Source organism: Gavia stellata, chromosome 33 (genome assembly GCF_030936135.1).
Source record: "Gavia stellata isolate bGavSte3 chromosome 33, bGavSte3.hap2, whole genome shotgun sequence".
Lineage (NCBI taxonomy): Eukaryota > Metazoa > Chordata > Aves > Gaviiformes > Gaviidae > Gavia > Gavia stellata.
Window position 1 is genome coordinate 1,471,402 of NC_082626.1, and position 70,799 is coordinate 1,542,200.

The 70,799-nt window shown below is 47.0% G+C and overlaps 5 protein-coding genes across 5 annotated transcripts; all 5 read right to left on the reverse strand.

Moving 5' to 3' along the window:
* Positions 1-9,913: 9,913 nt before the first annotated feature.
* On the reverse strand, positions 9,914-10,918 carry LOC104261616 (keratin-associated protein 5-4-like). Its single transcript, XM_059832078.1, has 2 exons — positions 10,805-10,918; positions 9,914-10,663 (listed from the first exon to the last, which is right to left on the reverse strand). Exons 1-2 carry the CDS (start codon positions 10,916-10,918, stop codon positions 9,914-9,916), a joined length of 864 nt encoding a protein of 287 aa, XP_059688061.1.
* Positions 10,919-18,644: 7,726 nt separating this feature from the next.
* Positions 18,645-21,874, reverse strand: LOC104261615 (putative small proline-rich protein 5). Its single transcript, XM_009817738.2, has 2 exons — positions 21,866-21,874; positions 18,645-18,962 (listed from the first exon to the last, which is right to left on the reverse strand). The coding sequence occupies exons 1-2, from the start codon at positions 21,872-21,874 to the stop codon at positions 18,645-18,647; spliced, it is 327 nt and encodes a 108-aa protein (XP_009816040.2).
* A 10,384-nt stretch (positions 21,875-32,258) lies between these two features.
* Positions 32,259-33,203, reverse strand: LOC104261614 (loricrin-like). The gene is made up of 2 exons (XM_059832079.1): positions 33,198-33,203; positions 32,259-32,945 (listed from the first exon to the last, which is right to left on the reverse strand). The coding sequence occupies exons 1-2, from the start codon at positions 33,201-33,203 to the stop codon at positions 32,259-32,261; spliced, it is 693 nt and encodes a 230-aa protein (XP_059688062.1).
* A 2,621-nt stretch (positions 33,204-35,824) lies between these two features.
* On the reverse strand, positions 35,825-37,372 carry LOC132319989 (loricrin-like). Its single transcript, XM_059832081.1, has 2 exons — positions 37,165-37,372; positions 35,825-37,065 (listed from the first exon to the last, which is right to left on the reverse strand). Exons 1-2 carry the CDS (start codon positions 37,370-37,372, stop codon positions 35,825-35,827), a joined length of 1,449 nt encoding a protein of 482 aa, XP_059688064.1.
* Positions 37,373-40,800: 3,428 nt separating this feature from the next.
* Positions 40,801-42,177, reverse strand: LOC132320166 (uncharacterized). The gene has a single exon (XM_059832426.1). The coding sequence runs from the start codon at positions 42,175-42,177 to the stop codon at positions 40,801-40,803; it is 1,377 nt and encodes a 458-aa protein (XP_059688409.1).
* Between the last annotated feature and the right edge of the window lie 28,622 nt (positions 42,178-70,799).

Consider the following 70,799-nt stretch of genomic DNA (forward strand, 5'->3'; position numbering starts at 1 on the left):
TTCTAGCTGGCTTTGTGGATGGGGCTGCAGGTTGGACCTTGCTTGTCAGAGAAGGTCTGTGATATCTGGACATGATGCTCATCACCTTCCGGAGCACAGAGAAACCTGACGGCCGGAGATGTGGCGAGGGAATCAAGGGTGACATCGGGACCATGATGAACGGCAGATGTTGTTGCCCTGTGTGTAGTGTGGGTGACTGGAAGACATCCGCTCTAAATGCAGGATCCCTACGGACACCAGCACGCCAGGGCACAGGGGTGGACTACGCCAGGCTGTGGGTGGGATGTATATTCCCCTATTTAAATGAATTAATTCCCTTCCAAGTGCGGAGCACCTCGGTCAAGTGAGTGGGTACAACACCGAAAGCCCTTTTATGCGTTGCGAATCTGGAACGAGGATGCCACAGAGGAGTGCTGACCTCATGAACTAACAATTTCAGGCTTTGTCAAGCACCATATCCACCTTTCTGACATTTCTGCTTTGACTCATTTTCCGTATAGCTGCTCCACTTCGCATTTTGGTGGACGGCCAAGGCATTTTTTAAGTACCAGTGAAGTATCTCTCACGGCAGCCCCAGGCTGTCAGTGCAAAAGGTATTTCCATGCACTCACCCCATGGCAGAGCCTCTGTAAGAGATGCTCAGAGGTTTGTCCAGTAGCGTTTGGGTTTGAATCACTGGGAAAAGCATGTGCAGAATTCAGGGGTGTGACTCCAGGGCGCGTGCTTGGACCTGATGACTTTGCTGCTGCTGAGATAATTTATTCTTTAGCTCCAAGAAAAATGTAATTGACTTGCAGGAAGCCACGAGACGGAAAAGACCTTAGTATCTGTTAAGAGCCAGAAAGGAGTTTAGATTTATAACTCATTACCACAGTCCCAAGATTATGCTGGTTTTGGATTTTTTCATGTTAGAAGAGATGTTTTGGAGTCACTTCCCTTCCTGAGGATTTTACAAATCACCAAGTACAACTATTTAATTTCTGAATCTCATCTCTTAAAATTTGCCATGTTTTAATAGAATTCCAGATGAAATGAGATAGTATTTCTGAATCCTTCAGGCTAGACTTATGTCTCCACATCTTTCAACGACTCCCTCCTTCCCTCCACCATGCAGATCATGCTTGCTGCTCTATTTAATCTTATTGACAAGATATCAAGCCTTTTAAGAAGCCTGTTCTAAAGCTCAGCAAATTTGCTGGAAAGATTTCCATTAACAAAAAAGACCTTTAGCTCCGGCTTTAGGACCATACAGATGCTTTCATTGCAGACTGCGAATCTTCAAAGTCATAAGCAGGGGAAAGATAGCATAAAACTGCATGGCCAAGAGGAGACTCCTGTAGCTTAGATGACGTACTGACACTAGCAAGCACTATTTTTCCCGGATGAGAGACTGACCAAAGAAGTTTACTGCATACGCTGGGGTGCTGTGGTCAGTAGCATGACAATGAGTTGAAAAATGAATTATATTCAGGAACTAAGCAAATGCTAAAAAAGTCCCAGACCAGAGCTATAGTTTAAAAGACAAAGGTAAATGAATAAACATATACCAGAAGTTTGCAGTGTCGTAACTTACAAATTTTATTGTCTTTCATGACTAATTGGAGATAAAAGCAAGAAAAAGGAGTATGATGCATCAACAGCATTAAACATCCCACACACCAAGAGGAAAATTAACAGCAGGACTAGTGCTTACAAAGGAAAATCACAGTGATCGGTGGGGAGCAACATCAAAGCACGTTACAGGCATTTGGTGATTAAAGGCAAAGAAGTGGAGAGATGATCTACAGTCTCTAAGCAAAGGAGGAAGAGCATTCACGGCCATATCCATATCCATATCCATATCCATATCCAACACGGAGTGAGCCAGGAGGGAAGCAGCAGGCAGCGCAGCCCTGCCTGCCCTTTGCCAAGTGGGTTTAGTTGCCACAGCAGCCGCCACCGTTGCCACCGCCGCAGCAGCCTCTGTTGTTCATGGAGTAGCAGTAGGTCTGCATGGGCATGCAGCAGCTGGTGGGGCAGCAGTACTGCATGGGGGAGCAGCACATCGGTGTCTTGCAGCACTTTGGGCTGCTGTAGCAGCACACGGTGTAGTTATTTCCACCGCAGCATCCACAGCCTCCGTTGGGCATGTTGTTGGTAGTAGTGTAGGCAAAGCTGGAAGGAACAGAAACAGTTTGTGGCTGGAAGTAGGATATTTTGAAATGCAGAATTAATTCAAAGTGCTGTTTATGCTAAATTCAGAGATTCAAGGAGCTGAAACCACTACTGTCTTGTTAGTAGTAAATCTTGCTTGTAACTCATCTCTCTGCCTTTTTCCTGCAATGTCGATGCCCATCTACTCATAGCAGGGCATCCCTAATGTCTTAGCAAGAATCACACAGCACAGTGAAACATAGTCCTCAGTCTGGGCCCTCCTGAAACGTTCTCGGTCCCCTTGCTCTGCATGGCCCTGCTGACACTCTTGTAGCCTCTCCATCCTTTAATGCTCCCAGCTCGTGCCCATAATTCCTAGTACACAGTTAATAAAAGCCGAACTTCAGCCAAAGACCCAGCCCAGATACCTGGTTATATTTGGATACTGTTATAAAATATCCATAGTATTTTTCTTTTGCAAAAAGGAAGGAAGATTTAGATGTTCTCACTTACCCTATTGAAGAGTGAGGAGAGGTGAAGAGGAGATGAGCGAATGAAGTGAGCTGGGCCAGGAGACCTTTTATAGTCCTGGACACCCTCCTCCTGGAAGTGAGACAGCCATTGACCATTTGAACTTCCCTGTTTATTAACCCAAACCCATACTTTTTAGCTGTACGTGTCTTCTGGTATTTACTCTTTGCCTTATTATTTGTGATCACTACCATTGTTTTGCCTCATAATTGTTTAGCCTGCAGGTAATCAAAGGGTTTCTATGAATACTAATGAATTTGTCCTCCCTGCAACCTTGCAAGGGAGCCAAAAAATGCATCCTCGTATCTGTTTGACAAACGCAGACTGTGACGGCCAAAGATGCTAAGGGACTTACTCAGCAGCGGCTGGTGCTGAATCAGTGTAAGAGCTGAAACTGAACCCCTGGGTTGTGTCTTTCGGGCACGTGATGGGCTGTTTCATTGGACTGGTGTTTGAAACAAATATTTGGAAAATTTCATGAAAATAGGTATGTTTGTTCCCAGTCACAGGACATGCACATGAGGAGGGAGCAAGAAGACCATGTGTTTGGGATGTGTTGGGAGTCATGATTGTTCCTGGGTCTCAGTCACCTGCACGTGACTCCATGCAAGATCATCTCACCCTCATGCATGCTAAGAGCATCTTTGCGATGCCAAAGCCATCTTTGTCTTTTGGCTTGCCTAAACTGTTGCAAATCCTCCAATCTGGTGGGTTTAGGTTTGCATGCGGGCATCACTAACACAAGAGTGGTTCAGTCCCTGCTCTGCTTTGCTGGGACTGCTTCCCTAGAAACATTTTTGAAAACTCTGAATTGAATATTCACTTCAGAATATTTTGCATTTTAATTAAGAAGTTAAGGGGCAGCACTGCCTGTGCACGTGGCAACGCAAGGAGCCATGGCTCTGCTACTGGGCATGATGCATTGCAAGTCAACGTGTCCCTCCTGCAACCTCTCCTTCCATCCAGCTGAAGTCCCCTTGGGTGCTGGAGCCCTGGCCCCAAGCAGGACCACCCCTGCCCAGCTCCTCAGCAGGGAGGAAGCGGGGTTGGAGTTGGAGGTTATGCAGGACACTTTGTGGCTGTTGGAAATGGTAAATGAAGGAGTCCAGCATGGACCGAGAGGGTGAGAGGAGAATGAAGGTGGAAGAGATATGACAAGCACAGAAAACTGGTCCTAACTGGGGTTGTGGAGCCAAGTGGGAAGCAGGGACTCAGAAGTGATGCAGGAAGAGACGTTGAGGTGGAACCATTTTCTGGGAGGGAGAGAGGAAGGGAGGAAGGTCAAGTTAAGGCAGAGCCTTGGGCAACTGAGCCAGGGTGGATGAATGCTTATTTAATGTCAGCCACTGCCTCCGATGCACTTTGCTGTAGGGCTGAATGCTGGCAGGAACACAGGGTATTTGGGAGGAATTTTTTCCATGGCCTAAAATTGCAGCTCTCATTTGAAGACCTCGCCACATTATCCTGAGAGGAGTGCTGTCTAATGAGAGGATGGTGGAGCCTGCCTGGCGAGTTCCCTGCCTGCTACCTGACATCCTCCGGGATCCCTGGGGTGCTCTGAAGAGGGCTGCTCCTAGATGAGCTGCTAGCTGCTGCGAGGATGCTAGCAGGGGCCTTGGTTTGCTTTCTGCACAGTGCAAGGGGGAGCAGATTGTGATTTTAGCATTGCTTTGCCCCTGCAGTAAATGCAGCCAGCTCCTTTCCAGACTTTCCTGGAACAAGAGTAATTCCTTGAGCGAAATGCTGGAGAACCAACACATGTAATTGCAACTTCTCCAGACAGGGTAGAAGAACATGCATGGCATTTCCTTTCCAGCAGGTCCCGTCTGAGGAGGCATACGCTTGCCTGCCCATGAGAACTGATTAATTTACAAGGAATTAATGGGGCAGAAGCAAAGCGGCACGCTTTACTTGTGCCTTCAGAGGGAAAGTTCTCATTGGCAAATCCTGCAACTGCAAGAAGGTGTGATGATCTAGGTGGGTATTTCCCACCCATGATAGTCGTGTCCAGCCTTTTGTGTAACCTAGGTACTTGAATGGTCTTTAGCGAGTGGGCTACAGATCCTAATGCAAAGAAGGGACTGAAGCGGTGTGGAAACAGACTCAGTAAAGGGCATTAGACACAGATTGAGGACTGTGGTGCAGATCTTGCATGGTATGTTTTGGTACAACTCTTACTCAACCAGTCATTCTTTGAAGACAGTTGAAGCTTCTCACCATTTATTTTAACACCTCATCTCAAAAATCTGGTAACCCAGACATTTTAGCATAGGCAAGACCTCCTTCTCATAAATGTTGAAGTATTTATAGAGGCTGTCTGTAGGTTCTGAAGTAGACCTCCAGCTAGTTGAAATATATGGAGCTTTCCTAGTTGGGATCTGCCTGTGTCAAACTGTTTCAGAAGAAATTCACATCCTTTACAAGTTTATGTATTGTTTTCTTCCTATTTCTTTGTAGTTTTGCAGCGAGAGGAGAAATATTGCTCGCAGAGATGCCAGACACACAGCTTGTGTTTGAACAGACCCAGGTAGAAGCTCAGGACTGCATCAGGGATGCATTCATGCATTGATTCTCTTTGTGTAGGCAAAACCCCCCAGATAGCACCTGTTAGACAGGAGCATCCCAAGACTGGAAGAAAATGCAAAGAAAATGTGATAGGTGTGGTGATGCACTCTGGATGCACCAGCTAGCAAACAGACAACCACCAGGAGTTTTGCAGGGTTATGAACTACATATTTTATTGTTTCTTTTCAGACAGATTGAAGCAAAACAGTGATGAAAAGAACTAAACATCCCACACACCAAGAGGAAAATTAACAGCAGGACTAGTGCTTACAAAGGAAAATCACAATGATCGGTGGGGAGAAACATCAAAGCACATTACAAGCATTTGGTGATTAAAGGCAGACAAAGAAGAGGAGAGAAGATCTACAGTCTCTAAGCAAAGGAGGAAGAGCATTTAGAGAGGCATCCATATCCATATCCAACACGGAGTGAGCCAGGAGGGAAGCAGCAGGCAGCGCAGCCCTGCCTGCCCTTTGCCAAGTGGGTTTAGTTGCCACAGCAGCCGCCACCATAGCCACCACCACAGCAGCCTCCGTTGTTCATGGTGTAGCAGCAGGTCTGCATGGGCATGCAGCAGGTGGTGGGGCAGCAGTACTGCATGGGGGAGCAGCACATTGGTGTCTTGCAGCACGACCTCTTGGTGCTGTAGCAGCACACGGAGTAGTTATTTCCACCGCAGCATCCACAGCCTCCGTTGGGCATGTTGTTGGTAGTAGTGTAGGCAAAGCTGGAAGGAACAGAGGGAGTCTCTTTTTCTCTGCCTGGTTTTGCCAGTTGTTTATGCAGCTTAATGCATACTTATCCCAAAGTCCATCCCAAGCTGGCTGGGGAAGTCCCTACTGTCCAGAATCCCATGACAGCCTGTCCCTGAGATCTCCACATTTTTGTATTGCCCACCAGTGCATTTGGCATATTGTCCAGCACTGGTTCCATCACAAAGACGTCACCCAGGTTGATCCCAAACCCAATCTCTCAAAATTGGTCCCAAACCAGACAGTACAGGAAATCATGGATGGCTTCCTGCAAAAGCACACAGAAGTACGGTAGAGTGGAAATGAAAAGGCAAGCAGTAAGCTTTGACTTACCCTGTTGACCAGTAAGGACAAGTGAGAAGTCAAGAGGAGCGAATGAAGACCGCTGTGATGGGGAGCCTTTTATACACTGGAAAGCCAGCCCCTGGAAATGAGGCATTCTTTGGCAATTCTGACTTCCCTGTGTATCACCCAGTATATGCCTCTCACGTGTTTTCCGGTATTTAATCTTTACCTCTTTCTGTTTGCTCACCACCTCAATTCTGCACTGTAATTAGTCATACATATAAACAACAGGTGCAAATTTTCTAATGAATTTGCATTAATAGGAACCGGAGGTAGCTGTAAGGTATTCCCATCCACTTCCCAAGGAATGACCTTGAGACACAGACACACTTAACAATGTGCCTGGGCAAGGCGGGTGCTGAAGCAGTGGGAGAACCATGCCTGGAACTTGGAAACGTCACCGCTCACGTGCCCCCTCTGCGCTTGGCTGGGATTTTGGGGGACCAGTGGAAACTATTAGTCAATGTGAATACTTTTTTCCTGCCTCTGAGAGGTGGCTGTGTGGTCAAACTTAAGACTGAAGAGTTTCTCCTTTCTCAGTCTTGTTCTTGGACCTCCCTCTGTGGTGCTTGGTCCTCACACACCCAGCTTTTTATTTCTGCTGAAGTATTAAGAGTTTTTTTTCATTTTCATCCATGGAAGGGATGGATTAAGTCTCAATTAAGCAGCTTTCAAAGCAGTAGTGCATGTTAGCTTTTTTCTGTGTTGTTGCCATACACCTCATTTTCTGAGATTATTTCTAAGGTCTGTGAGACAGAGACAGCTTGTCTTTAATGCTGTTCGTGATGATCACATTTGAGTGTTTCACACTAACAATTTGATTCTGTTTCACTGTAGGCAAGCATGAGGTTCAAGACTGGAAATCGAGTCCTGAGTGCATTTCTCCATGCCTTTCCCCTGTACTTCGGGAGCCTGGCTAGTATCTCACAGATGCTCTGAGTTCAGGCACCTGACAGGACTTTTCCGGCACTTGCTTACAGTTGTTTTGGCTGCAACGTGCTAAGGCCAAGGCTGCTGTGTATGCAAATCTTGACTGAACAGTCAGGAGGTAATGGATAAGATGGCTGGAGTCAAGGCAGATATTATGAAACAGGCTTGGGGATGGGGGAAGGAGTTGTGGCCATGTGCAGAGCCAGGAGAAGCTCCACATGAGAAGAAGAAGGTGTTGATGGAGTTTGCATCTAATGAGAGAGGACACCAATATATGATGAGAGTCCCAAAGTGCTGAGGCAGCATCTATTCATGGCAAATAAAGGCTGCCATCATGTTCAGCAGACTCTGAACGTGAGGCTGGAGTGGTGGCAGGTCATCCCGGGTGGCTGGGACACATAGTTTCTTCCCAAGGTGTGAACATGACCTCCTATGACGTTGGGTGTCTCTTCTGGAATTGTCCCTAGGGGAGCATTGTTTCGGTGACACGGTAATAGCCAGATACCTGCCTGCAGGAAGTAATGCCCTCCTTGTGTAAACCCTCAAACATGCCGTCCACGGAATAAGTCATTCATTGCCTTTTTATCAGGCTTTATTGTCATCATATTGGCCAAGATGATCCCTGTGTTAGAATCATAGAATGGTTTCGGTTGGAAGGGACCTTCAAAGACCATCTAGTCCAAACTCCCTGCCATGAGCAGGGACATCTACTAGATGAGGTTGCTCAGAGACCTGTCCAAACTGACCGGGAATGTCTCCAGGGATGGGGCATCCACCACCTCTCTGGGCACCCTGGGCCAGTGCCTCGCTACCCTCAGCGTAAAGAATTTCTTCCTTTTATCTAGTCTGAATCTTCTCTCTTTTAGTTTAAAACCATCACCCCTTGTCCTACTGCTACAGGCCCCACTAAAATCTCTGTCCCCATCTTACAGGTATTGAAATGCTGCACTAAGGTATCCCCGGAGCCTTTTCTTCTCGAGGCTGGACAACCCCAACTCTCTCAGTCTCTCCTCATAGGGGAGGTATTCCATCCCTCTGATCATTTCCATGGCCTCCTCTGGACCCACTCCACCAGGCCCATGTCTTTCTTAGAAATGGATGTGAACCCTGCAAGGCTGTTGCTAATCAGGGTCTTAAACAGATATTGAGGAGATACTGGCATTTAATGTATAGTTGGGTGAGAAATGTCTTCGACACTAAATCCCTTTTACATGCCATGCCATGCCATGCCATGCCATGATGTCTTTATAAAATTCCATGGTGGTTACATGAATTTGAGAGCTGCAGTACCTTTGTGAACGGGGAGGAATCTGTCATGGCAGCTTTTCCAGCCTATGATGAAGTTAATTTTCACAAGATTTCCTTAAGAGAATGCACTTCTGGTATAGTATGTTATGATATGGTATAGGGTATCCTTCTGCCAGTGTATTGTACCTGATTTACCTATTAATAAAAAACTCCTAGAGACCTGAGAAGAAATGTTTTCAGAAGAGTCTAACGTGGTAGAAAAGATTATTCTAATGCTGACGTTGTGTATGCTCTGAAGATTTGGTTGAGGGAAGCAATCAAGACAGCGCTCAAGGCATTTTCCTGAGACATACAATTCAGAGCTGAGTCCTGAATTTTAATAGTAAAGGAAGTCCCAGCCAGGTAGAAAAGGTATTGTTGACTCATGTGTGTGCTATTTTAGGAATGAAGCTTTTAAGTTGTATGCTAACACCTGGGTTTCATTCTGCTGCTTGTAATCCAGGAACACCACATACGAAAATCTCTGGTCACATAAAAATAATTCATCAATTTAAGGTGTTTTCTGAAATTTTGTTTTTGAAGATGGTAGTGGAAGAAGATGGTGCCTGCTATTCAGTGAGTAGTGAATTCCTCTCAGTACCTGTTGAAATACCTATTCCAGCATCAGGGATGAGTTCCTATACATCTTATGGAATGGTGTGTTTTCAGACGGTGGAATTATGCATGCTTCGTTCACTCTGTGTCCTTCGAGTTTTATTTACCTTAACCATTTAGTTTTATAGTAAAAATTGAGCTAACTGAGGCAGATGATCGGTAGGTGCAAGAAGGGATCATACTGCTCTGCTTGCTGTCTTTAGACATGACCTAATTTATGCCAACGGGAAGCATGGCTGGGCGGCTCTTTGTTCCCTAAATGTTCTGCTGTGCCATGGGAGCATGTCTGTAGCCAGCAGGAGCCTGGCCGAAGGCATGGAAAACGGCTCCAGACTGAGGATACAGTCTGGGCAAAGCAATGTAAGAACAACCAAAAGACAAGATTTTGCATTTTGCTTAATTCTAAGTTTTATTGTCTACAAGTCAGGAAGAGAAAATGAAGAACGATTACATCAACAGCAGAGGTATCCCAAGTCCCATACACCAAGAAAAGAACGAACAGTCCCACTAATATCTAATAGCTCTTTGCCCTATACAATGGGTGATATATTCAAGTGCCTTACAGATGTTCAATAATTAAAGGATAGAAAGAAGAAGACAGCTTAAGTTTGAAAACAAGAAGAACATCTCTAAGCGTTTACTCCATCATCGTGTGAACCAGAAGTGAATGAGCAGGTTTTCATCTCCTTGTGCCTGTTCATGTTGCACTCCAGAGATGAGAGCCATCAGAGCTGCTTTCGATACCCAGAGTTGGCTCAGCAACCCTTCTTGATTGTGGTGCAGCACTGCTGGATGGGTATGCAATACTTCCTCATGGGAGAGCAGTATTGCACAGGGCTGCAACACACCATAACGGGCTTCTTCTTCACCACGTAGGAGCAGCAAGACAGACATCCAGAGCAGCAGCAGGGCCGGCAGCCACAGCAGCAGCAGGGTCGCTGGCCACAGCAGCAGCAGGACTTCTGGCACACCTTGGTACAGCAGACGGCCTGCTGGCATGGGTCACAGCAGGGCTTCTGGCATGGGTCACAACAGGACTGCTGGCACGGGTCACAGCAGGGCTTCTGGCACGGGTCACAACAGGACTGCTGGCATGGGTCACAGCAGGGCTTCTGGCATGGGTCACAGCAGGACTGCTGGCATGGGTCACAGCAGGGCTTCTGGCATGGGTCACAAGAGGACTGCTGGCAGGGGTCACAGCAGGGCTTCTGGCATGGGTCACAGCAGGACTGCTGGCATGGGTCACAGCAGGGCTTCTGGCACGGGTCACAGCAGGACTGCTGGCATGGGTCACAGCAGGGCTTCTGGCACGGGTCACAGCAGGACTGCTGGCATGGGTCACAGCAGACGGACTGCTGGCATGGGTCACAGCAGGGCTTCTGGCACGGGTCACAGCAGGACTGCTGGCATGGGTCACAGCAGATGGACTGCTGGCAGGGGTCACAGCAGGGCTTCTGGCACGGGTCACAGCAGATGGACTGCTGGCACGGGTCACAGCAGGGCTTCTGGCACGGGTCACAGCAGATGGACTGCTGGCATGGGTCACAGCAGCATGGGTCACAGCAAGGCTTCTGGCATGGGTCACAGCAGATGGACTGCTGGCATGGGTCGCAGCAGCAGGACTGCTGACATGGGCTGCAGCAGACGGTCTTCTGGCACGGGTCGCAGCAGATGGTCCTCTGGCACGGCTGGCTGCAGCACACCGTTTTGCTCTTCACGACGGAGCAGCATCCAGTAGAGCAACATCCACTAGAGCACATGTTGTTTGTAGTGTAGTCAAAGCTTGCAGGAGCGAGGACCTGAAACACAGCATACTTTCAGATACAACCCATCTTTCCAAGTATATAGATGTGTTTTATTTAGGCATACAAATGCTGCCGTCTAGGCCTGTGGGTGATAGCCATATCACACACCGCTTCCTATTTATTTGTCTTGAGTTGCCAAAAAAGATCCTTACAGAAATCAAGCCACCTGTCACTATCCTGGCGATATTTGTGCATCTTTGGAACTATCCTGGGAACTAACTTTCCTGTGCTCATCCATGAAGATCACTCCCTGAATTTCCATCCCAAGAAGCTTATTTTCCACTGTGCTCTCTCTACCAACTGTCTTTTGCAGTAAGCAATAGACCAACAGGCTAGGAAAATCTGGATTTCGGAGTGAGCTGTAGATCATAGACACATAGAATAGTTTGGGTTGGAAGGGACCTTTAAAGGTCGTCTAGTCCAACACCCTACAAAGATCAGATACAAAGACACATTTCAATTCATTGCTTGACCAAAACCAGATGAGAACCATTGCTATCAAGGAACACTGCTAATAGGTAACACTTACCGTGCTAACTGAGTGGTGCAGTTGAGTGAGGAGCAAAGGGACAGGGAGACCTTTTATATAGCTCGAAATTGTCCTGCCGGAAATGAAGTACCCCACAGCAATTTGTGATTTACGCACTAAGCCTATACTTATTTGTTGAATGTGCCTTCATCTGTGTAGTCTTTGCCTCATTGTTTTTGACCAACCCCTCAATTTTGTGTTATTATCAATTTGTTCTGTAAATTTTTTACAATTTTTTAATGTCAAGTTAATTCTTGTGTGATGCTTGTGAACTGCTTAAAAGGTATGTTTCTGCTCATTTTGCATATGGTAACGCTGTTACATTGAGATGCTAGGTGGCTTGTTCAGAGCTAGTGAGTGCTCAATTAACATACAAATCATAATTAAGACTGAGGAGCAGTGGATTCCAGAGGCATGCAGAGGCCTTCTGGATGTCAGTCACTCCTCAATACGATTTTTTTAAATAGAATTCCAGCAAGTGTAATTCCATGGCCCTGTGTTTTGTTTTTGAATGCAGAAATGGTGAAACCTGATGTCTTTCTTTGGGGTCTATGGTCATCAGAAGGGAGAATATGTAACAAAAAGTTCTTGCTATCTCATCCCTTGCTGCCTCATCCCATCCGTGCATGGGAAAACACATTGGCCTTGCCAATACCACAAATTTTAGGTGCAAAGGACTGTGCAAATTCATCATGGAAATTTGGAATAGAGTTTGGGTCAAATCGGAATCCATATTTTTCCAATTCCTTTTTGGCATCTTTAAATAAAAGAAAAACACAAAACTTTTCTGGAAGTTTTACATCCTGTTTCTGCTTAGCATAACTTGATCTGCAAAATTCCTATTCCATTTTTTAAGTTCTAGTATGCCCTCGAGTAATGAAAGATCCACCTACGGATGTTATTCTTGGAATAACTCTATGCTCAGTTCTCAGTCACCCATTGGCAGTCATTAGTGTTGAAGTTAATGATCATGTTGCAATTATTCATTAATGATGTTAATATTTATTTTGTATGGAAGCCTGAAGGCCTCACATGATGCCCTGAGCATCTTTAGGATCTGAAATTAAACTGCGTCTTCTTAAAAAATTATCTCTCTCCGGTCAGAGGGAATTCACGGGACCCGGGACCGTGACTGACGTGATTAAATGTTTTGTTTCTGAGATCACCCTGAGGAGCTCTTGCTGCTGCGGGGCTGTGCATATGTGGGACCAGAGCACTAAATGACCCTTGACCACCCTCCCCTACAGCATACAGCTTCACTGGAGATATCCTGATTGTTGCTGAGGTGAAGGAGAGACAATTCAGGCTGTTTCTTTTCATACAGAAACACAGTGCGATCCAGATCACAGGTGCTGAGGACAGGACAGGTCATCGTGAACCTTCAGTTTGACTTCTGGTGACATAAAGCATCGTTTCCACTCAGTTTCTGTTGGGTAACTACTGTTTTCATCTGGCCACATCCCAGCTTTTAGAAAGCTACCCAGTCTTGCTTCGAAGAATTCAAAGGACCGTGGAGTCATCACTTCTCCAGGCAAGCTCTTTCCAAGGTCAATGTTCCTGTCCACTAAAACACAGGCTTTGTTTCCTGTTGAGTTTGGGCTTCATGCTAATGACCGGGTTAGACTAGGTCACTACCACATATTATGATCTAATTAGTGATAGAGATTTACACCAGCTGAGTTACCTGCATCTCAGCTAACAATGAAGGAGGCTCATGGCAACCTGGGAGATGGCCGGGAGGGGATTTCTGAGCCTGCAGAGAGATAACAGGAGACTCCGACATTAGAAACGTGGAGGAACCCAAGCAGTGAGGTAAAGTAAGAGATGTTGGTCAAAATGAGGCAGTTTTCTGCATGACTTTGTACTGATCTGGTGCATTGCTTCATCCAGTGTCCCTCTGAGTCAGAAAAACCACTGCTGCTGTTAGAGCTGGATGTGAGACCCATACCAATTTTACAAGAGGAGTTTTACGAAAGAAAAGATTCAAATTAGATAAAAAAATTCCCAGTTAAATTTCCCATTGAGTGAATGAACTTAGCAGGCTCCGTAAGATGCCCAGAGTAACACCACTCTGTTTGTTTGGATTTGAGAATTATGGACTCAGTGAAGCAATCCTCGCCGTGAAACAGTGAAAGCAAATTCCTCCTCATTAATCCTTAGGGGTTTGCTCATGGGTTATCCTGGTTGTCGAAATCCACTGCTATGTTATTTAGCACATACTCAGCAGAGCAGAAATGTTCCTCTAAGCCATCTAGAGTGTCAGGTATCGAGGAATTCTTCTCTTGCCAAATGTCTACGGTCTCTGTTTAAAAAAAAAAAAAAAATTCTAACAAGGTAAAGCATTCATAAAGGCTTTGGTCCTTGATGTTCCAGGTGTTAAACCTCTCCAGGGCTGACAAAAGCTTAGAATAGAATAGAATAGAATAGAATAGAATAGAATAGAATAGAATAGAAATGAAACGAAACGAAACGAAACGAAACAAACAAACCAAACCAAACCAAAACGAAACAACCTTCGTTCTCATTTTCTCTTATTGCTGCCATTTCTCATCCTCAAGTTAATGGGAACTTCAAGCATGAGCACAGCAGAAAGCATAACCAGTTCAGAGGCTTTGTGCCTTTCGTGGGACTTGGAAAAGGAAGAGGAAATAAAATGTGCTGTGATTAGTCACAGAATAGAAAGCTGGAGGCCTGGGGCAGCAAGGGAAAGTGAACGTATATACTTGAAGACAAACCCACTCCTATGGACAGAAAGCCTTACTGACTCAATACCCAACTGCAGAGAGGTGAAAAAGGAATAAGGAAAAGAGTTTTTAATGTAGCTGCCAAGGGTCGCATGGAAATGAGCCATCTCTTAGCAATGGCAACAACTCGAATGTAGGTGAGTAATTAATTGCTCTCTGCATCCCGTTTGCAACTTTTCCTTTTTAGCAGGCTGTTCCTCCATAATGACAATTTTCTCCGTAAGCTATAAATAACTAAATCCAATTACTTATATACCAACTGGTCATTTACTAGGTACTTGCAGTGCCCGGCTCATCCAGCCTATTTCCCATGCCTGCCCTGGGATGGATGAATCACGCTGGGGAAACCTTCTCTCATTTTACACTGTAGAAAACGTTTAATTGAGGGTGTTTCCAAGACAGGTTCCAAACCATGCAGGATTTGCTTTGTCTTGTTTCCAAATATAGCAGCGGCTTTTAAAGATCCTGTCTGCAGTAAAAACATGAACATGCAGGCCAGGCCCCTGGCTGTAACTCTGAAACCCCCATTGCATCTGCTGATCTCAGTGCAAATATCTGGTTTCACCCGGAGTTAACCCAACGTGTTTCTCCTAGCCCTCTGCGTGCGGTGCAGCGCTCCTGGCATCACTGGTGGGTGCCGCGGGCATTTTCCTTGACTTTCATGTTTCCTTGGCATTCCTCCTAATTTAGCTATTTTCACCGGTGATTAAAGCATGGCTTTAAAACCATGCGAAAAAAACAGATGCTGCCAGACAAGCAGATATGACGGAGCAGTGACTAAAAACATCCAGAACTGTGAGGTAGGCTTGAAAAACAATTTTTATTATCTTGATGGAGAATGAGGCAGCAAAGCAAGAAAGAAACTATTCCCAGCAGATGGTGTGCTTTGCATCGGCAGAAAGAAGATAAAGAGCTCAAAGCTCATTAAACCGAGAGACTTCGTCCTAATACCACGATACCCTCCAACGGTTTTAAAAGTGTTTGTTGCAGACAAGCGGCATGGCTGGCAAGCGATGAGCAAGGCGATGAGCTCGAGGCTTTGGCAAGGAGCAAGCATATGGATCCAGGTGCCGGGGGTCACATCCTGCTGCTAGTACTTGGGGCATGTCGGCGGCAGCTTGCAGATGTTCTTGGTGTACTGGGGGCAGCAGGGGGCTGGGGGGCAATAGCGCTGCACGGGGGGGCAATAGGTTTTCATGGGGGGGCAGTAGCGCTGCATGGGGGGGCAATAGGGCTGCAGAGGGGGACAATAGGTCTTCACGGGGGGACAATAGGTCTTCATGGGGGGGCAGCAGGGCGTGTACTTCTGCACAGGCTGCCTCTGGATGGTGTAATGGCAGGAGGGCCCCGAGTCGTGGCAGGAGGAGCGGGATCCGTGGCAGGAGGTTTCGTGGCTGTGGCAAGATCCACGAGAGCACATCTTTCTGGAGTATCGGCAAAGCTGTCAGGAGGAAGAGATCAACGTGGTGAGAGGAGCCCCACATCCACTTCCTATATTCCCTCCCCCTTTCTTTTTTAATAATACTTTTCTGAGCTCCCCAGCCAACTCTTTCTCTCTTTCTTTTTGCCTGCCTAATCCAGACCGAATGCACCGTTGATCCTGCCTAATCTGCAGGGCTTCCTCTGGCAATCGCTGTCTGAAGCTGGGTCCCTGCAAGCCGATTCAACGAGCCCCATGAGCCACACCCAAACCCCATCTCGCTTGTGAAACAGCGTGGAGCTTGTGTCACCTGAGGATCCCTTCGTGTGCTTTTGCTGCACCTTCCCTGGTGATCCCTGTCCTGCCATCCACCGTTCGCCCTGCCTGCCTCAGGGCATTGCAAACGTGCAAGCAGAAGGCATGTAGCTAAGTCCCAGTTCCCAGAAAGTCCGTAAAAACCTCTAGTAGAGTTTTCTTCTCTCTCAGCATGAACAGAAATAGTAAAATTGGTCTTACCCTCTTCAGCTACAGAGACAAGTGTCTGGAAGTGAAGGCGAGCGACTGAGGAGGACTGGGCTGAGCGATCTTTTATACGGCTCCAAGAGGTTATCTCGGATGTGAGACACCTCTTTGCAATGACAATTTAATGATTTCCGCACTCAATCCCACAGCTGTTTGCGCTATCCTATTTTTAGCGTTTCCTCTTTGACGCACTGTATTTCGTCCTATAGGTAATTCCTAATGCAATTCCTATAAGGATTTTGGAAGGCATTTCTTTCCCATTTCCTGGAGACTGACACTAATCTCTCATAGGTGTTAATTAGCTTGCCAATGGGCAACCGGGATTGCATCAGTGACAGAAAGTTCTTTACGTATGAGAAACGCTGACTCCTGGGGTAGGCCTACCGTTTTGCGGAGGTGACAGCTCACGATTTTAATTTACGTGTTGTTGAATGCCAGGAGGCAATGGGATTACCAGCTGCAACTCATGGGTATGACACGATGCTGGGAAGTCTGGCGTGATCTCTTCCGTTCCCTGGTACGGCAAAAAATGCAGTATTTCTGATTCTTCGCATGTTCCTTGACTTGCCAGATGAGTTGGCTGACCCCATCAGATTGTTCCACATGTATCAAAGGTTGTTTAGTACTTAAGATGAGAGCAAAATGTCTGTCGATGAGCTCTGAACAAGGTGTGAGTATGTTAAGTTTTCCTGTTCCTTGGTTTCTCTTTCCCTTCACTGATTTTTTATACTTTTTTCACCTGACCTCACCTGCAGAGCAGTCTGGAAAGCAAAGGATTCAGAGAAAGTAAGCGTTGGAGCTGACATTTGAACACATATTGCATTTTGTCAGTAGCGGTGAAATTACGGGCACTAGGGCTGGGTTTATAACCCTGTTTGACTCAGTCTTTGAAGCATTAAGAAAATAAAGCCCATAACTCATTGACTTTGGAAAATGTTACCCATTAGAGTAATTTGCTAACTGCTAAGGAGAAGCTCTCTTTTTCTCTCAAGTACGGGTGTCCTACGGCTTTTCTTCACACTAGTGGCGATATAGTTGTGGTGAGTTTTGTGTAGCAAGGGACGATTACACAAATTACTCGGGGACATTTTGTGACTCAGCTGTGGGTCCAAAACCAAGGGAGGCTGCAGCTGCCCGGTGAGTGAAGCCGGAGCTTGTGTGACAGTTCTCCTTTCCTCCATGCTTTGACCTGGAGCATCTTCTCCAACCTTAATGATTCCATGATTCTGTGATTCTGTGATTCTATGTTCATACCAATGTTCCTCCAAAATCTTTCCACCACCTCAACAGCCTTTCGAAACTGGGGTGTCCTCAGGTTACACCCACTCAAAAAATGTTTCTGAATCTTTCAAGCTCAGATCCTGCTAAGGAAAACACGATCTCTATGGAGTTGTCACCCGTTGCTTGCAGTTCTTTCATGGGAGTATGTAAGGGGACCCCAACCTACAGTGATGAAATGTCATTTTTAGAGCAATGTGGGAGTTGATACTTGCTCGCTTACAGACAGCAGCGTTTGGTTTACGAGCTCTCCATGATAACGTATTGTGGTGCTCAGATCTGTGTTGTGTGAGCGCACAAGAGTCTTGCATGAGATGGACCTTCCCTGGGCTAAGCCATTTCTCTGCTCCGAAGTATACACTAGTGACAAGCAACACTGGAATATGAAAAAGAAGTTTCTGCCTTCTGTTTTCAGAGGCTCAGCGCTATTAAGATATTTGAAAATATTTATATCCCCAAGTTCTGAAGTTGAGCTTGGAGTAAATTATTGCATGTATTGAGTAAGAATATTAGCAACTGTGAACTACTTATTCCTCTTTCATGTGATGAGCTAGGCTTGCCTCCGAAACAAAAGAGTTTTCATTCAACTGTCTTTGATCTCGTGGTTTTCAGAACAATGGGACAAAAATCTATGTAGACCAGCTCATCGTCTGGGGTGAGCAGGGGAAACTTTCTTCTGGTTTTCTAGGTGCTTGCATGTAGGTTTTTGGTAGTCGAGAACTTTTTCCTCTACTACTGTGTCTGTTTTCTTCCCAAATGAAAGTGGGAATTGTTATTGGCCATCAACTATTGGGACACTTTGAGAGTATGTGGAAATTTGACTGAAGAATCCAGAAAAAAAAGGAAAAAGTCTAAAGGAAAAAGTGAATAAAGAAATTGAAAGACAATGCGGGTCTCATGAATTGTAAGATTTATTGTTTCCCACACCCAGATGAGCCTGAAACACAAGTGCATGGCATAGAAAGATTCCCAACAGTAATTATGCTGTGAATAATTAGAAAGGACATTTCCTGAATAATTAGAAAGAATGACACCTTGGATGGTCATTAGGGGAACACTTCATCCAGAGCAGCGGTGAGGCACATGGCAGAGACCCAGGGATTTCAGCAAGGATGAGACCATCTGTGGTCACAGCGTCCAAAGGAGGAGCGAGCCGATGGGTCCAGGTGCCGGGGTCGGATCCTGCTGCTAGTACTTGGGGCATGTCGGCGGCAGCTTGCAGATGTTCTTGGTGTACTGGGGGCAGTAGGGGGCTGGGGGGCAATAGCGCTGCATGGGGGGGCAATAGGGCTGCACAGGAGGGCAGTAGCGCTGCACGGGGGGGCAGTAAGGCTGCACGGGGGGGCAGCAGGGCGTCACGTAGCTGTACTTCTGCACAGGCTGCCTCTGGATGGTGTAATGGCAGGAAGGCCCCGAGTCGTGGCAGGAGGAGCGGGATTCGTGGCAGGAGGTTTCGTGGCTGTGGCAAGACCCACGAGAGCACATCTTTCTGGAGTATGGGCAAAGCTGTAGGGAAGAGAGAAAGAGACCGTCAAGCTGGCACGGCTGCTCCACTGTAACCTTCTGCATTTTCCTTGATTCTTTTTCTGTAGTATCCTGGTTATTTTGTTTTCCTCTATTTTGTAATATATGGGATATCTTGACCCTGAAAGTGATACTGCCTTTTCTTTTGGGGGATAGTCTACAATGGTCTAGCTCTGATGGGAATTTCTCTACCAAGTTGCTACTGTTGGCTTTTTAAGGTAAAAATTACTTCTAAATCTGCACTGACTTGTCTGAGATCTCGCTCCCTCAATCACCAGCTAGTTTGGGAATTAATTCCTTGCTGGGTCCCAAAGACTCTGTGCCTTTGCAGATCTAGTACTTCAATTACTCCTATATTGCTGTCATCCCATCTGCTGTGAGCAAACCATGAGCATCCTTTGCGTCGCTTACATGTTCAGGCACCCAGTCACCAAAAATAAGAAATTTCTAAGACAAAGGCAAGGTCTAAACGCAGAACTTGTCAGCTAGAAATCCTGTGTGAGCTCCTGCTGCTCAACAGTAGATAAATAAATATAATCCAACTTACCCTTCGTTGGAGCAAGCAAGAGGAAGAGCACCGAGAGCTGATGCTGAATGAGGGAGGAACAGGGGATGGTGAGCTTTTATATCTTCCAAAGCGTTGTCCGAGAAATTATGCATCTCTTGGCAATGCTGACAATTAATTAAGTAGTCATGTTCATATTTATCTTCTGTGTCTAGTTTCTAGCATTTCCGATTTGGCACAGTCAGGAAAAACAATTATGACTTTTTCCTTAACGTGTTAATAGGCAATGAATTTCCCAATCTGCTTTATAAGGGAATTTTGAAGGCAGTTGCATATTTACATATTAAAAACGAACCTAACCCTAGAGTTATTAAGTGATTTGTCGTTGGGCAACCAGTATTGCATCAACGTACAATTCAAAAGTGTTGACTCCTACTCTGGATGCTGCCCCTTGGTCTGCACAGCAGACTCACATTTTGATTGATATGTTTTTTTCATGACACAAGGGACTGTAATTAACAGCCACAACTCACATGGACTCTACTTAGAGGGAAGTCCTGTTGACTAGCTCAAACGCACCTAACGCCTCAACACCGGAGATGACGCTAGAAGGACGTCCCCAATTCCGAAGTTTTTCATTCCATTTGTGAGCCCGCCAACCATCAGCTTTTTTCCCCTTGCGCCATGGTATTATCCTATTTACATTCCTCCTGGAAGAAGATGATTTCAAATCCTAAGCAGGAAGGATTTGTGCTGGGAAGCTATCGCCTATTGGCATCCTGTTTTCAGATCCCAAATCGCTTCGGGCTCCTGTCTTACTTAAGCGGTTTTGTAATTTTTACTCATTGAAATGCTTCACTATTTACTGCCGAGTTTCTCTCATAGTGGCCCAAGACTTTACTTTAGGACAATGAAATGGGTAATCATTCCTGTCCTGTGACTTTTAGCCAGGAGGGTGCTTGGAGGAACTCCTCAGGAGCATCCCATGGGTCAGTCCTGTTGCAACTAGAACAAGGGGGTCTTAAAAGTTGCTTACCAAGTTCACAAGGAAGCAGCTGTCCCTACTGAGAGGTCTTCATATCTTTCAGAGTTTATTTTCATGTCAAATTTGGGAAAAAAGAATTTGCTACTCTGCCAGCAGTTTTGTGAATTGCTAATTCATTCTGAATTTGAAAATACATCCCGGGAAACCATGATTTCTTGTTCTGGTTGGGTTTTTTAAAATTTATTTTTCAAGGCCATGATTTAGGGAAAAAAAAAATTTAAAAAGTCTTTTAAAGCTAGCTCTTGTTTAGGAAAATCTCACCAACAGCCTTCTGAACAGCCCTGCTGTAATAAGCAATGTAGAAATGTAATAAGTAATGTAGAGACGTTTCATCTAGATGGATAAAGTATGTTTTGGGAAGGCCTTTATGTCAGGTCTGTCGTGTAGAGTGCATTCGTCTCACCCTTTTCTAGATACTCAAAGTTAATAATTAAAGCTGAAGCTAGTTGTCGAGCTCTCTGTGAAACCGATGCAGAGAAACAGGCACTGGCAGAAGGAAGCGAGCGATCCTGTTCTAGAACAGACGTCTCAGCTAGATGGGCTGGCGACTGGGGAGATAAGAATAGTCTTAGGTTGTAAAAAGTAGAGAGAGATTTAGCATTAATTTTTAAGTGTGTGTAATTTTCATTGAAAAGAGTAATTTGAAGTTTAGTGAAAGAAGGGGGGTTAGAGAAGTCCTCTAGGCACCTATTTGCCTTTATTAAACACCTCAAAACGTTTGTAACTCTGAGTCAGAGTGACAAATGAAGTATGAGGTGCTATAGAAGAGGGAACTGAGAAAGACAGTCCTAGGCTTAATAGGGTACAGGTGAGCTCCCTGTATGCTGTCCATAAATGCATTCATCTGTCACAGAAATGCATCTGGAATGACTGGCTTTCATTCCTTTGGAATCTTTAAGGATGTGGGCATTTTGTGATAAGTTTGAGAAGAACAGAATGAGAAGCGGTGACTAAGAAGTCAGAGGTAAAGATAATCCCCAAGTAAAGAGGTCAAAGGATAAACAAATCATAAACGTCTTCTATTTTTGGAAATGAAATTTTATTGTCTCATTTGCATGTTTGGAGGCTGACACATCATGTGTAAGCCACTGCCAGCAGAAATAATTCCCAGCCTTTTGGAAAAGAACATAAGCAGGGTCTTGCATACTAAAGAAATTAAAACACACCAGATTTATATTTTGAAGAAAATTCTAATCACAGATGAGATATTCGAAGATTCATGCAAGCCAAAAATGGGAAAGGAGATCCAGTGATTCAAGCTTTAGTCATTGAGAGCATCTAAGGAAGACTGAGCCGATGGGTCCAGGTGCCGGGGTCGGATCCTGCTGCTAGTACTTGGGGCATGTTGGCGGCAGCTTGCAGATGTTCTTGGTGTACTGGGGGCAGTAGGGGGCTGGGGGGCAATAGCGCTGCACGGGGGGGCAATAGGGCTGCACAGGAGGGCAGTAGCGCTGCACGGGGGGGCAGTAAGGCTGCACGGGGGGGCAGCAGGGTGTCACGTAGCTGTACTTCTGCACAGGCTGCCTCTGGATGGTGTAATGGCATGAGGGCCCCGAGTCGTGGCAGGAGGAGTGGGATTCATGGCAGGAAGACCGGGATCCATGGCAGGAGGTTTCATGGCTGTGGCAAGACCCGCGAGAGCACATCTTTCTGGAGTATGGGCAAAGCTGTAGGGAAGAGAGAAATGGTCATGCTGGTACAGCAGCCCCAGTGTACATGAGCATACCTGCATTCTCTAATAATTCTCTGGAATCCCCCATTTTCTTCCTAATTTCTAGTTCTTCAGGGATGAGAAAGTGATTTCAATGCTGATTAGGTATTGGGATGATTTATATCCCCCACTGAAAACATGACCTTTTACAGATGCAATTTGCTTTTCAGAGAAACGTTACTCAAAACATCCGTTGCCCACATGCAGCCCCAGACCCTCCAGTGTCTTCTACTCGAAAACTTCGAAGCCTCTTTTCCTTAAAGTCCTCTGACTGTCCTCCCTCTGTATTTTCCAATCTTTCTGTTGTTTTGGTTCGGCTTGAGCCTCTGCCTGCTAACCCTATATTCCACTTGTCATTTGTGTTAATGAAACAGCTCTTGTGGGTAAGAAGAACTTGGTCTCTGGCATGATCGAGGTCCAGAGGTGAGGAGTGAATATCATACTCCAACTCTACCAAAGCTTGTATGAAAGCAGCTGGTTTCATACAGAAACTCAAGAGAAACAGAAAAATTGGACTTACCCCTTCAGCAACAGGAATGAAGGTGTATAGGATCAGAGAAGTGAATGAAGCAAATTGGGATGAGAGACCTTTTATACTCTTCCAAAGGGTTATCTGGGACATGAGACATCTCTTGGCAAGTGTAACCTAATTACATATCCCAGCCCATTTCTATCCGCTGTATTCAGCTTCCGACATTTTCCCTTTGATGCACTGTGCTTTTAGCATTGTAATTGTCCCATAGGTTATTAATAGCACTCTAATTCCTTTGCCTCCCTATGAAAGAGGTTGGAAAGTATTTCACACAACGTGAAGCCAATACCGAAGAAACTAATGGATCTGGTCATGGACAACAAGTATCAAGTGGAAGAGGTGTTTGTAATTCAGAAGTACCAATTCCTCAAGCTGTGCTGGGATGTCACATGGGCCAAGAGCTAAACGTGATCACACCTCCTTGTGAAAGAAACATGATTACTAATGTTAACTCATACGGATTATGTTTAGGGCAGGAATACTCTAGCTGAATTGCTCAATGATACTGGATATTTTAATGAGAGATTCGGCATTAGCCCAAAGATGTCCTTCATTGATAATTTCAACCTGTCTGCCTGGTGTATCCTATCAAGAATTTCTTTTATTCTTGCTATAGATGATGTTTTAGTCTAATTCTGCAATACGATGTTGATGGCAATGATATCAAGTCCCGGAGCAGAATGATTTGAGGTGAACCCATCAGACTAAGTCCTGCTCACATTCCCGGAAATAGAGTTATTTTCTGTTCCTATTTTCCTCTGTCCTTCTTTAATGTACTTCTAATTTTTTCCCAACTTTTTAATTAAAACTTCTCTTTAGTTTACTTTCTGGAAATTTGTAGCAGTTGAGGTTGTGAGAAGGTGGGTCATGTGCCTACCTCCAGAATAAGGTTTAAGATCTTTAATTTCACAATAACGTTGAAGATGATATTTGGACTATTAGCTGGGACAGAGTGCTAGTACTGCTGTCCTGCTTTCAGTACTCAGCCACGGCATCTCTGCAGCTCTTATGGAAATATGCATTAGACAGGGCCATAACTCAAGAAAAAATAAACAAAACAGCGTAATGTGGTAGAGGTAGATGCTTCTGAGCCTGGATTTTCCTGTGAATCATGGATAACTTCGGTCTTCCTTTCCGTGTCTATGTACAGGTCATGCCCATCTAACCCAGCAATTACATTTTCTTGTCCCATAAAAGGCAAGGATGTGTCAACACCGGCATAACATTGTGGATTAGACATCAGGCACAACTGATTTTGGGTGATGCTCTACTGACTCACTGGGATCCCTCAGACAGGTCCATTTGCATCTGTGCTTCAGTATCACAATGTACAGAACAAACCTATAAATACTTTGCTGCAAAGTTTTATTTAGAATGCAGTTAGGCAGCACCTTGAGAAATCTTTGATCGTGTATGGGAGTAAATCTGCTGTCATATAACAGAGAGAAGATGGTAAAAATAAAAAAAAAGGGCATCAGATGTAAATATTGGGAACCAAACAAAAACGGCTGTGGTCAGGGGAGAACAAAGCCCCCATTCTCCAGGAGTGCCTCACTGCTGAAGCCTCCAGCTCTATAAAATTTCCCTGTTTCAGGCCATTCCCTTCAGTTTGACTTTACTTCTCCTATTGCTCCCCTGTTGTTGACTAAGGTATGTGATTTGAGTGGTGATCGGGAACATTTATGGACTTATTCGTAAACTGTAGCTCTTGTGTTTATCCACTTAGCTTGGCTCTGCCTAAATCCAAACTGCTTGTTTATTGTAAATAGTGCAAGAGACAGATACTTTGTATGTAATTTTTATTGTATTTCATTGAAAAAGGATATCTAATTATGGAAAATAACAATAAACTTTAGGTTTTGGAATAAATATGTCACAGGAAAAAGTATCTAATATGTCATACAGAAGATATCTTATAGATCATGATAAAAAAGGGGTTGAAAACAAAAGTCCAGATTTGCTGTAGGTAAGTCCTCAATTTCTGGTTAACCCTGCTTATCTTGAAGTGCAGTAGAGAAAGAAATTGCACAAAAAGATATTGCCTTGCTTCCATGACCAACCTACCTCTCCTTTAGGTGCATCCCATTGCCCAAAATGGCATGCTTTTCTGGGAGGGAATCCTTCTTCAACTTGAACTCAACCTGGTATGACCCGGCAGGCTCCTGGCTGGACACCCAGCGCACACCTCTCCTCTATGCCTACGGCCCTGGCTGCGCCCGTGGCAGAGACTCATGCTGGGGTGGCCATGACTATCGGCACTCCACCTACCACTGCTCGGTCTGCTCCGAGCCGGCACCGTGCCAGGGAAGCAGGTCTTCTCCCTGTGCCGGGGAGCTGGTGAGCAGCTATGAGGTGTGCGGGGTATGCCATAGCTATGGGGTACGTTTGGAGGGGTGTTACGAGGGATGCTGCAATTAATGGGAGACCAGGTTGTGTGGGACTCCTACCTTGGCGTGGTCCAGGACTCTCACGTTGCAGCATTGCTGTATGCAGCCACAATGGCACAGCCACCAGTGCTGTGTGGGAGCCCAACACTTGCCCAACACTTGTTTTGTGCTGAGAAACGTGCTCTGCGTGCAGGCCCCCCTTGCCTCTTGCTTTTCTAAAGTTTGCCTTGGGTGTATCATGCTTTTTGTGGTCTGTTTCTTGCCCACTCCTGCTGACTTGATTGACGCACTGTCCAGAAAATGTCCTCTGCAGAGGTTGCCCTCAGCACATGCATCATTGCTGCTGTGGCCTTCGTGGCAGGGGGAAGGTGGGGACAATTCCCTGCTGAATTTATGCAATACGCTTTCCTGCTTCCCTTCCCAGACATGTGTGCTGAGATAACAAAACTTCATCTCAGGAGAGATTTGCTGTCTCTATTCGTCTTCTTAAACGAATGACACAACCTGCAGCGCTTCAGTTTAGCCGAGAGCGTAGGTGAAAACTTGGACTGCTTAGAAAGAATTAAGATAGGAGATTTTATCTCCCCTTCCCCCAGACACTTCCAGTCAGACTCAAACCCAGCCCAGAGCCTCCAGTCTGGCTTGGTTTCAACCTCCCGTTTGGCACAGGATGGGTTTGGCACTGGCAGAGGGGTACTTGGGTGTCTGGGGGAACGGGGACCGTCGGTGGCACCACGCAATGCCTTCATGCACAGTCAGAGCTGCACGTCTCTGACCCCGACGTTCATTCCTTGCACCTGCAATCATGTACCTTGCATATGGGAATGATGCTCCTCATTATTTTAATTAACAGTAATAATAAAACAAGTGCTAATAATAAGTTTCTTGTTCCTTTCAAAGATTCAGTACAAACCCTTTGCTAATTAAATATCTAGCGCATTACACACAATACTGCTCTCATCCCACAGAGGCATGAATTCCTGCAGCGATCTTCCTCCGTGCTGGTGGACACTGGAGGAGAACCTGGGGATGAATCTAGTGCAATGGGAAATACAACTGCTGCTTTTTATGGCCATCTGTCCATTTGGTATTCCTTTTTTCTACACCTACAAGGGAAGCTCGGAAATTTTATGGTTTCTGCTGAGAAAAGTTAGCTTAAACCTTGGTAGGAAGTGGGAAAATTATTTTCTTTCACAATCTTTCTCTTGTTTTCCAGACGTACGTGGTGTTTACAGCACTAGAGTTCACAGTGGGAGTTAAGGCTGCAGAGCATGGCCTGACTTAAACCCATATCTAGGCAATATGGACTCTTGCTGGGATTTTCAAATAAGGTAGAGTTACCTTGCACAAAATATCTATCTAACCCCATATTCTCTATTTAGAACAGGTCAGAAGGAAGACTAAGTATGATGGAGTCCTTCCTCTGCTTACACCCTCTTGTTTATGGTGATCAGTGATTTTCAGGCTTCCTAGATGGAGTCTGCTTTTGTGCTCACCAGCCACGTACGTATTACAAAGCTGAAGCTTCGCTTTTAGCTCCTTCAAAATGTGTCTGTGAGGATCTGAGGCTCGGGGCCAGTTGTCGCAGAGCCAAGGGCTGGGATTAATGAGAGATGATGATCTGCACCTTCAATCCCAGACAGCTTTTCCAAACCCAGCACCTGGATTTGTCTGGCAGACGCATAAGGTGTGGGGAGTGGAGAGCTTTGACACACCGCTGCTGTTGAAGTGCAGTGGGAAGGGGGGGAAGCTGTGAAAAGCAGCTCTCGTTAATAAAGGTGGGCTTGGGAATGATGCTGAAGATAAGGAGGAGGGTAACGGTGGAAAAACACTAGGACACCAGCATGTTTTGTGAGCTTTAGGTTTTAATATCACATCTTTGCTACCGGAGACAGAAGCAGGAAATAAATGGATTGAAATTCCGAGCGCGCGAGGGCAAATCACATTTCTGCCATGCTAATGCCACTTTGCATTATCAGGAGCGGGGAGAGGTAATTTGTGCTGGAGGGAAGGGGCAGGACCTGCCCAAGCTCAGGGCTGCATCTTGCGGAGGAGAGGTGTGCGCTGACCATCGACTCGTCCTCGCCCCTTCACTTCTGCTGCTGCGGGGGCCACTGCACCGGCTGCTTGATCTGCTGTTGCTGCTGGCAAGGAGCGGGGGCCACCGGCACCTGCCCGGGCACGGTGACCACGGGGCACTGGGGTTGGAGGACCACCACTGGTGTCACATCCTGCACGGCGCTGACTTCGTGGCAGATGACCTCCTCGGAGCCGTGGCAGGACCTCTCGTTGTCATGGCAGGAGGAGCCCCCGCTGTGGCAGGAGGAGCTCTCGGTGCTGTGGCAGCCTCTGTCTCCACGGGAGCACATTTTTCAGTTGGTGCGGTGAAGTCTGGGAAGGAGAGACCTTTGTCATTAGATGCATGAAGAGCAACGTGCTTTCCCCACTCTGCCTTGGGTTCAGATTTCCTTGACGTGTTTATGAGCCTGCCAGGGCTCAGCAGGATTTTCCTGTCTGCCCATCCCATTTCCCTGGCTTGGGGCTTCGTTCCCGCAGTGCCGGATGAGCCCACACCATCTGAACACCCTCATGAGCCCCCCCAGCAGCCCGGATCTCCATTTCTGCTGGGCTCTGTGAGCCATTTCCCTGCTCTCCCTTGCTGCATCCCATGAGCACTCATGCAAGACACCTGGGATTATCTCAGGGCTGTGTAACGGAGGAGCAGATGCGCTGTGGGCTGCCAGTTTATGCTGCACCAGCAAGAGGCATCTTGGCAAGGGTCTGAAAAATTTGCAGCCTAGAGGGGTCCTGGCACAGCCGGTGAATTTATAGCCAGGACTGGTGATATAAGGGCCTCGGCAACATACACTTTAGAAGCCAGATGCTCAAAATGAAGACTCCTGTGCCTTCCTCCCTCCTTGTGTCCTCTGCTCCTTCTGTGCCCTGAAGACCCTTGGCTGGCCAGTGCCCCATTTCCCGAAGCATGAGGAAAATCCTCTGTGCACGTCTAAACCCCCCGTCTGAGGAGAGCTGAGATTTCAAGGAGGCAGAAGGCATCCAGGATGCAGCCAGCTGAGCTGAAGGCTGTTCATGCTACTCCTTCCTCTCATAGTTTAAATCTGCCTTCTCGGTTCTTTCCCAAATTTCTTCAAGGACAGCTTAATACTTTCAGCTCCTGAAGATTTACCTTTTCCAAAGGAGCTTAGTAAAGGAGTCGGGCTCACAAGTGCAATTAAAATTCCCAGCTTAAACCCAAGGTTTCTTATGAAAGATCATTACTGAATCATTCATTCCCAAATCCCATTCTTTACTTTTTTATTTCCAGTTTATCCTTTGGAAACTAGGAATCCTGAGCACTGAAGAAATCCAGATATATCTACATGTGATAAGAACAATAAATTTGCTTCTTAGCATAGGCAGTCTTGAGACCAATTTTGATAGTGCAAAATTGCCCCAGCCACTGAGGGAAGAACTTGGCTCCTAATAATCCCAGCACCTGCAGACAGACCCATCTTTGTAAGAGCATAACTGAGCTCAGATCAGCAAATTCTCACAGGAATGAAATGTTAGCGGTGTAGTAGAACTTACCTCGGCTGTGAAGGCTCTGAAGAAGGAGCGGAGCTGAGTGAATGAGCTGCTCTCCCACCAGAGAACTTTTATATGGTTCCTAACTCTCTTCCTGAAAATGCAATAAACCCCTGGGGAAAAATGACCAACGTATTTACAAAACAGCCACACCTCTAATTATCCACCACCTTCAAAAGCTTATTCAACCTGGTTTCTTTGATTGACTTGTCATACAGTAGATTGTCTTCCTTGTGTTACAAAGCTTTAATTGCCACCCTGCCCCATGAAGGTTGTAATGCACGAAGAGTGAAAACCGTGTGGGTGGCTTGACTGTCTCACCGTCATGCCCGGATGAGTTTTAGATTGCAAAATGGATGGCAAAGGTGGCTCTTCTTTGGGTTTCTATCCTCCTGAAACCTCTTGCCCAAAGTCTGGCAGGGAGGAGAGGTCATGATGTCCGGTCACCTCTAACTGCTCTTGGCAGGACCGGGGTCTTGGCAGTGGACAAGAGCCACCACGTTCACGTCCTCGCCATAAAAAATGGCAAATTTTTAGAAAATCCTCATCACATGTCCTCTGAAAGTATCTTTAAAGTTGTCTTCACCCTGTTAGACATCTGCAGGTGCCAGAAGCTTAGCAGCCGAGGGTCCCCTCTCAATCTCCTCTCTCTGACTGTGTCATTTCCCGGAGCAATAAAACCAGGATAATGAAGCCTGTGGCCGCTGTGGCAGGCTCCAAGAACTCCAACTGGAAAGTGACCTGACAAAGCCAGGTAGCGGTACAGGCCACTTTTGGAAGTTTTGGTTTACACCTGTGAACACCCCAAAAATGTAGTGCGGTTTCTCTACCTGTGTCCACCTACTTCGTGTCTGATTTTATAGCCATCTCACTGATATTGACATAGTTACCACTAATTTTCATTGCTGACATTTTTCCTGGCCAATACCAAAAAGCCCCGAACAGAAGTGCTCTTTTAAAATGTCTGTTTTTCTAATATTTTAAATTTTTTTTTGATTGCCTGCCTCTGAAGCAGCCGTTGTCCGTGATGGGAAACGCGTGCCTGCAGAAGCCGCTTGGGCAAACCTTGCATTCATGAGTAAGCTGTGAGTAAAGCACTAGCTCAGAGGCCATGTACCCGAGCTCACCACGCATCTTGAGCTCACCCAACTCTTCCCTGGGGCTGGACGGGTGCACCCTGGGTGCAAAGCAGCGGACTGCTGCAAGCCTGGGGCGCTTGGCTGGCCCTGGTGCAATCAGCTGTGCAACCATGGCTTTGCAACAGCCCCGGTTTCTCCTTTCCCCCTCCCATTAGCAGCTTGACTGTGCAATTTCAGCAGGGCTCACTGTGTTTTTACTCATTTTGCATCTTAACTCCCTCTGCAAACATGGGAGTCACAAGGTTTTGTTGGGCAGAGATCGACTGAACATCTGAAGCACAGGGGTGGCTCCCACTTGCTATCTCTAAAACAATTTCTTTAGTTTCTATCCAGCAGCGCCAGGTAGTGACTTTCATCAAGAAGCCAGATTCGTGTTTACCGTTCAGCCTGCCTGTTTACAAACAGCCGAAGCAGAGGGGCCACGGCTTTTGCAAGCATCGACACGCTCATGGATGCAGAGTCCTGCATTATCACAGTTCGTCATCCATGAAGGATGACTCCTTCCTCCCCTGTTGCACAACGAGTGGGGAGGAAATCTGCATGTGCAAGTGCGCATGCGTAAGCCCGCGTGTAAAATCCAGCCTCCGCCTGCTCCCAGCCTCATGCTGGAGGTGACCCGCAGTCTCTCCAGTGTGCAGAGAAAGGCAGTGGGATGCAGCCCCAGCTCCTCGTGTTCAAGCTCTGGATGCAAGAGCATCCTCCTTCTCCCTTGGGTCTATTATACAATTATATCATCTAGCTCGGTTAACATCTAAGCTTGTGGAGTGCTTTTTGATGCAAGCCTCAAAGAACCAGCCAGGTGGGACAGTGAATAAGAAATATACTTTTAGTGTTCTATATTTTCTTTTTTTTTGGGGGGGGCTGAAATTTTGGGGTGGTTTCTGGTCAGTTAGTTGAATAGACAAGAAGTTTTTGAATACTCCAGCCTCTAATAGGTTTTCTGAAAGTCTCTTGGAAGTTGTTTGAGCTTTCTGAGTTCTTTTGCTACTTTTGATGCTATCGGTTGAAGTAGGGAAAATAACACAAATCAATAATGAAGTGGTAGATTTTAGAAATATAAGTAGATGCAAATAAATGATAAAGCTGTTAAATTTTAGAATGGAATTTAATATGGCTGGTGACAAAACCTTGTGTAATGTTCCCTGCACCACAGTCTTACAACATTTTACAGCATGAACGATACCCATTGTGACACCAAACACAGGGACAGAGCTCAGAGGATTTTGTTTTTTGTAAGCTGTGGTGTTTTACAAACATCAGGGCAAAGTTTTCTGGATTTTTATTGAGCTGAAAGGATCAAAATCCCCACAGGTGGGTGAAAGCAGCAATGGTAAAAAATATTCTAGAATGTACTTTTATGGTCTTTTGTTTTCCTTTTAAATGGGCACAGATCTATGGGTGGTTTTTTCCTTCATTACCAATATTTGGAGGAGTCAAAAACCCCCAGAGAACAGTCCCAAAACACTAATTGTGTGGCAAATACCACGTAACAACTGGTACTGGATGTTCAAGCCTCCCCCATGCTGTCCCATCAGCATAGCACAGAGGAACCATCTTCCCCCTGTGCCTAATTTAGGGCCTGATCCTATCAAAAAATGTCATGAAGCAGGTTACTGCGAAGAAGCAAACGAGCTTGTTCGAGTTGCCTCATGCCACTGGTGCAAGCATAAGGTTTACGTACTCTGGCTTACAACATCACCTGCAATCTCTCTGGGACAGGAGCCTGGCGTGTAATTGTTTCCAAGTAAACAACTTTGTACTCCCAAGGTCACGCTGTAAATAATAATCAGTCGGAAATCACCTGGGAGTTTTGCATATCTCCTTAACGTATCTCGCAGAGTCTGGCCTGCGTACCCATGCAGAGGGTCTTGGCAGGACACAGCGTTTCCATTTGATGGGAACAGCATGGGGGAAGCTCTGACTTCAGCAAGAGCAAAACTAAGAACCTTCTCTCGCTGTTGAAAATGATGTATTTTAATTCTATTAAAATAAATATTACATTTGAGTATGGTTGTAAGGTATATATCAAAAATGTTGGAAGATAAATCTTGTGTTGTGAAGTAGACTCCTTGAGTATGTGTGCGTATTTTGAGTGAAGGAGCCAGAAATTAAAGAAATCATTCAGATACTGGAGTTTCCCACAGACTATGAAGTTTTATTTTCCAACCCATGAGCAAAAGGAGATAGGGAGAAGAACATTTTCCCGTCACCAAAGCACAAATCACTTTTCCCAGCAGTGCTTGCAGCAGCGTTGCTAGCACAGCCCGATGCGAGGGATGCAAAGCTCCCTGACCGTAATGACATGGTTGGGGAAAAGCTGCATTACGGCACATCCAGGGCACTTCTGCTTGAGCAGGGGCTGCTGCTGGGTCAGTCACTTCTTCTGGCTGGGGGGCCAGTGGTTGGTCTGCTTGCTCTGGTGGGCCTCCATGTCGGGAATGACCACAGGGCATTTCTGCTGCATGGCCTGGGAGGACTCACCGCCTCCAGAGCTGAGCTCTGGGCCTGAGCACCCCCCGATGCCATAGCCCGATCCTCCGCTATAGTATCCTGACCCACCACTGCCCCCACCTGTTGTTAAGGCTTTTTCTCTTGGTGACCCATCGTATCCGTACCCAGAGCCTCCTCCCGCGGTGATGCCCAATTTCCCACTGTGGCAGATGGATCCTCCACCACCCCCTGAGCTGCCAATGATGTTCTGCCCTGAGTCCTCGCTGCTGCACCCTATTCCCCCCCCGGTGCCGTGGACTGGGACTGTCCCCCCTGCAATGCCCCAGCCAGATGTTCCCTCACTGTCACCGCTGGTTATTACAACAGATCCATCACTGCCACATCTGTACCCCCCTGCAACGCCATAGGTGGACGATGTTGGCATGGGCTGGCAGGATGAAGCTCCCCGGCTGTAGATGACTGAGCCTTCTCCACCACAGAAGAAGGAGCCATGTCCCTGGAGGCTCGAGAACCCCCCGCTGCTGCTGCAGCATCCCCTGTGGTGTGAGCAGATCTCATTGCTGTAGCCCCTGTGCTGGTGGGCACATCTCCCTCGGAGACAGTGATAAATCTGAAAAAGAAAAAAAAAAAAAAAGAAAACCTGCACTGTTTTGCTTCATTTTTGCATCATGGCAGGCGGGGGGAGGCTGCAGGTGGTGTGGTCAGAAAGGCAATGCCAGGCTTCAAAAGAGGGCACTGGCCAGCCGTTCTTCAAATGCAAGAGTATTTTGACTCTTACTGGGATAGTTTTTCTCTTTCTTATCTCCAGGGCATATTACCAGAGAATCAAAATCTGAAATATATTCTTTCAACATCTAATAACCGCCATGGTTTTCCCCGCTCATTTTCATGACTGTAACTGCAGAGCTGTAAAAATAGCAAGGATGACCCTTGCTTCTGTTTTTAAACTGCTGCAAGAGCAGTGGATCAAAATTTCCGTGCAAGATGATGTTGCTGGCTGTATTATTGCCATCGTTGCGTAGCTTCCCCAAAGGTCTTTTCTGTAAGGTAATTGGCAGAGCCATAGCAGTATGTAACTATTATGAAGTACAGCATAGGCTTGTTATTGTATAACATAAAAAATGTGTCCCGCACATTGCAAAGACATTCAAAACTGCAAAGACTACGCAGTCACCACTGTGCTGGTCCCACTACAGACCCGTCTGGGTTTTTAGCCTGCTCAGCCCTATGGCTCCCAGTCCAGTGACCTGACTTCATCTTGCTTCATAGCGATCTGATCTGCACCATAGCAGGAAACCACACAGATCCCGAGAACTTTGCTATGGATGCTCAGGCAGCATGGGTACTGCTGCAAGCACGTGTCAAGATCTCAAATGAAGCTGTCTCCCATGAATATGAAATAATAAAGTCTCAGAAAAGAGCAGACTTACCCTCCTCAGCCATTGGAAACACATTTAGAAGATAAAAGTCGACTGAATGAAGAGCTTTAACGGACAGGAACTTTTATATGGTGTTTAGCATATATGGGAAGTGAGACACCCTAAGGAATGGCAAGGATTTATTTACCAATCAAACTCTGATTTCAGTGTTTGCTTTGACTCATGACATCTGATCGATATCTGTCCTTCACACTGCTTGTTGCATTGCATGCGGCAGTAATTGCTACTTCTGCTTAATGACCCTATTCCTGTGCTCCTGCCCTAAGCTACGGAGGACCTATTCTGCCCCCAGTGAGGTGGCAACACTGGGGGAGACCGGGGGAGGTGGGTGGGAGCGTGGGTGTAGAGAAATGCTGAGCAAGAGGATTAGCAAGAGTTGGGCAGAGGGTGGTGGTGACTGGGTCCTGCTCAGGGAAGGGGCAGGGAGGCTGCGGTTCAGCAGTGTTGCAGCGCTCGCTGCTCGGGGCATCACTGTAAGGGTGGGTGTGATCAGTGGGTACCCAGGAGAAGGGAAGACAAATGCTCAGAAAACAGCATGTTGATCCCTCCGGCATGTTACTGATGGCTCCAGTGGGAGATTTTTTGAGGAAGACATTTGCATCTGAACCAGAAGCTTGTTAAAAGTGAAACACCTGGCTCGGGTATTTTGCAAGGGTGCTAGAGATGCTCTGAGAACGCTTAGGGGCCCTGGAGAGAATTGCAGAGGTGTGAATGTCCTAACGCTCAAACCCACTGTGGCTGGATTACTCCTCTAATGAAGGATTATGCCTCCAAACTCCTTCCTTTTGCATTTTCATATGCTGTGTCCTTCCTCTGGCTTGGAAAGAGCACCAAGCACCAGGGACTCCAGGGAGACTGATCCGGAGGGCTGCAGGGGATACGTGTTGTGGCCATGCCGGTAGTGCTGCCCCTCACCATGTCCGTGCTGCAGCCTGTGGTGCTCCAGCTCAGCCCTGCAGCACGGCTCTTGCAGGCTGGACTAGGTCTGATCAGCTCTGAGCAATTTTGCCATGGGGACAATGAGTCTCAGCTTTGGCAAAAGGCCACGTCTACAGGGCAGAAAGCAGTGCACAGGGGTGGTGGTGATGCCCTCGGCATTTCAAAGCAGATTTCAAAAGGTTGGGCAAGGAGGGATTAAGACCTGGAGGCATGATTTGGAGTGTGTTAAGCTGCCTGAGGGACTTGCTGCTGGTTTTATTTCCTTCTGCTTGGCCCAGGGCTGATTTGGCTGACCCAGCGTGTGAGATTTACCCTCTGGGTAGAGCTGCTGTGCGGTTTGCAAAGCTGGGGGAGAAGTGGAAGGATGGCAGGGACGTGGACGCTGGCATGGTGTTACTGGACACCCTGGGCAAGAACAGCTGCTATTGAGGGTCAGCCCCAGTCCCCGCTTTTCAGGGCTGAGCCTGATGGGTTTGGTCATGTCTTCCCAGCAGCACTTCATTGCTCCACAGACATGGTCATTGGGTGCTGGCACCTCAGAGGACTTAGAGCCATGAGCTGGGATGGCTGCACCATGCACAGGCACCAAAGGGATGGTGGGTGCTTGATGTTTTAGGCTGTGCTGTTACTCTGTCACGGACTCCAAGGGGAAAATGAAGGTGCAAAATCTCTGGGGCTGCAAACTGGGTGGTTTTAGACCTGCATCTACAGCAGTGCAGTATTGAACCCATCATCTTCTTTACAGAGAGGAGTGAAATGTTTCATTGGATAGACTTCTAGCTTCCAAGACTGTAAGATGATGCTTGAGAATACAAGAAAAAACAAACTCCCAAAAAAGGCAGCTTTGAGATATTATTACATTTATTAGATATAAAAAGTGCTCTTTGGAAAAGCAGCAGAGCCTTATCAAAAACATCCCAACACCAGCAGCAGGGGACAAGGCTGTTCATCCTGGAGTTCCCAGGACAGGGATGCAGCATCAAGGGAAGAGAAGAGAAGAGAAGAGGACATGCTGGGAAGAAACAGGCAAACGGAGTCAGTCTGGAGGGAAAAAGGTGACATGGCAGAGGCAGGGCTGTTCTTGCTGAGTGCCAGGGCTGCCGGTCGCTGGTTACTTCTGGTGGATGGGGGGCCAGTGGCAGGCCTGCTTGGTCTGATGGGATTCAATGTGGGGAATGACAATGGGGCATTTCTGCTGCATGGACTGGCTGGACCCTCCACTGCCCCCTCCGGAGCTGATGATGATTGTGTGGCCTGAGGAACCGCCACTGCCACCACTGGATCCTCCACTGCAGCATCCAGAGGATCCCCCACTGCCTCCACCTCCAATGATGGTCTTGCCTCCTGAAGACCCACCACTGGATCCCCCACTGCAGCAGCCTGATGAGCCACCTCCTCCACCACCTGAGCTCACAATGATCTTCTGGCCTGATCCCCCACTGCCACCACTGTATCCTCCTCCCATACTGTAGCCTGAGGATCCCCCACTGCAGCATCCGGATGATCCTCCACTGCTTCCACCTCCAATGATGATCTTGCCTCCTGAAGACCCACCACTGGATCCCCCAACGCAGCAGCCTGATGAGCCTCCACTACCTCCACCTCCAATTATGCTCTTTGATTCTGAAGACCCACCACTGGATCCTCCTCCCATGCCGTAGCCTGAGGATCCTCCACTGCAGCATCCAGAGGATCCCCCACTCCCTCCACCTACAATGATGATCTTCCCTCCTGAAGACCCACCACTGGATCCCCCACCGCAGCATCCAGATGATCCTCCACTACCTCCACCTCCAATTATGCTCTTTGATCCTGAAGACCCACCACTGGATCCTCCTCCCATGCCACCACTGGACCCTCCACTGCAGCATCCAGAGGAACCTCCACTCCCTCCACCTACAATGATGATCTTGCCTCCTGAAGACCCACCACTGGATCCCTCACCACAGCAGCCTGATGATCCTCCACTACCTCCACCTCCAATTATGCTCTTTGATCCTGAAGACCCACCACTGGATCCTCCTCCCATGCCGTAGCCTGAGGATCCTCCACTGCAGCATCCAGAGGATCCCCCACTCCCTCCACCTACAATGATGATCTTGCCTCCTGAAGACCCACCACTGGATCCCCCACCGCAGCATCCAGATGATCCTCCACTACCTCCACCTCCAATTATGCTCTTTGATCCTGAAGACCCACCACTGGATCCTCCTCCCATGCCACCACTGGACCCTCCACTGCAGCATCCAGAGGAACCTCCACTCCCTCCACCTACAATGATGATCTTGCCTCCTGAAGACCCACCACTGGATCCCCCACTGCAGCAGCCTGATGAGCCTCCTCCTCCACCGCCTGAGGTGACAACGATCTTCTGGCCTGATCCCCCACTGCCACCGCTGTATCCTCCTCCCATGCTGTAGTCTGAGGAGCCCCCACTGCAGCAGCATCCACCTCCTCCACCGCCAGAGCTGACAATGATCTTGCCAGAGCCCCCGCTGCCCCCGCCGCAGCTGCCCGAGCCGGAGCCCCCGCAGCAGGAGGAGCCCTGCGCTTGGTAGCTGGAGGAGCTGCCCCCGTGGCAGCAGGAGCCCCCGCTGTGGCACCCGCTGGACTGGGAGGACGTTTCATGGCAGCCTCCGGAGGTCTGTCTGGAGCACATCTTTGAGTGGTGACCCTGCAAGAAACAGTGCTGTCAGAGAGGAGCCCCTTGGAGATGCTGCTAAACCTTCACAGCAAACACAAAACGGAGCAGTACCCGGGAAACACCCCATCTGCATCATCTTCTGCAGTCCTACAAGAATAGAAGCTTCATAATTTCCCTCACCCTTGTTAGACAGCAGGAAAGACCTGTAATGTAAAGCTCTGAGGGACTGGTCTGCAGATCATAACAGTCACAGAAAAACTCTGCATGTAGGAACATTGAGAATAATTCCAGAGATTTGCACACATGCTCTGACACGCTCAGAACCAGCAGTCTAAAAAACTTTAGTCCCACTGTAGATCCTTCTGGATTTATAGACTGCTGAAACTCACAGCAGCTGAAAATTCAGACATATTTGCGTGCTCTTAGAATATTAGCTACAGCTCCCTTCCCTAAGGAAAGCAGTCCTGTTGGCACACCAAACTGGTTTTTGGGCAACCCCATCTGACGTCAAGCCGGCATGTTTCCCTCATTCAAAGCATGCTCAAAGACCAACTAGTGGAACGACCTCTCTGCATAGGGTTTCAAAAAGTTTCCGTATCAACGGGCTTACCTTCCGTGCAACTGGAGATGCGTGCAAGGCTCGGAGCAGGTGAATGAGGAGCCTTGGGATAGGTGAGCTTTTATATTGTATGCATTGCGCTCTTAAGGGAAGTGAGACACCCTAAGGAATGCTGATAGATTTATTTACTGAGCCTGGCTTTAGCTACCTCCTTCTTTGACTCACTTGCAGCAGATAGGTGATACGAAGGAGATGTATCAATTACGTTCTTCATCGCAGTTGCTAATTCTACTTAATGATTCATTTCCAGGAGTCTTGCTCTGAAATGTTGGGGGCAAACAGCTTCTGGCGGTCTACCTTGGGGGGTCCCCCATGCATTTCTGCTAGGCTGCATCTTCTTGGGTACTCAGCAGAGAGTGGAGACACAGCAGATGCTAAGGGATGGAGGCTGGAGAGAGTTAGGGCTAGAGCATGATGGAAGAAGAAGGGTAAAGGATGTGCTGGAGCAGACTCCCAGGGAAATTTGGGGAAAGAGAGTTTCCTCAAGGACTGGCAAGATGGGAGCTGGATGGGGAGCAGGAGTACGTCCAGCCCACTGGGAAAGGCAACCATGTGCTCAACAGGCCAAAGGTACCACCTCTGATGGGGCAGTGCACCACTTCAGAGCACCTCTGCCCAGATCCATTTCAGAGGGCCCTGTGAAGATGGCAGAGACATGGGGGCCATTTCCCCTCACCCTTTTGGGAGCCCAAGGTGGACGCTGCTGTTGGACTGACCAGAGAGGTCTGTGCTCAGCTCCAGCTTCCCAGGGGGTCCCGATCACCAGGCTGCGGTGGGGAAAGTCTTGAAATCTTTCTATTTGCTAAGGTGCATTTGAAGGCCACCAAGACCCTGCCCTTGAACTCTAGGGCGTTAAACATTTCATCTGTCTCAGCAGGACCTATCTTCTGAGGGTCCTGCTTCGCTGGCCAGCCCACACACCCCTGAGGCTGGGGAGGTATCTCGGTATTTTGCTTGCTGGAGAATGACAGTTTGTCAGCACAGTTATCGTAGCGCTGGCTGCTGTGTTTTGCAGCAGCTTCATCCTGTCACTGCGTCATGCATGCTTGGAGGTTGACAACAGCATCCACCCTCATGGGAGATTGAGTAGAGGAAGGAATAATTGGGGGGTTTTAGCTGAGAGGATGCATGACAGCAGCAGCAGGCTGCCCAGCCCTGTCACGATGAACATAGTTTTGAGGATGCACGCAAGTCAATTGGTATGGGGACAGGACCATCAGCACCAGGAACAGGGGTGCAGGGGGCTTCCTTCATTTTCCTTTGGACTCCCTCCAGCGGCCTAAGCTCCACTCTCCTCACCAAAGGGAAATCTAAGGTCTCACTGCAGTTCTGGCTCTCACCCGTGAAGTGTGGGTGTTGTGCTACTGAGCATCGCAACGCCTTGATCCCTTCCATGCATTTAACCTGTAGGGACTTGCACAAAGGGGTGCTTAGGATTTGCAGCTCATCAGGACCCAGGGTGTAAGGGAAGGCTGTGGAGGCTTTCGGCAGGGGTGGTGAGAGGTCCTCCTGCAAGTGTTGGTGTGCAGAGAGCCAAAGGCTGGAGCCCGCAGGGACTGGAAGCACTGAACCTGTAGCACACGCACATGTGTGGTACTTGCCACAGGTGGAGGAAGAGCGTGGCTGGAACCACAGCTGCTGGAGGGGTCGGCATTGCCACAAGCCCCTCCAGGTTAAAAGGCAGCTTTAATACCTGTGTTGGGTAAAGGCAAGGGTGGATGCAAAAGACTTCACTGTGGAGGCTGCCCTGAGTTTGGGCCACGCTGCCTGTTTTCTGATGCTTTGTCTGGACCCTTTTCTGCCCTGCAGTCCAGTCACCCTCAGGATGGGCTGGCAGGTCACGTTATCTTTCAGTCTCATCACTGCAGACACCTCAATGCATGGTGCCTTGGTGTGCATTGTTACGAGAGAGGGAATAACCTTGGCCAGATCCTACAATCCTTTTTCCCATCAGGTTCCTTCATGCACAGCGCTGCTAACATTGATAGCATGGGACATGATGAAGATGCTGCTGGTGTAAGAACTCTCCAATTTTTCTGCAAAAGGCAGAAGCTGGTCAGTCATGATCCCTCAAGCATTTGCATGGCTGATGATCCCTTTTATTCCTAATTTTGTTTCCTGCCTACCAGTTGTGTGTGCGAGATGGACAAAAAAACCTCTTAGCTTAAAATTTACTGAACGCAAGACTGTAATCACATCTGTCATGAAGACGACTTGCTGCTGACTTCAGCACAAATGCTACTGAATGTTTCCTACCACAATTAATGTTTTTTTTGGTGATAAATCTACAGAAATGGAGTACATAAAATCCTAACTGGATTTCCAAAGGATGCTGCTGTCTGCACTGGAAATCCCTGCAGTGAAACCCAGAGCTTGTGGTCTGCTTCCTTCTCTGGGAAGGGGAAACCGAGGTGCAGCTATTCCCAGGTTAAAGTTGCAACTTTGGTGGATGTTATTTGCAAGAGGGACAATGGTCATCTGCTTAATAAGGTTTCTCTCAAGCAAGATCTCTTAATAACCGTCTGCTCCAGCACTGCGGGCTGAAGATTTCACAGCTGAATGTATTTGATGGATTCTTCATTTTTCAAAAGCAAACAGGGGACTGACAAAGGATAAAAGCACCTTGCAAAACCAGTTCTTTCTGTACACAGTAATTTTTTATTTCCCTTCACATAGATAGGTGAGAAGAGCCACCTGGGAGTTCACAGCACAGGGATGCAGCACCAAGAGGAGAAGGGAAGAGGACATGCTGGGAAGAAACAGGAAAAATCGGAAGAGAGAGGCAGGGCTGCTCTTGCTGAGTGCCAGGGCTGCCGGTCACTGGTTACTTCTGGTGGCTGGGGGGCCAGTGGCAGGCCTGCTTGGTCTGATGGGATTCAATGTGGGGAATGACAATGGGGCATTTCTGCTGCATGGACTGGCTGGACCCTCCGCTGCCCCCTCCGGAGCTGATGATGATTGTGTGGCCTGAGGAACCGCCACTGCCACCACTGGATCCTCCACTGCAGCATCCAGAGGATCCCCCACTGCCTCCACCTCCAATGATGGTCTTGCCTCCTGAAGACCCACCACTGGATCCTCCACTGCAGCAGCCTGATGAGCCTCCACTACCTCCACCTCCAATTATGCTCTTTGATCCTGAAGACCCACCACTGGATCCTCCACTGCAGCATCCAGAGGAACCTCCACTCCCTCCACCTACAATGATGATCTTGCCTCCTGAAGACCCACCACTGGATCCCCCACCGCAGCATCCAGATGATCCTCCACTACCTCCACCTCCAATTATGCTCTTTGATCCTGAAGACCCACCACTGGACCCTCCTCCCATGCCACCACTGGATCCTCCACTGCAGCATCCAGAGGATCCCCCACTCCCCCCACCTACAATGATGATCTTGCCTCCTGAAGACCCACCACTGGATCCCCCACTGCAGCAGCCTGATGAGCCTCCACTACTTCCACCTCCAATTATGCTCTTTGATCCTGAAGACCCACCACTGGACCCACCACTGCAGCATCCAGAGGAACCTCCACTCCCTCCACCTACAATGACGATCTTGCCTCCTGAAGACCCACCACTGGATCCCCCACCGCAGCATCCAGATGATCCTCCACTACCTCCACCTCCAATTATGCTCTTTGATCCTGAAGACCCACCACTGGATCCTCCTCCCATGCCACCACTGGACCCTCCACTGCAGCATCCAGAGGAACCTCCACTCCCTCCACCTACAATGATGATCTTGCCTCCTGAAGACCCACCACTGGATCCCCCACCGCAGCATCCAGATGATCCTCCACTACCTCCACCTCCAATTATGCTCTTTGATCCTGAAGACCCACCACTGGATCCCCCACTGCAGCAGCCTGATGAGCCTCCTCCTCCACCGCCTGAGGTGACAACGATCTTCTGGCCTGATCCCCCACTGCCACCGCTGTATCCTCCTCCCATGCTGTAGCCTGAGGAGCCCCCACTGCAGCAGCATCCACTTCCTCCACCGCCAGAGCTGACAATGATCTTGCCAGAGCCCCCGCTGCCCCCGCCGCAGCTGCCCGAGCCAGAGTCCCCGCAGCAGGAGGAGCCCTGCGCTTGGTAGCTGGAGGAGCTGCCGCCGTGGCAGCAGGAGCCCCCGCTGTGGCACCCGCTGGACTGGGAGGACGTTTCATGGCAGCCTCCGGAGGTCTGTCTGGAGCACATCTTTGAGTGGTGACCCTGCAAGTAACAACATGCTTTTTACTCAAGAGCAGGCACTGTCAGCACGAGAATTTCCCCCAGCCTGAAGGACCTGTGTACATCCCAACGACATTGGCAGACATCCTCCGGAACCAATGAACTTCCTTTTTTCTAAGCACGTTTTGCTTCGTGGATCCCAGTCACACATAGAGCCTTTGCTAACAGGAGATTACCGGATTGCTAAAGTTAATCAACCCATCATTTAAAGTCTTTTATCCCATAGCTGTTCCATGTCGCTCTCTATACTGATGAAACACATGACTTTCAGTAGCACGGGAGGATCCCGCTTCTGCTAACATCCACAGGAGATTTAAATTCTTCAAAACAACTTTCCTGCCCTTCAAGCCACCACCCATCAGGCGTACTTTACCAATGCATTTATGTTTTGCAAGCATGAAAGTAAGAGAAGACTCGCTCCCTTTGGCAGAAATAGACTTACCCTTCTCGGCTCCAACAACGCGTACCACAGAGCAAAGCTGAGCGAATGAAGCACTGTGAGATCCCGCAGCTTTTATACTGTTTCTCGTTTTCCCAAGTGGGAAGTGAGGCATCCAAAGGAATGGTGACAGGTTTATTTACTAAACAAACTGTCCTCCTTCAGCCCACTTGTCCTGACTCATCGCATCAGATCAATGCCTCGCTAGTGCATCACTTCCTAGGCTACCTGCAGTTTGGCTGCAGGTATTGCATGTGAGCTCAGCTCCCGCGGTAGACTTTCAAGGTAGGATTGTGGGACTCCAGCTAGCACCCTCCACTCGACCTGGGAGATGCTGCTGTGGTGGTGACTGACAGCAGAAGGGGTTGTGGACACTCGTGTTTATTGTGTGTTACAGATGAGGGAGATGCCCAGGGGAATGGAGACGGTTGCACTGGGTAGGACTGGTGTTGCTGGGGCAGCAAAGGAATCTCACATGCCTGGATTTCCCCACTACACCAGTGAAGTGTTGATCATGACTCTTGTTTGAGTGCACCACTATGGCCAGTACAGAGGTCAGGCAGGCTTTACGCTGCCTCTGGGAGGAGGGGTGATAGCTATGTTAGAAAGGAGTTGAAGTGCTGCAGGTAGAAGGTACCAGATCCAGCATCTACCCTGTGTATCAGCATCTTGATGGATATTAACAAAAAGGATGAATTCATCCCGGTTTGGGGGATGGCTCTGGTGTTTCCGAAGAAACAACAAGGTCTAAGGATGCCCTGTGCTCCTGCTGTCACCCTGAGAGCCTCTGAAACTTAGACCTTGGCTTTCTTGGTCCTGGGCCATTTCTGGGTACAGGGACGTTCAACAGCAGTGCTCCCACCTCCTTGAAGCGGGACCCCAAGCTTTTTGTTAGCACCATGCAGCAACGGCAGTGTTCGCGCAGTTCCCAGTCACTGGTATTTTAGCACCTTATGACTTCCCATAATAAAATTCCAGGCAACTCAGCTGTTCCAGTGGCAGCGCTGGCTGGAGGAGCTCATCCGGACGTGTTTTGAGAATGCTTGCACCCCTGGGGTCCCCAGGGGGGAGAGGACAGAGGGTAGAGGGACATGTAAATGTGCAGCTTTCACCCGCTATAGGTGTGGGTCACTCCTGTCTCTTCTGGGACACTTCCAGGCATCTATCATCTGCCTTACACAGAACAGTTCAGGTAGAGAAGGTTTGTTTTCCTTTCCCTGCTAATTGCCAGAATACACCACATCAAAGAAATCATTTCCCATAGGGAAACTCCCTCTGAAGACTCATACCCGGAGCTGTGTTTTATTCCTGTGGGAATGAGGAAATCCCTAGTTACTCCAGGCTTAACATCTCAGCCCTTGGAAGGGGCTTTCTGAAGTCCTGCCCCTGCCGCTGGTTCCATTGGGGGTTCAGAACTGGAGTAAGGGTTGGAGAGACCCCTCATTTCTCTTCCACAGCTGCTTGGTGCAGCTGTGAGCACCGAGAGCGCCTGCACCATGCACGTGCAAAGGCCTCAGCTTCTCACCTGTAATAGTACCTTGTAATCCTTTGTACTAGGGTTTTTGCATCTTTCCTCTCCCAACCCACTTAAAGCTTCCTTGGGCATTGCATGACATTTTGATGAGGTAGAGAGACTGCAATGTTTAACTTTGTGGGACCTTATATGATGGGCAAATGTCAGGATCATGAGAAGCAACAGACATTAAAAGGTGACCTAAGAATATTTAGCGAATCCAGCATCATTCTACAGGTGGGTTTTCAATGCGCTTGTGCTCTGGAACTTTATTACAACAGCATCAGCTCAGGATAAAAACATAATAATGGAAATATTGCAAATGTGGTGGTATAAAGCAAAATCCAACCACTCAGACATTGAAGCTCTCTAGAACTGCAAGTTTTATTGTCTTGTGCAAGCACTAGAAAATTGAGGCAGATAACAGACGTATGACACAACCCTGGCTGGAAGTTATTGATACACAACACCAGAGGTTCTGGTCAGCTGGAGAGCTGAACAGAAAAATCTCAAGGAAGAGGAGAAAGGACTAATGCAAATATTCTTAAATTTAATAGAGAAAGAAATCTGAGGTGTGTTTGTATCTTGGGCTTTCTTCATCCGAGAGTCCCTTCTGCAGACACTACTTGTGTTTAGTCTGCGGTGGCCAGGAGATTGGCTGGGTCTGCTGTTGAATGGACATACTTCCGGAACTGGATGAACCACCTCCACCGCCACCTCCTCCAAAAGAGGATGATCCTTGGCTCTGGTGGCCTGAGCCACCTCCCCCAATGATGCAGATGGATCCTTGACCCTGGTGGCCAGAACCACCTCCACCACCACCTCCCCCTCCTCCTCCTATGCTGCCACCTCCAATGCAGATGGGGCCTTGGCCCTGGTGGCCAGAACCACCTCCTCCACCACCACCACCACCACCAATGCAGATGGGACCTTGGCCCTGGTGGCCTGAACCACCTCCTCCTCCACCACCACCACCACCACCAATGCAGATGGGACCTTGGCCCTGGTGGCCTGAACCACCTCCTCCTCCACCACCACCACCAATGCAGATGGGACCTTGGCCCTGGTGGCCAGAACCACCTCCTCCTCCACCACCACCACCACCACCAATGCAGATGGGACCTTGGCCCTGGTGGCCTGAACCACCTCCTCCTCCACTTCCACCTCCACCAATGCAGATGGGACCTTGGCCCTGGTGGCCTGAACCACCTCCTCCTCCTCCACCACCACCACCACCAATGCAGATGGGACCTTGGCCCTGGTGGCCTGAACCACCTCCTCCTCCTCCACCACCACCACCACCTCCACCAATGCAGATGGGGCCTTGGCCCTGGTGGCCTGAACCACCTCCTCCTCCACCACTACCACTTCCTCCACCAATACAGATGGGGCCTTGGCTTTGATGACATGAACCACCACCTCCTCCTCCTCCACCACCACCACCACCACCAATACAGATGGGACCTTGGCCCTGGTGGCCTGAACCGCCGCCTCCTCCTCCTCCTATGCTGCCACCTCCAATGCAGATGGGGCCTTGGCCCTGGTGGCCAGAACCACCTCCACCACCACCGCTTCCTCCACCAATAATGCAGATGGGGCCTTGGCTTTGATGACATGAACCACCACCTCCTCCTCCTCCTGTGCTGCCACCTCCAATGCAGATGGGCCCTTGACCCTGGTGGCCAGAACCACCTCCTCCTCCTCCACCTCCACCAATGCAGATGGGCCCTTGGACCTGGTGGCCTGAACCACCACCCCCACCTCCCCCTCCTCCACCACCGCCAATACAGATGGGACCTTGGCTTTGGTGGCCTGAACCACCTCCACCTCCTCCTCCCATGCTACCACCACCAATGCAGATGGGGCCTTGACTTTGGTGGCCTGAACCACCACCGCCTCCACCACCACCACCACCTCCTCCTCCTCCAAGAATGCAGATGGATCCTTGTCCCTGGTGGCCTGACCCACCGCCCCCTGCTCCACCTCCGCTGCCGCAACTGATGGATCCTTGGCTCTGGTAGCCTGAACCTCCGCCTCCTCCTCCTCCAGAGGATGATATATGCATCTGGTAAATAGCACCACCTCCGCCACCGCAGCCGCCGCTGCCTCCTCCTCCATGGCAGGATGATCCTTGGGTCTGGTATCCTAGAGATCCTCCTTCACCACCACTGTGGCAGGATCCTCCTCCACCACCTCCATGGCATGAACCACCACTGCCATGGCATCCACCAGATTGCTCAGAGATCCCTTGGCCGTCGCCCTTCTGCTGATGGGAACCCATCGTCCCAGGCGTCGGGGAGTCCTCCAAGAGAAAGAAAAAACAGGCCTCAGCAAACCCAGGGGAGGAAAGCTCATGTTACTGTGCCTCCCCATCCCCTTCCAAAGGCAGGCTGATACTTAAAATGTCTTCTGTTCCCTTTTTGCGCCCCTATCCACCCCTGATAGCTAATGCAAAAGGGTATTGTCAACCTCAGGAATCTATAAATTAAAATGATTACCAGGAAGGACCTGGGAGGTTTTCAGCTCATTCCATATCCCTTGATCAGCTCTTCTACAGGATCTCCTTTATCCATACATAACTGGTCTTTTTTTTTTTTTCTAGGACAGGTGCAACTGTAATCATTCCTTAATGATTCCTTCTTGCCGCAAGTTGTCAGAGTGGCATGCCACTGCAAGAAGTACACAAGGCTGTGGTACACCAGAGTTACCCTTATCCAAATGTGGTTTGGGAATTTTGAAAGGGCTGTAATGCTCGGGGATAGGTATTAATATTCCATGTCATACAAGAAACAAAGAACACGGGTCATCATCTGCATAACAGTTACTTCATCGCACTTTGAAATTCTTCAATCTTGGTTTCAAAAGAGCACAGTGACTGTTATATTTCTTCTTAAAAATTAGAAGAAAGAAGAACAGACAGTGGAAAAGATATCAGCAATGTAAAAAAACCCAAAGCAGCTGTACAAAACTTCAGTGGAATTCTCTAGGTCACCCCTTCCAAGGGCTTGATGGGTGCCTGTACCCAAGGCTGAAACCTGCAGGGATGTTGTGAAGTTTGAGCACTTCTTTGGCACTTAACCCCCACCACAGCCCACATCCTTGTCTGCTGGCAGTAGTAATTTATACTCCTCTGACAGGCAAGTGACAGCTCTACTAATGAAAAGGATCTACAGGTCAGCGGGCTGAGGTGTCCAAACATGCCAGAGGAGAAAACAGTTCCTCCAAGAAAAAAGGTGGTCAATAGAGAACCCTTTCCAATTTAGATAAAAGTCTGGAAAATGAGAATAGGCTCCCATTTTGTATTTAATTTCCTTTGTTTCTCACTCTTTGCTAAGTACCTGCAAAACCTCTTTTTCCTGCCCTTTTTCTTAAGATCTATATTCCAAGAGTATTTAGGGGCTGACTGTATACAGTGGTACCACAAGGTGTTGGGCCCAGAGAAATCAAAGGGGCTCCAAAGACCATGTTTTCTATGTCCCAGCTCTCCCCCTTTTCTGTGTGATTAAGTAATCCCACAGACTGAATCATTAGGGAAAAAAAAAATTGACTGTAAATAAGACTGGACTATGAGACCGAAAAGCCATATTTGTTCCCACCTTTTCCAGTTTAGCATTCCAAAGCTAATCAGCCAAGTTAGTTTTCATCAGTAGCATGAAATATCTTACCGTGTCCCACGGCACGAACCAGTGGAAAGAAGTCAAATGGAGTGAGGAAAGCTGGTGTGTGAGAACTTTTATATAGTATCTAGTCCTCCTCTTGGAAAGAAACAATGATTGATTTATTTACCAGCCAAACCCAACCACAGCTACCTACTTACTTGGCATAATCTTGGGCTTGTCATTTCTGATTGATATCTCCCTTCCACCACCTCTTTTGTTTTCAGCTATATTAAAGTCATTGGATGGCTCCACCTCCTACAAGTAGAGTGAAGAAATGGGGAAAAGCAGACATGCTCTTGGATTTTGAGAAAAAAAGAGTGATTTACTTTCACATTGCACCTGCATAGGGGTCCAACATTCCAGAAAGGAAATGTGAGGTGGGGGAAGAGGAACTTTTGTCTTTATAGACATAGATAACTTAACTCTCATTCAAGAAAATTTTTCTGAACACTCAGACGTGTCTCTGGCATGTCATTATATTGTGTTGTAACTGGCAGATTGGTAGGAGTGTATTATATGTTTCTAATGACACCCACGTTATTGCCAGGGGCTGTAGGGACACACATTGGAGTCTGGTCCAATGAGTTTAAGCTCCCCAAAACACAACACATGCCTATAGAGCCAAAGGCTGAAGTGATGCAAATCTGGGAGCCTCCAGGTGGTTTACAGCCTTGGAGGATTTGACCTACTGAGAAACGGAGGAAAGAAACCCAAACAGCCAAAGAAGCAGTGAAGTGGTCTTCATGTAGACTTGCAGTGGTGTAAGAGCACCTGGGTTAGGACTGTGACCTTTTTATTTTTAACCACACTGGCCTGCAGAGACCTCAGCACAAGAGCAGAGGCACCGGTTGTCCTCCCTGGCACTTACGGCAGTGAGCTGGCAGTGCTGCGAGAGCATGGCCACCACATCCCATCCCATCATGGGAGTCATCCACAGCCATGCAGGCATTGGAAGAGCCGTCTTTGCCCTCAGGGTGGTGGATTGTCATAACTTCATGGTACTTACAGTGGTTTTGCTTAGACTGTGCCTGACGTAGCCGGGGCACATGGCCAGCTTAGATAATTTTAGCTTTAAAGAAAGTCCAAAAGCTATTTCATTGCTATGTTCACTGATAGTTATATACACAAGAACAGTGAGAGATGCTTGGATGCTCTGGGCATTGACTGCATTGTCAGAGGCAGAGTGAACATGACAGAAAAGGGCCAGTTTTGAAAAAAAATCAGGACAATACTGGGAGTTTTATATCCAGTGGGCAGATAAATATGTAACAGGCTCTCTTTAAACCTCTCAGGAGCATATAAGAATAGGGAAAGCCCCTCTTGCTGAGAAAGTACCATTTATTGCAGGCTGCACACAGTATTTTGCTACATTTACTCACGGGTAAAGAGATAAAAGGGGTCATCTTTGCCATTCTCCTCTTGTAGCACCTTGTCCCTTAACTGTAAGGCCTGCAGGGGAATTCACTCTGGATATACATTTCGCTCACACTTTTCATGTCTTTATTCTGCCAAACTGGAATTATTACAAACAGCAGCAGCAAGTTCCTCCAATAAAACTCTCCAGCTCCAGGCAAGCTTTTAAGTGGCAGTGTTGGAAGGATCTTTCACTCAGATATAGCCAATTGAGGCAACTGTAGCTTGCTTTATTATTTCAGAGCCACGCTTCGTGACAGAAAGCCGCAGGCTGTGCCACCCGTAGTCTCTGCTAAGTCCCTCCTTCCTTGCTTTGCCCGTGTGCCTTTCCTGCCCTGGAGCATAAGACCTGCTCAGCCTTATCTCATCTTTGTGCTCGCGCCTCTCAGACGATGCTCCATCAGCGGTGCCCGTCAGCCTCGCCAAACCCCCTGCCGCATGGCCACCCTCCTGGGAGGAAGGAGGCTTCATCATCGGTGGCGGAGGACAAGGGACCTTCTCCCCAGCATGTAGTGCTCTGTTCAAGGCTCTCATCTGAATGGAATTTCATGGGACAGCTGCAGGGTTTTGCCTGTAAGAGGCCCAAAAACATATTTCCATTTTCTTCCGAACCTTTGGAAGTTTATCAGGCAGCCTGAGCTTTCAAACAGTTGTAAAAACGTGCAATTTGCAAAGCCATATTCTGAGTAAAAACCAAGAACTCTTAACTATTCATATCACTAGTGTGTTTGCTCTTTCTCTTATCCCAACAAGGAGACAGATGGTAACTCTATGATGTGTAAAATAAGGAAACTGGACAGGAGGCTGCAACCTTGTCCGGGAACCAAGGAATGTGACTGAGGCAAAATATCCCCCTATAATTATTGATTTTTATAAAAGGCTTGCCCGAAACACAGTTCATTGCTGCCAGTCAAGAGGAGCCCAGCAGATGCAGTACCTCAGTATCCTGTGTCCCTTGTGTCGCTCCCAAGTGATCCTGCACAAGGTACTCATGCACACCTGGCTGCTTGAGAGTATGTGGATGAGTATCCAAGAGGGTAGAGCCAAACAAAGTTAAATAAAAGAAAAATCAACTCCCCTTCTCACCTGGTCTTCCACTGAGTTTTGATGCAGTATTACCTACAATATGACTGCTATGTTTACATCTAGAAACATCCAGCTGAGACCATACAACTCCTAACGTGATGGAGACTCAATCACAAGCAATGTCAAAGCCCCTCTGTGGTGTGCCTGGACCAGGGAGGTAAGTAGGGCAGGGAAGATAGATGTCAAAGGATTCACTGTTTGTCTGAAAACCAAATTAAGGGCTGTGGTTGTAGCATATACTTAGCATATCTAGAACAGCTTGTTTATCTCTGCTGTTAAGATCAAGGGCAGTCAGGATGCAGTAGTAAGAGGTTTAGCATGTTCTGGCACATAAAAGATGAGTCTTGGGATTTTAGGTACGTGTGCTGGGGAGTGGGGCATAACAGAGCTTGATTTGGTTGCTCTAAATGAGTCTTGGATAGGTCAGAGCAACACGGAGGTGCTGGCACATGCTGCCACTTTGTTAAAGGACTCATTGCAAGCAGCAAAACACTAGTATTTGCAAACTGTTAAGAGACAGCAAGAAAATCAGAATTTGACACCATATTCCTGCATTTCAACAGCAAAGTTAAATGCTCACGTTAACTGAAATTAGCTTTACAGCTAGTTTCAGTCCCGGCTGAGCTAACTGAGGTCTTTCGTCTATTAATTATAAAAGTGTTTTTCTTCCAACCAACTGCTCCTTCCCACTACTGAAGGTCCCTTTTCCCAGGCCTATAAATGGGACTTTCGGCACCAAAGACTGGAAATCAGAGAAAGCAGAATTATGTCTCCGTTTTATGCATAGGGGAGAGTGATTTGGGAAAGTCTCAAACCTGGGACTTAAACCAGAGATTTAAAATCTCAGCCTAATACCTCATCCCCAGACGAAGCCCTCCTTCATGAAGGAAAATCACATTGCAGAGGCAAAGCTCCCCAGTATTTGAGGGTCAGAACTCTCTTTTCTTTAAGCGATTTAATGCAGAGACCCCCAAAGAACACTGCGTGCACTGAATATTTTTGTTCACTATGAAGCACAGTTTGTAGCTACCAAAGCTGTATCAGGAGGGTGGAGTACGATTGCCACAGAGGCATACGTGTTCTCATGATGCGTTTGCTCGATACCTCCTGATTATATCCTCCGCGTGGGTTATGAAAGAGGTGTGATCCTCACATCTGTCCTGATTGTAGGAGAGGGCCACGCTTCTGCTGGATGACAGGTAGCAGATGGGCTGGATGTCGGTGTGACCAGGGCACGCTGGAGATCTAGCCAGTTTCTGAAGCCCTCAGATTATTTTCTGTTTAATTCTCTATTGCAGCTGTGTTTTTTGCACATCGCAGGCTGGTGGGTAAGGGTGGGGAGGTAAAGGCAATGTGGCTCGTGGGATGGAGGATCATCTTCTGTTCCTTGACGTAAGCCATCTCTCCCTAAGACTTCAGCTTCTCCCTCAGTAGGTTAATATGGCGAAACATTTAATAAAATGGCCTAATGCGCAAAATACCTGCCATGTCCAACATCCCCATATGACATACATCAAGGCACTGCGGGACACTCGTGCCACTGATGTGGACACAGAGCTGGGCACACCCTGGGCAACTCTCAGGGCTACGGGAGCATGACATCTCCCTTGTGTCCCCATCTGCTCTGAGCCTTTAGGGACTGGCCTCAGTGGTCCTCAAGAAGGGCAGTGGTTCGTGGAGAATATTCAGAACAGCTTTATCTCTTCATCAGCTCACTGCCACCAAAGCAAGACCTACCCACTCTCCCCTGTGGCAGCCTGCCCTTGCTGCCAGACGGCGTGGTGACGCAAGACTTGCTGCTGGGTATGACAGTCACCCAGACAGCAGGTACAACATGTGTCGTCGATGGCTGACAGTCCCCGGTGGCCAGGACTGATGCCATGCTTTGTTCAGGGTGGTGGCCCCTGCTCTGGTGCAGTCAGCAACCTCGTCCTGGGGACACAGATCCACCTCTACTGAGCAGAAATTGCTTTCCTCCTTCATACAGTATCACTTCTTTTTCACGCCTGTTTCCTCACTCCCCATCTCTTCAGACAAGGCACAGCCTGCCTCTCTACGCACTTAATCCTTGGTGTCGGATGTGTGCAGGAACTGGAAGAGACGGATTATTTTTAGTCTGGAAGTGTTTCTGCCTCCACCCCTCAGGTTCTGCTTCTATTTTGGGGATCAAAGCTTTCAATCCTTTCCTTTCCTCAGTGCTAGCTAGGTCAGTCCACTGAGAAATTGCCCTTTTGCCCTTATTACGATACTTAACCATCTATGATCTCGCCTAGGGCTCTTTCTGTGAGTATTTCTACTAATTTCAACTTGTGGCATGATCTGTATTTCTCTGCCAAGGAATGTGGACACAGTGATGATGAGGTTTGTGTACCCCAACAAGAATGACTTTCCCCAATAATTAATACACAGTGGCTTTGGCAGTTGAACAGCCAGTTGTCCAGCTGTGGCTTCCTTTCCTGGTTTCACTTTTATCTGGTCCCTGCAGTTTGCCACACCCATTAAAGCCATGGGCACACCCTGTTTTCGATTTTCTTCTTTCTCCCATCTTAGTTCCTCATTCTTTCGAAGCTCATTGGGAAATTATTGATGCTACAAAGGGAATTTGGGAGGTGTGAAACAGGATGACTTGGGCCTGCCCTACCGGTAGCAGCAACACCTGCCCAGCGCTGCAGCTTCACAATGACACGAAGCAAAGTTCACGCTAACACAACTTTGTCTGGCTTTAAATCACAGCGTATCACAGAGACTACAGCAAAGAAATGTCCTTCAGATCAAAGTGTTTCCAACTGCTCCCTTTAATACCTGACAAAATTTGGTGGTGGGCATGCTTGGATGCTACACTGCACCTGGAGTCTGCTGGATACCAAAAAGCTGATCACCTCAAATGGTTTTTAGCGCTCTAGGTTATGTATGGAAGTGGTATACTTTGCCTCATACCTATATCAAACTTAGATCATGGGATAAATGCTCTACCAAACAAAAGCGGGAAAATATTTTTTCCAGTTATTTCACTTTTTTCAACCAATATTTACTGAATGTGGTAAGAAATGGCAGCGTGGGCAAACAGAAATTATTACTTTTAAATAACTGAAATGCCTAATATTTCTGAAAAAGTGGAAGAACATTTTGAAAAAAAATTATACATGGGTCTTTACTGTTTTCTCTAGCATACCTCAACCTAGAGAGAAGTCTTACCAAGTAAGATAGCAACAGGTAGATAAAGCAAAAAGGAGGATAAGTCAAAATTGAGCAACAGCCCTGCTACATTAGGTATGCAGATCTCCTATCACACCCACAGCCTCATCACTGAGAGATTTTGTAACGACAGCAAAGGTTGGAGCACGAAGAGGAACGTGACGAAAGGCACTGTGGTGCTGTGGGCACGGTGCCCACCGACACCACGGTTGCCCTTCCCCTCCACGGCTCCTGTACGGGCAGCCATGGGGTGAGATAGACCCAGGCACGAGCTTCACGGCGGAGAGTGACAAGGAAAGCAAGGGCGCATCCTGCGCGAGAGCCTGCGTCACGGGAAGCGCCCAGTTTCTGAAAGCTCGTTCTTGCTTTGCTTGCACATGCACAGCACCCAGCAGAGCCTGCGCATAAAGCAACCTAAATCCCACAGTAAAAAGCCACTACCTTCCTTCAAATGTCAATCTTTGCCCCATACTGTTTGTATAATTCCAGTTCCAGTCAAATGAGCCCATTATCTCTGGTATTGGGCGTCCCACATGTTAGATGGTGACCAGAGAGAGAACCCCAAGACCATCATCGCCTCCTTAGGTGGGAGAAGACCATTTCCTTCTGTTCACAGATGGGGAATGAGATACACAAGGGACCACCAGCCTGCACCCACCCCAGAATCCTGTGGGGTGGCTGAACCCAGAGACATCATCTCCTGAGCCTGACTTCCTGCCCTGATAAGGTAAAATGTGGTTTGCCAGGCAATTACAGGACATTCAGGCTGGAGAAGACTAATTCATTCAGCTCAGGGCTGTGGCTCAGATACATCCACATTTTTTGGAAATGGGACATGTGACAGGACGCTCATGGGAAGCATCTGGCATCTGCCCGCTGTCCAACCCACTGGCACTGGGTGCAAGCAGTATTTTAAAGTCCTTTGGCTTTAACGAAGCTATTCCTGGGTTGTGGCAGTGTGAGAAGAGCCAGGCCTTTCATTTGTTCACAGCTTATTTACACAGCCAGCTCTCCTCATGGAAGGTAATTCTGCTGTCTCCCAGTAAGCCCAAGCAGGCAGATCATGCCCTCATGAACTCAACATTTCAAGATCTTCCAAAAGGGAACAGCATCCACTGCAAAGGGGGGGGGGTGTGGGTGGGCAAGAAACCCATGTGTTTTTTGTCTTGCTTCACTATCTATCTGCAGCACTAAATATTGGAGCAAGTCTTTATTTTATCCTACTTTGCACCAAGCCTTTTATCTTCACATGGAGGAGTTTTGCAGAGCCCGTGCGCAGCACCCCATGGGTTTGGGTTACAGAGGAGACCAGGGTGGTGATGGGGTGGTGGCCACTGCCTCGGCACCTCATTCCCCAGCAGAACCTCTTCAGCAGTGGGCATTTTTCTCATTCTCTCCTCTCCAACAGGGAAGAGGACCATTTCTGAGATGCCAGGAGAGCTTGCTCGAAGAACATGTCATTTGTCACCTAGGCATCAGCAGCATTCAAAATGCGTCATGGCCAACCTCATTTTAGTGTCCAGTATGGATCCATGGTGACAAGGGCTGTGCACAGGACAAACTCCTTGGGAATACAGTTGGAGCTGCTCATCACCTGGCAAGTTTAACTGCATAGCTTCCTATTTTTATGATCCACCCAGCTGTTTAGTGGGTCATCTGCCCAGTTTTTACCTATGACACTGATGCAGCTTCCTTCCCATATTATTCAGCTGGTTTGCACCAGCTCATTAAAATTACAGTCATCAAATGGAAAGTCTTAATTGCTCCATTCATTATCATCAGTGGTCATATCCGACAGTTAATTTATTTGCCTGGGAACTCCCCACAGACTTCACAAGAAAGCTTTTAGACTAAATCAAGATTAGCTAGTCTGATAGCAAGGTGAGGCCAGTTGGAATAAGGAATGTCACCAACACAGGGGACACCTTCCACAATGACCCCGGCTCATGGCACCATTTGGGCATTTACTGACCATGCAGTTACCCTGAATTAGGACCCAGGGTCCATCAGAACCAACACTGATTTTAAGCTGCCAACTTTGGAGCCGGGGGAAGCCTTATGGCTCCAGGGCACCATGATTTTTAAGGATTATGGAGAATTTCTCCTTCACCAACAGTTGATTCTTAGTTACTTACGTGAGGATGTCAGTAGAGGACAGCAAAATGATGACCTGTTTTAGAGGACAGAGTAGGACACATTAGAAACATGTTCTGCATGGGGTATGGACACCTGAAGAAGGTCTCCTTATGGCTCACATTCCAGGGGTAGAGTCCCCCCAGATGTTCCTCCCAGAATTACACATACAGCACAGCTGTATGGCAACACAGGTCAGCCCTCCTCACTCTTCTCAGCCTCATCAGCACCACCCAGAGAAAGCTAAAGGGAGTTGGGGTGGAGAGGGAGAAATGCAGTCTCTTCAGACTGCACTAAACCTTATTTTTTCCTGTAGGGAAAGGACTTAATATACACAGCCAAGTGCAGCAATGAAACAGGATTTTCTCCTTTCAAAGCCTCCAGCTGCTGGTAACATCCCCATGGGATACGAGCAGGGCAACGATAAGACAGGCACACGCAGAAACTGATGGTATGGACAGCCATGTATAAACTCCCAGAAACTCAAGTCAAATAGCAAGTCCCTCAGGAGTGGAAGGGAGTTGGTACCTTTGGATCAGGGATCTTGCAAGGTCTGTGAGCTCCACAGCCAAGGAAGATTTAGAATTTGGCCTTTGCAGCTGAAACCCGTTGTTTCTCACAGTAATTTGATATTGACATTTACCAGGTTTACCACTTCTTTCCTTTTAAAGCTGGCCCATTGCTCCACTACTTTGCTTAGTCATGGGCAAGCCAGTATCACCAGATAGGAGTCCCTCGCATCATATACCTGCTTTTCTACATCTCCACTGCTGGCCAGTGTTGCATCACTTTATCACTGACTTCACAGCCAGAAGTTTGTCATCAGTGCAGCAGCTTGCAATTCCAACAGCAAGGCACACCATTCCTGCGCTGCTTTGCCTTCCCACACCCACATTCATTCCTTAACTGCCAAAATCACCTTATGCAACACCTCAGCTTCTCCCTTCAAAGCAAAGAACAAAACCTGACAAAGCTGCAGGTGAAACGTTGCCTCTTTTACCAATACAAGTCAGGGGCTGAGCCTTACAGAGGTCCCTGGAGAACACCAGACCCTCCACAAGTGGTGTGCAAATAGCTCACCTGCCTGTCTCACTCCTCACTGGTTTGTGTCCACAGCAGTATCTGGGCTGGGGATCAACTGAGCTCTGGTTATGCATCAGCTAATTACAACAAGCACCTGCAGCTCTGCCAGGAATGAGGGGCAGTGACTCAGGAGGGAGCACATTCCTCCAGCTCAGCACCTGCACTGCCACAGGATGGTGCTCCAGGACCATCTAACTCCTTCTCTTTGCTTTCAAGAAGACTTTATATCACTGTTCTCAAAAAGCAGGACCTCTCCAACCCCACAGAGTTAAGAAGTTCCCACACCTGCCAGAGTGATCAGGAATTTAAAAGAATTACACTAACACATGAAGAGGCTTTCCCTAAAAGTGGTTCTCAGACAGCTTTTACCATTTCTCCCTAACTTAACAAAACCAATAGATGTCTTTCAAAGCACAGTAGCCCTGCTCAAAAACACCTGCCTTTTTTAGCATATGCATCACAACAGGAAAAATGCCAAAGCCCACAGTTAACTCAGACAGCTTCTAGGATGCTCTGATTTTCCAGAAGTTTTGAGCAGAAAAGAGCCCCATCCTAAGATGTGGTTTTAGATTTGCAAACAGCTTCTGAAGTAGCCAGAGCTGTGAACATGTTTCTATGCTAGAGAGAAGCTAGCAACAGAACGCTCCCCAAACCCAGCACATCAAACATTTGGCAGGGCCTATTTCAATACTATCTAATGTGTTCAATAAGCTACTGGAGCCACACCACAACTCTTACTTGAACACCTAAAAGGAAGACCTATGCAGAGCACCCACCCATGAAAGAAAAGCCCCTCAGGGAGTAAATCCAACAGCAATAAATGGTGTTGCCCCAGCACTCCCCACCTACAAACTGACACACAAAAACCAGCTGCAGCCCTAAGCCATGCCCTCTTTATGTCTGCTTGGAGCCAGATTGTCCTCAGCTGCCCCATGCTTGTTAACCAATGATCCAGGCACCCACTAAATATAACTGTCCCCCCTTAAGGCTTTGCTCTTCTCTGATGCAGGAGGTCTTTTGAGGGAGCTATTGGTGTAAGGGTTAGTTATCAGTAGGGTGCTTTATTTTGAGCTGGTATTATGAAGCTGGCAGAGATATCTGAAGCTTAGGAATAGGAAAACTTGCTCTGAATACAGCAGAAAGCTCTTTTCTGCTTCTCTGGTCCTCTCTGTGATAGATTGAGAGAGTGCTGGCAATTACACTGGCTGAATAGTGGAGAAAACTCTGCTTTGACTCCTTTTCCAGAAAGGATTTCATATTTGTATCAGTTTATTTATCTGCAAGCTGCTTCTGTACTGAATACCCACCTAGGATTGCCTTTCTTAGCAAGGGGGAAACTTCTCCAAGCAAAACACTTATGGGTGAAGAAAAGCCTGCAAGTCTGCACCCAGCTCTGATCTGCAGCCCTGCTCCGCGACCACAACAGGTACTTAATTCCCACATCAAGAGCTGGGGAGAAAAATGCTTTTAACCTATGTGCTATTATGGAGGACTGTGCTTCTCTGCTGCTCTCTCTAGCTGGAATAGTCTTGGGGCTGCTCTAGCTCTTGTTTTTCTCTATTGGCTGTTTTTGTAGTTTCTCAAGGAGTTAAAGCCTTGGCTTGCAGGATGCTGTCTGATACCTGGGCTATAGACTGCAGGGAGAAAGTCTGAGAGGCTTCTACCTGCTTTTCACCCTCTCTGTGGCATCAAAGCACTTCCCTAACATTTTGGAGAATGACATCTTAATCTTTTGCTCTTCTCTATCACCATGATTTTGGGTGCTGAGCAGCTGCTTGGTTCTGGGCTGTCAGCACAAGTGTGTCCTTGGCCTGGCCCATTTTGAGGAGGGAAGGAGCTGCTGTATGTGCTTCAGAAGCAACTGCAGCTTGGCTAATAGCAAGAGAGCAGCTGATGGCTTCATTGCTGTTGCAGATGCTGTAAAAACCAGGAACTGTGTAAGCTGGAAGTGCCCAGAGGAGGGCATAGCTAAGCTGCATTAACCAGGCTGTGATTGCAGATGTGTTGGGATAGCTGGGATGCTCCCGGGGCTGTTGGATAATCCTGAGCCTTATTTCTAGTGCAGGTGGCTGAGGTAGAGCTACACATCTACCAGGTGACAGCTGTGAGCATGTCAAGGAGATGTTCCAGTGTAAATTACTGTCTGCAGCAAGATGATCATTTTAAAATAATGAGCAGCCTGATAATGCACCGAAATAAATGCAGCTACTGTGCTTTGTAAGGTTAGCTAACACAAAGCTGCCTCCAAGTATAATATAAAAAAAAGCTGGAAAAGTAGCAATAACCTCTGAATGCCACATCTGAAAGGGCAGGATATGAAAGGCTTTGAGCAGCAGGTTCTGGCTGATTTCAGTCAGGTGCTGGCAATGATGAGAGCAGATGGGCTGCAGCTGCAGAGCTGGTGCTGGCCTGGGGTCAGGGAATGCAGCTCTGGGGGACATGCAGGGAACTGCCTTCCTGGGGATGTCTCCTCTGATCCCTTCTGATGCAATGGGTGGTTTTGGTCATGCATGGAAAGTGCTTGCCATCATGTCAGGGCTGGAAGAGAAGCCTGTGGGTCTGCTCTGCTATGAATTATGGTTGGACTTAATGATCTTACAGGTCTTTTCCAACCTTAATGATTCTGTGAATTGTTGGCTGCTGTGTGTCAGAAGTGGCTCTGGATGCTTTACTGCTGATGTTGGAGGCAGGATGTTTTTTATGGTATGGGGGTAAACACACCAACTGCTATGCTTCTGAATTGCGTCAGAAATAAGAGACTAAAGAGCAAATCCCTAGCTATGAAATGCTCCTGGGGGCTTCAGCTCTTACCTGGTAGAGATGATGCCACTGTTCACTAAATCACACTTTCGTCCTTTGCTTTGCAGCCCTTCTCTTCCTGCTAGGTTTTGAACTGTAGGTTTGTAATAAGCCAAAGCTGATCAGAGGAGAACAAATGCACCCTGTGAAGTCAGCTTCAGCCTGCAAATGCTTGAGGTCCTGCTGACTCTTGTTGAGGACTTGATGTGTCCTCTGAGAAGCCCCAGGTTTATCAGGTGGCTCCCTCCTCCTGTGGGACAGTGGCTGGGGACAAGTACACTGAGTAAGACTTAAATCTGGGATGGGACAAAGGTTTCTAATGTGTTCCCAAGCTCTCCCCCCTGAAACCAGAAAGATCTTGGTCTTAATTACTTTCACAATATTTTTATTGGTGTTTTCATTTGAATTATTCTTTGTGATGATGCTGAGTTAAAGCTACTGGTTATCAGCTACTGCTGAAAGAACTCTCATTTTGAAATATTTTAATTCTAAAACCTTTAGTTATAGAGGACCTAATGTATCATTGCCAAGGGCAAATTTGGTCTTAGGCAACTGAGTTGCTCTTTGCTTTCCAAGGGCAGGGCTGGGCGGCTGGTGCAGACCAGGCTGAGCTCCCTGGGGCAGGCTGGCCTTGCTGCTGGACCGGTGGGCTGTGGTGCTTGCAGTGTAGCTCTGGCCTAATGTTCCCTGTCTCCCTGGGCTGGGCTAACTTGACTGCAGGACATCTTGAATTTAACCACATTGATGCATCTGTCTGCCTTGCTAGACAGTTCAGAAACCCCTATCACACTTTCAGAATAGCTGAGACACTTCAAATACCTTCCTAATTTCTCACCCTTTTTGGTTTTAGGAATAAAAATGTGGCAGTTGCTGCTCAGCTTGTTGAAAGAGCACACAGCTGTATTGCACAGGTGCATTTAAACACAAATCACATGCATTTTTGTTGCAATACTGTTTTCCAGAAGTGGTGGAGCTCAACAGAGTTGGGCAAATGGGAAGTGTTTGCAGGCAAGTGATGCAGAGAGCATGATGAACTGAGGCTCTGAGCTCTTAAACAGGGAAGTTCCCCAGAAGAACACACAGTACTGAAACCTCTGACTACATAGGACCTCTTAAAGCCTGGGTGTAGCACGAAGGTATGCGTGAAAAACCACGAAGGGAGATGCAGAAAGGCTCCTTTGGTGACGTTGCTGTTGTAACCATGGTCTGCTGATGTGCCATGTTCACAGGCTGTAGTGTAGCAGCCGGGAGAGGGAATGGGAGAGTGCTCCCCTTGCTGGGTATCGCCAAACAGCTTCGCCCTCCTTTGAACACGACCACATTAGAGACGCGCCCTTTGGCTACTTGGTGGAGAGCACGACTTTATTACTTCTCTCCTAGTAGGCAGATCTGGAACAGGCGTAAGTCATCCTCACCTCTGCTGACTCCAGGAAAGTTGTGCCACTTCAGAGCTGCTGTCCGAATTTTTTTTTGCTCCAAGACAGTCTACTTGCTTTATTTTTGGCTTCAAACCTTTTGTTCTTTTAAAAGATGCTTCCCTGCTGTGCAAATCAAACTGAATTTGGAGTCCTCTAGCCTGCCTAACCTTGTCACAAGCGACGTATTTGGGAATATCAATTTCAATGCATGTCGTGGCTGATAGAAAAAAATCACTGCAAATCTTAACAATTTCTGCTATGCCTTGTTCTGATACTGATGCTTTACTCTGAATGGCTGGGTGTTAGTGGCACTGTGGGTCCTCAATAGCTGGGGAGTTTTGTGCTGAGCCCTTGCCTGCTGTGCTGTCAAGGAGTGTCTGCCTGCCTGGGGCTCACCTTGCTGTGGCTCCCACATGCTCCCTGAATCCACTGGCCACATGATGGAGCACAAGGGATTGCTGGAGTATGGTTTACAAATGCACAAGGAATGATTAGGGGTAAATTTAATTGGGATTTATTGGTGGATGGGGTCATAACACCTCAATTTGTGAATAGCTTAATGTCCTACCACATTCAGAAGTGTGGTCTAGGGGTTAGAGCATTGCCCTGACAATTCCAGTGTTTGCTGGTAGTTTTATTTATTCACAGAGTTAGTCATCTTACAGCTGTTTCAGCTTTTCTGTAAGTTGTTTTGAGATCCACTGTGGGGAGCTGAGGATTTGTTACCAGCACAGGTGGAGGTATTGCTTGTCTTTCCATGTCTGCTGCACAACTGGGGATTTTCAGCTCTGAGTCAAGTGTGAATAGGGATGGAGGAAAAAACAAAATAGGAAGCAGGTAGTTTGATGCAGTAGAGGCTTTATTATGTGAGATGTTGGTTTTATACCATAGAGAATAAAGTAATGCAGACTATAGAGCAAGTACTCTCTGGCTTCCAGCTGGTACATCAGAGGTGGATATTTAAGTAGTAAGTGCTTCCAGAGTGAGTTGTTTTGCCCAGTAGACCCTCTTGACTTGAAAGTCAGGTCCTGTTTTCCATCGTTTTACATTTACTTGCCTTATTTCTGTTGCTTGCATGTAGAGCAAAGCACAGAATTAAAACCCAGTTTCTTTACAAAATCTCCTCTGGAACAAAGTTGAAAGCAGAAAGGAATGTGTGTTCTTAGCAGTATTAGCATGGAAGGATCTAGTTTTTGTTGGTACTGGGCTAGCTGAGGCCACTTTGATGCAATGTCATCCATGTGAGTGATTATGCCCGTGGTAAAACTCACATTGTTTAGACTGGCAGTCATGGCAAAACTGTCTTCATGCGGTTGAGATCTGAGCCCACTGTAGGTGATAGGAGACTGTAGGTATGAAGCTATGAGACCTCTAAATCTAATGCAGAGTATAACATGGAGAACATTAAGGGCTGGTTTGTAAAGGTGTCAGGTTGTCCACAAGCCCCAGTGATTGCAGCAGGAGAAGAGTCATGCTTCTGAAAGCTGTGCCTGTGAACTCAGCTACGGCTGTGCATCTTGCTCTTCATCTCCTTGTTGCTCTGTGGGCATCTCCAAGGAGCTTATTGTTGCCCACAGTTGTAGTGGTAGCTATTGGACCACTGATATGAATAAGGATATGAGCTGTGTTGGTACATGTGAGCTGGAGCGTGTATCTGAGGGCATCCCGTAACGCCTGGCTGTCCGCAGTGTGGCACGCAGGGATGTTCCCTGCCCTGCATGTGGGGCTGAGGGAAGGCCATGGTGCATGCATCATGAGACCTGGGGCTACAGGAGGAAGAGTGGTCTTCCACAATGTGTGTCTCAACACACCGTGATGAACACGGTGTGGAGCACTTGGGGCTGCTCTGCATGGTCTTCCTCACAGTGCACAGCTTGGCGCCTTTGGAAGCACATGGTGTGTATGACACACACTTCATTGCACTGGGGTTGTGGCACTGTGTGAAGACTGGTGTGGCGTGCTTCACTCCGCCTGGAATATAGCACTGCTGCTTGTATTGGTATCCGTAATAAGCCATTGTTCTGGGATGGAGATGAATCTGAAAAACAAAATAAGGAAGGTAGATGAATTAATTCCCTGCGGATCACCGCTTGTATGCGGTTGGACTTGATGATCTCAAAGGTCTTTTCCAACCTAAATGATTTTATGACAAGTTGCCTTCCTGCTGTTTCGGCTTGCTGCTGACTCTCAGCCCTCCTCTCCATAGCAGAAACTGCACAGCATTGCATTTAACTAACGATCTCTTTCATAGCTTCAGATGTCATGGGAAGCAGGTAGCTATTATCCCTAGAAGAAGGGGAGTTTCAGGCATAGCTGCAAAGTGACCTGCATGCTTCAGCTAGTGAGGCAATGGTGTATCTGGGATTAGTGCCGAGGTTCTCATCTTGTTGTGGCAAGGGCTATCATTTATTTGCTTTCCAGACGCTTCAGTTGAAACTGGAATTACTTTCTGCTGGCACTACGTTAAGCAAAAGAAAGCATTGCCCTTTATGCCCATTTAAATTGCAGAACAGAGGATTGTTATCTTTGTAATTGGCAGGGTGATGTGGCAGAGCTCTATTTTTAAAAGCCTAATGTTCATTAAGGACAGTGTGACTGTCTGGCTCAAGCTGCCAGTGTCCCATATGAATAGAAAAAGTCAAATGTAACTCTCTGCATCTTGGACTGCAGCTGTGCAGTTGCTTTACTGGCTGCTCTGTACTCTGCTGTCTCTTGCTCGTTCTCTCCTGAGTTTGCTTCAGTAGAAGCTGGGGACCAAAGGGCTGCAAGAGTCACATCACAGGAGGTGTCTGCTCACATCGGTACCTCAGCTGCCTGAATGAGCCTGTGGAGCAGACTGTGCTGCCGGGGCTGAACTGCTCCTGGCATGGAGACAGCCTGCCTTGAAGGCAGGAGGGTGCAGGGTCTGTCCCAGCTGCTGGGGAGAGGCATTGCCTAGCTGTGGGATGTCGGAGCCGTCTCGGCTGTACTGGGAAGGCACGAGGTGTCCATTCCAAAGACGTGATTGAGCATGGAGAAGTGCTGAGACCTTGGATTTCCTAATTAAAATTTAAAATCTGACTGCAAATCAGCTTTGCTCAGCATTAGCAAATGGCACTTGGGCGCCTGTACTTTGCAATTTGGTGGCAGCTGCTTTTGCAGATACACAGGACTACTCTAAGAAGAAGCTCTCAAGGGTCAGGTCCCAGCTACTGTAGTTCAACGTGATTTGTTTACAGAGATGTCAGCTGACAACTGCAGATGCAGGAGAAATGCCAGGCAGGATTGGATCAGGCTTTTCTTGCTATGTTTTGGAAGTGGGAAAGTAATATTCTTGTAAAGAAGAATCCCCAAAAAAGTGCATATAAAAGTGGTCTCAAATATGCAGAAGCCAAACCTTCCTTCAGTTATTCCAGATAAAAATTAGCCTCTGTGGTATAATAGGAGTAATCTACATCAGTCTCTGATTAGGATGGTAAAGGTCTGCTGCCAGCAGAAACAGGTACTTGAACTACTAAAATAAGTGGCCTCATATGGGAGAAATCTAGAATTCAGTTTTTTCAAAACAAATTAAAGATATGGGTACCTAAATGGCTAGATCAAAGTGGAAAGATCATCTCCCAAATTGGGTGAGGTTCAGTAAATCTCAGGCTCAACTTTAAAAGCCAGCATCTGTCTATGCCTGTAAAAGAAAAAATACCCAAGAAAGATCCTTTAAAATAAACAACCCCCTTAACTTGCAGTGTCAGAGTATTGCAGCAGGATCTAGATTCAAGTTCAAAGTATCAACAAAAGAATATTTTGCTAGTTAGAAATACAAATAGGCAAATAACTTACCGAGCTCACAGCGGAGAGTAAGAACTGGATTGAAAGCTTGGAAATGCGTGTTTTTATATGGTCTTTTAGACTGCATGGAAAACATGAGCCACTGTGTATCAAATCCTAATTAGATACAGGAGAGAATTTGTTCATATGCAACATTTTCATTGGCTGTTATTTTACTGACTTGTGATTATTAGTATATTGTTATCCCCAAATACCATGAAATGCACCTCACACCCTGCATGTTCTTTCCAGCTTAAATCTTTATGGGAGAAATAAAAGCCACCTTTTATTCCATGACCTCATTAGTTATGTAAAGAAATCTATCCTTTGCCTCTTAAAGCTTCTTTTAGCAGACTGACAATCAGGAAGCAGCAAGAGGGAGTGGGCAATGGTCGTCATCACTCCATTTTCCCTTTTGTTCATTTAAATGCAGGTAGGCAGCTGGGGTCATTGAGGAATCTGGCTGTGCAAAGCGAGGCTGGGAGAGATGTACCCAAAGCTTGGCACTCAGCTACACATTGTATGGCTGACCTAGTGCTCTTCAAACTTAATGAGAGTCATTCCCTAATTTTATGAGGCGTTGCTTTTTACAGCTGGAAACAAGGCCAGTGGAAGGTGTGCAGGCAAGCTGATACTGCTTTTTGGTGAGGCGTAAAACTCCTAGGGCTTGTCCTGTGACAAATCGAAATCTGCTTGGAAACTGGTGTAGCTAAACTTGCAAGGAATCATAACTTTGTCAAGGATTTAGAAGCTGGCTATGGGGGAAGCGCTTTATACAGCTACAGTCCTACAGGCACTGTGATTTGATCAAACTTGGTTAGCAATTGTCCTTGTGACATCTGGTTGGGTTCCTTGGGTGAGAAACAAGGAATTACAGAATCACTAAGGTTGGAAAAGACCTGTAAGATCATCAAGTCCAACCATCAACACCACCATGCTCATTAAACCATGTCCCACAACGCCTCGTCCACGTGTTCCTTGAACACCTCCAGTGATGGTGACTCCATCCCCTGGGCAGCCTGTTCCAGTGTCTCACCACTCTCTCAGTAAAGAAATTTTTCCTAATATCCAGCCTGAACCTCCCCTGGCACAACTTGAGGCCATTTCCTCTTGTCCTGTCGCTAGTCACTTGGGAGAAGGACCAACACCCACCTCTCTGCAACCCCCTTTCAGGTAGTTGTAGAGAGCGATGAGGTTTCCCCTCAGCCTCCTCTTCTCCAGACTGAACAACCCCAGCTCCCTCAGCCGCTGCTCATCAGACTCGTGCTCCAGATCCCTCACCAGCTTTGTTGCCCTTCTCTGGACACGCTCCAGCACCTCAGTGTCCTTCTTGTAGTGAGGGGCCCAAAACTGAACACAGTATTTGAGGTGACACAGTATTTGAGGTGAATTACCTGGCTGGACTAGATTATGGCATCCCAGTGATAGCAAAGGGGGGAGTGCTTTGCTAAAGATCCCATAATCTTACTCTGACCATCCCAACAGTTGCTGGTTTGCACCTAGACCTCAGCTGTGCCTGTGCGGATGCTGCCTGTATGTGTGCCTTGTGCTTGTCCTTGGAAGGTAAACTGCTCCCTACACGTGATGTAATTAGTAGCCTTTGACGTCTTGAGACGCAGCCTTTAAATTGGATATGTGCTGGCGTTGATTATAATGGAGTGCAGTTTGAAGAGCTTTGCTCATGTAAAACATTAATGAGCATTTGTCAGGAGTTTTAAGAGGTCCTGTTATGAAGATGCCATTTAATAGCCTCTGTCAGTGGTATTCTTGTTTTATGTGTGGATAAACATAGGTCTGCACAAGCACAGTACCTGAGAGGACTATCTTAATTTATCAGTAGAGCAAAGCCCGGGTGTGGGATAAGAATAGGCTCTGAGATGGGTCATGCCATGAGTCATGACTGTGGTTCATTAAAGTTCAAGGTTCTTGTAATTTTTTCCTTTTTCCAGCTCAGTATCTCTTTAGAAAGAGGCCAGCTGATTTTAGTGGTTTAGCTCCCTGATTTTACAGAACTAGGAAATATAATATAAATGGGGAATATAGTTACAACCCTGAATACTGATTCTTTTGCAGCCTCTTGTTTTGGGACAAAATGATGGATACAGGCAGTAAGGCCAGTGCTTCATCTTGATATCACATGTTAAGCAATAGCTAATGCCATCTGCTTCAAGGGAAAATATTTTTCCCAGTGGGCAAGCAGATAAACTTAGCTAATTGGACATAGCATTAACTCAGAGGTAATGCTCAGAGACAGGAGCCTTTATTAGCAATTCCATCTCTGCATTTACCTTGGTTTAGTACCAGAGTAGAGGAGATTGTTGCTCTTCACTTTTCCATTGCATAGCTCATAACACAGCATGGAGAGCCTCAACTGCTGGGTAATAACCCTTGGCAATGGAAAAATGGGTTTTTCTTCTGATTCTCAAACTTCCTGGTGAATTTATGGCTTGTGGCTTAATGTTAACGCATGAGCTATCACACTGAGCAATGAGAAGTATCAGGACCAGCTGATAAGATTGAGAGCCCCTTGTAGTGGTGTGCTGTGTAGTGGAGGATATGTCTGGGTGGGAAATTCCCCATTTCCCATTTGCTGGAAGCAGTTACAAACCTTCTTGTGATGCTGAGCCCAGCACTGGCTTTCTTCAAAGCATGTTGGTCGCTGTAGCTGTTTACATCTATAAAATTCAAAGCACCTAATGGAAGGCTAAGTTATGGGAAAGTGTGTCATTCTCTGCAGAATAATGTAGTGATGCTGGGTGGTTTGAGGCTGGGCCAGCAGTAAGTGATAGGTTTGGTTAAGTGTATAGGGCAACAGTTTTGGAGTTGTTCTGTGTAGCGGAGAGCAGGAATCAAGGCTGTCTTTGGGATGTTTGCAGGACACCTCCAAGCCTGTCCTGTGTTTTTGTAAGCTGGGCATCAAGCTGCATGGCTGGTCATTTAGAAGTAGAATAGCTCTGGACTTTTACTCATGGGATATCTACAGCCTTGTTCATAAGAAAGCTGTTTTCCCTTGAGAGAAACAAAACATGAAATGCAACAGTAAAATGCAATCTTTTAATGCAAAGGGAAACTGGAGTGCACAACTGCTGTCTGAAGTAAAGCAAACAAAGATAAATGTAATTCCAGGGTTTCAGTAGGTTTTGCTTCTAAAAATTACAAACTACTCATTCCACACTTTCATAGTCACAAACAAGCTCAGTTCCCCCTGCAACTGCTGTTCTTCACAGACTTTATGGTATTGCTGACTTTAAGACAAAGTGGGAAAAACCTCGGTGGCTTCTCCTGTCTGTATTATTTATTATGAAATTAAATGTGCTAAGTGTCTCAAGGTTACAGTCTATTTAGCTGTATTATGGTAGTTATGAAGCAGATGAGCTGATCACACATACCTGGTTTGAGGAGGAGAAACCAAGAGAAATGATGAAGTTCTGGGCCTCAGATTGCCTTTCCCAGTCAGCCTGGTGGAGAGGACACCTTTTGGGGCACGAAGTCCTCATTAGCCAAAGCCAATGTGTAATTGATGTAATTATTTCTAAGGTTCCTGCCTCACCTGCTGTGGTGTGCACACTAAACCACACACATTTTTGGAGTCTTAAACTTCATAAATCTGATCTATTTGTTGTGCTGCTTCACTGGTCTCCCGGATGGATTTGATTCTTGATACCTGTCTGATCCTTTTGAACAGTGTAATCAAATGGATGTCTTCAGAGAGCTCCCTGCTCTTGCAGTGAGCTCTAGCTTGGTCCTTTATGGTTTTACGCATCTTTCCTGCACAGCCTGACAGATAAAGGGCTATTAAAGTCTTTTGAAGAATCTTACCAGTTCAGTTAGATATGGAATAAATGTGTCCTGTCAGCACTTTGAGGGCTTGAAGGTGTTGATGGCTTGTCAGCAGCTCAGGTGCTTTTCCTGTCTCCTGATGGACACAAAGATGATGATTTTTGTGTTTTAGTATATTTAGTTTTTAAGGTGCTGGAATTTTATTCTTAAGCTTGTTTTAACTGGGAAATTGAGCTGACATGTGCAGTGTTCTGTTGCATTACTCCCTTATGGACGCACTGTTTAGGTACTGAGTTTTGACTATGGTTCACTGGTTGACTCATCACTTATTTCCTTGTCTTCTCTGGCAGTGCTTGAGCTGGCAGTTGTAATACTCTTGTTTAAAAGAGTACATATGACAAATCAGTTGCATAGAACACTAATGAGCTTTTACAATGTGCTTTGAAAATGCTTTCAGGAAGCATTGGCATGCCTACTGTTGGTGTTGTTAACCTTTATGTTCAGATAAATGGACCCTGCAGTGGTATTAACCCCAAGCAGTCTGCAGCAGAGAAGGAAACAAGTCCCAGCAGCGTGGATTCCTCTCACATTGGACTGAAGATGTTGACTTTTCAAGACAGAATTATTAATACATTTCTAAAATAAGACTTAACATTTAGTTTTATCTTCAGTTGGCTAACGTGAAAATAGTAATTAGATATTTAATTCCAATGTTTTTATGAGGAATTACTTTAGGGATAAATTGCTATGCAACCTAAGCTGAGATAAAGATGTATGTTGCAATTCACATGGTTATCTTCAATTATAGAAAAGGCAGAGCCAATTTTCTAAAGGAATTACAAGTATCTTAGTGTCATAACATTTGAGGATGACATATGAAGGTAAATCTCAGCATGCAATTACAGTAGGAAACCATCCCAGACATTTCCCATTGTTGTGGAAATCTTGATTGAGGTTTCCACTCCACAATAGCATATAATGCAATGAGGTCTAGTCCTGCCCTTCAAAGTTATTTTGCTGCCCATCTGATGATATAGAAGATGTTTTCCCGAGGTTCCTTGGAAGGAGGGAACTTTGCTCTGCAGTGTCACCACATCCACCTCTAACTCCACCACAGGAAGGCTTTTCCTTGCAAGAACATGCTGCTGCTGGGAGAAAGGGAGATGGCTTTGAGGTGGGGTTTACCATAGTAGAACAGCCCAAACAACTCCTCTATATTACTACAGAAGTAGCAAAATATCTTTGTTTTTAAACTGCATCTTAGTTAAATCAGAATGGACAAGTTGCTACCCGCTATGGCCCGGTGGGAGTGTTGGTATGGCATGTGCCATTGCCATCCTTGGCAGCTGTTGCTGACTACTGCTGAGTGGCAGAAAGCCTCCTCCTCATGTTGCTGTTTAACATGGATGATAACCCCACACTGGCAGTTGCAATTCATCAGCAACTGGGATTCCAAAAGGCATCTTCCACTTGTCGTTCTATATGTGCAACATGCATTATTATTGTAATTGCTTTAGATGCCTTTTTATTGAAGAAGCGACTCGTTGGAAAAAATGCCTGACAAAGTCCTGCCTAAGCCACACCCTATTTATTGTCTTTTTGTCATTCCCCTAGTAAGTCACGATTTATAGCTTCACAGTATGGGACATTTAATTTAATATAAGATATGGCCTTACCCTTTTTTCCTTTTTTATTGTTAAAGCTTGCGTGTTTGAAGAAATACATGTTTGGTGTGGAAGAGCTGCACTGACTTATCTGGATATATAACTCTATAAAAATATATATAAAATTCAGGATTTCTGCAGTGTGCCAGAGCTTTGACCAGACTTTGTATTAGCCTAATTTCATCACAGAACCATGAACCTGGCTACCCCTAGGCCAAGAACACAGGTTATCCCTCACTTTTGCAACTCTTCCTGGGCTGAGCCCAGCATGTTTTCTTCCAAGCAAATGGCTCTTTACCACCTACCCAGGAACAAGTCCATTCATGGAGGACATCAAGCATGAACCTTATAAACATTTTGGCTTTCTCCAACATGCAAAGGCAGAGTATCCCCTCTATATAAAGTTTTGAAATAGCAGAGACTGGAAGGCAGTAAAGTATGGGTCATAGGGGGTAGAAGGACAAACTAATAATTACAATGAGTGATTTATTTAAAACAATTGACATTCATTAACAAAGTTAAGTCTTGAAAGAAATGTGTTTAGTAATTGATTAGGATGTTATGCATGTTAAGTGATTCACGTTTTGGGCAGTCTAAGGGTGA

What these genes read in the sequence shown, in the direction of transcription:
- LOC104261616 (XM_059832078.1), bottom strand. Translation starts at nt 10,918, where the DNA reads ATGTGCTCTAGTGGATGTTGCTCTACTGGATGCTGCTCCGTCGTGAAG. An exon ending in GCGACCCGTGCCAGAAGACC is followed by an intron (nt 10,664 to 10,804) that starts GTCTGCTGCAGC and finishes GACCCGTGCCAG; the next exon opens with AAGCCCTGCTGTGACCCGTG.
- LOC132320166 (XM_059832426.1), bottom strand. Translation starts at nt 42,177, where the DNA reads ATGTGCTCCAGACAGACCTCCGGAGGCTGCCATGAAACGTCCTCCCAG.
- LOC132319989 (XM_059832081.1), bottom strand. Translation starts at nt 37,372, where the DNA reads ATGTGCTCCAGACAGACCTCCGGAGGCTGCCATGAAACGTCCTCCCAG. An exon ending in CAGCTCTGGCGGTGGAGGAG is followed by an intron (nt 37,066 to 37,164) that starts GTGGATGCTGCT and finishes TTGTCACCTCAG; the next exon opens with GCGGTGGAGGAGGAGGCTCA.